The 70877-nt window shown below is 32.0% G+C and overlaps 8 protein-coding genes across 16 annotated transcripts; 5 read left to right on the top strand and 3 right to left on the bottom strand.

Moving 5' to 3' along the window:
• Positions 1 to 8036: 8036 nt before the first annotated feature.
• On the top strand, positions 8037 to 11940 carry Mrgn1 (Mahogunin ring finger 1). The gene is made up of 9 exons (XM_012371708.2): positions 8037 to 8383; positions 8504 to 8622; positions 8773 to 9038; positions 9123 to 9264; positions 9395 to 9598; positions 9662 to 9904; positions 10072 to 10232; positions 10312 to 10576; positions 10799 to 11940. Exons 1-9 carry the CDS (start codon positions 8296 to 8298, stop codon positions 10973 to 10975), a joined length of 1665 nt encoding a protein of 554 aa, XP_012227131.1. The 5' UTR covers positions 8037 to 8295; the 3' UTR covers positions 10976 to 11940.
• A 124-nt stretch (positions 11941 to 12064) lies between these two features.
• RpL10 (ribosomal protein L10) lies at positions 12065 to 13921 on the bottom strand. Its single transcript, XM_012371709.2, has 4 exons — positions 13796 to 13921; positions 13616 to 13644; positions 13081 to 13386; positions 12065 to 12930 (listed from the first exon to the last, which is right to left on the bottom strand). The coding sequence occupies exons 2-4, from the start codon at positions 13636 to 13638 to the stop codon at positions 12600 to 12602; spliced, it is 660 nt and encodes a 219-aa protein (XP_012227132.1). The 5' UTR covers positions 13639 to 13644; positions 13796 to 13921; the 3' UTR covers positions 12065 to 12599.
• A 12879-nt stretch (positions 13922 to 26800) lies between these two features.
• l(3)76BDm (trafficking protein particle complex subunit 8 homolog l(3)76BDm) lies at positions 26801 to 34483 on the top strand. Of its 5 annotated transcripts, none has more exons than XM_067352238.1 (11): positions 26801 to 27227; positions 27447 to 27888; positions 28021 to 28263; positions 28391 to 28918; positions 29173 to 29692; positions 29754 to 29939; positions 30031 to 30774; positions 30847 to 31012; positions 31214 to 32285; positions 32465 to 32773; positions 33500 to 34483. In XM_067352238.1, the coding sequence occupies exons 1-10, from the start codon at positions 27071 to 27073 to the stop codon at positions 32730 to 32732; spliced, it is 4326 nt and encodes a 1441-aa protein (XP_067208339.1). In that variant the 5' UTR covers positions 26801 to 27070; the 3' UTR covers positions 32733 to 32773; positions 33500 to 34483. The 5 variants fall into 5 exon arrangements, with proteins under 5 accessions (XP_067208339.1, XP_067208340.1, XP_012215025.1 ...); XM_067352239.1 differs by having other exon boundaries at positions 26801 to 27003; positions 27128 to 27227; positions 32465 to 34288; XM_012359601.2 differs by having other exon boundaries at positions 26802 to 27227; positions 34116 to 34483.
• Positions 34484 to 45131: 10648 nt separating this feature from the next.
• LOC136998859 (uncharacterized) lies at positions 45132 to 51334 on the top strand. Its single transcript, XM_067352188.1, has 5 exons — positions 45132 to 45389; positions 45567 to 45693; positions 45815 to 46036; positions 46205 to 46381; positions 47089 to 51334. The coding sequence occupies exons 1-4, from the start codon at positions 45378 to 45380 to the stop codon at positions 46288 to 46290; spliced, it is 447 nt and encodes a 148-aa protein (XP_067208289.1). The 5' UTR covers positions 45132 to 45377; the 3' UTR covers positions 46291 to 46381; positions 47089 to 51334.
• Positions 50646 to 55528, bottom strand: LOC105667547 (uncharacterized). Of its 3 annotated transcripts, XM_012359386.2 has the most exons (7): positions 55111 to 55528; positions 54696 to 54983; positions 54472 to 54602; positions 54147 to 54399; positions 53975 to 54090; positions 52424 to 53872; positions 50646 to 52351 (listed from the first exon to the last, which is right to left on the bottom strand). In XM_012359386.2, the coding sequence occupies exons 4-7, from the start codon at positions 54290 to 54292 to the stop codon at positions 51222 to 51224; spliced, it is 2841 nt and encodes a 946-aa protein (XP_012214809.2). In that variant the 5' UTR covers positions 54293 to 54399; positions 54472 to 54602; positions 54696 to 54983; positions 55111 to 55528; the 3' UTR covers positions 50646 to 51221. The 3 variants fall into 3 exon arrangements, with proteins under 3 accessions (XP_012214809.2, XP_012214807.2, XP_012214808.2); XM_012359384.2 differs by having other exon boundaries at positions 50646 to 53872; XM_012359385.2 differs by having other exon boundaries at positions 50646 to 53872; positions 54882 to 54983.
• Positions 55529 to 56214: 686 nt separating this feature from the next.
• On the top strand, positions 56215 to 58354 carry Rab1 (RAS oncogene family member Rab1). The gene is made up of 4 exons (XM_012359382.2): positions 56215 to 56509; positions 57052 to 57448; positions 57536 to 57767; positions 57857 to 58354. Exons 1-3 carry the CDS (start codon positions 56487 to 56489, stop codon positions 57734 to 57736), a joined length of 621 nt encoding a protein of 206 aa, XP_012214805.1. The 5' UTR covers positions 56215 to 56486; the 3' UTR covers positions 57737 to 57767; positions 57857 to 58354.
• Positions 58355 to 59523: 1169 nt separating this feature from the next.
• Positions 59524 to 63097, top strand: Sec10 (Exocyst complex component Sec10). The gene is made up of 6 exons (XM_012359378.2): positions 59524 to 60132; positions 60414 to 60857; positions 60926 to 61503; positions 61569 to 62057; positions 62134 to 62641; positions 62715 to 63097. Exons 1-6 carry the CDS (start codon positions 60100 to 60102, stop codon positions 62811 to 62813), a joined length of 2151 nt encoding a protein of 716 aa, XP_012214801.1. The 5' UTR covers positions 59524 to 60099; the 3' UTR covers positions 62814 to 63097.
• Art1 (arginine methyltransferase 1) lies at positions 62134 to 65834 on the bottom strand. 3 transcript variants are annotated; one of them, XM_012359379.2, is made up of 2 exons: positions 65683 to 65834; positions 62134 to 64809 (listed from the first exon to the last, which is right to left on the bottom strand). In XM_012359379.2, the coding sequence occupies exons 1-2, from the start codon at positions 65794 to 65796 to the stop codon at positions 63727 to 63729; spliced, it is 1197 nt and encodes a 398-aa protein (XP_012214802.2). In that variant the 5' UTR covers positions 65797 to 65834; the 3' UTR covers positions 62134 to 63726. The 3 variants fall into 3 exon arrangements, with proteins under 3 accessions (XP_012214802.2, XP_012214803.1, XP_012214804.1); XM_012359380.2 differs by having other exon boundaries at positions 65576 to 65733; XM_012359381.2 differs by lacking the exon at positions 65683 to 65834 and adding an exon at positions 65178 to 65481.
• Positions 65835 to 70877: the final 5043 nt, after the last annotated feature.

Raw genomic sequence — 70877 nt, 5'->3', positions numbered from 1 at the left:
TCGAAAACGCTAATAGCTGCAGCGCTGCGCATGCGCGAGAAAAAACGTCCCGTCTAACAACACTGCTCGTGAGTCTGATGCCTAACTTAATATCCCCTGCTCCTTGAGCGCTCACTGAACAGTTATAGTCACGAAGGACCTGGAGAGTAGAGACCCTCTAATAAGCTTAGAACATATATACTGGAAGGGGCATAACCTATCTAAATATACATAACAAAAGTGTCCCCTACATCTATCTATCCTTGTCTGTACGAAATCGGTCAATGCCACTGATATGTATACATGGATAGCTGATGAGCGCTGCCATTGAGTAAAAAGAAACAGGAGGGAGCATATACTAGCCAGGACTAGGTAAATCCGCGGACGGATGTACGTCATGGCAGCCATCTTGAGCGACCACTTTTTGAAAGTGAGAGGGAATGCTCGAGCATAGCGGCAAGCGGCATACCGTACGCCGTACGCATTAATATGCAGTGTATAGTCTTTTATGCAACAGTGTATGGAAATAAACGATCAAAATGGTATACTGTAGAGCTTGTGGCATAACAGCAGCAGCTCGAAATCGTGGAATAACGTTTCATCGGTTAGTATTATCAACAATAATGAGATTTTTATTTTGAAAATTATAATCATATGTATAGTATTGTGAAATTGTAGATTCACAATAATTACTAAATAATTTTCACTCACAAACAGGTTTCCGAAAAATCCGGATCAAAGAAATGCATGGATAAATTTTTGTAAGGACGAAGGATTTAATATAAATTTAGATTTTAGATTTTAACATTGCTCTTATGGAAATACTGCACGAGTGCAATTCTAATGAAAAACGCCATTAAAATTTGGTATTATTGTTGCATATTATAGTAATTTTCTTTTAATTGTACATTATTTCCTAATTAAACATAACAAGTCATTCAATATTGGCGCCCTTGAGCGGCCATCTTGAGCGACCACTTTATATAGTCACTTCCGTCTGCACTTTTACGACCAAACGCTCCCTCCTGTTTCTTTTTACTCAATGCTGCTATCGCGTCTGTAATTGAACGTCAGCCATCTTAGATGGAAATTTTCACGCAGCGCATTAACAGTGATGAACAGTGATTCTCGAGCAGTGAGTAGTGCAGCTGAATTGATTGTTTATATAAAAATAATATATATTGTTGTCGTCAAAATGAGGCGTTGTTGTTTTTGTAATGCTACGGAAAATAAAACAATAAACCGTACATTTCACAAGTCTATATAATATATAATACAATTTTTTGAATTAATATTGTATGTTACAGATAGGTTATGTTTGCGTACATAATAAAATAAATGTTGCAATTATTTTATTAATCAATTCTAATGCACTTATGCATTCGTATATTTTTTTAAGCATCAGTTTTTATATGTATCATTTTTATAAATTTTATACTGACTTGAGTAACTTTAAATAAAATTGTATTATACATATATTAAAATATTTACAATAAATTTATTAAAATTTTAATTTTAATTCAACATAAATTTGAATAAAATTTTATAAATAAAACAAATAAGTGAAATAATTATGGCATTTAATTAATAATAAATATAATACAAGATATATATATATAAGACATTATATGTTTAAAGTTCCCACGTGAAATTTCTTTCTAATATGGCGGATTTTCCGAAGACGGAATTTTTGTGCAAGAACAAAGACATCGGCTATCCATGTATACATATCAGTGGTCAATGCGCTTGCGCGAATGAATAACTGCTTAAAGGTACGTTCCACTTCGCGATCGCAACGCTTGTGGAATCATTTTATCTTTGTTTTTCATCGAAAGTTAAAGAAAGATAGATAATGTTCGCAAGCGTTGCGATCACCAAGTGGAACTCAGCCTAAGTTGAAAGTAGAAAGATTTAAAATAGGTGGAAGGCATTTGAAAATTTGATTATAACAATTTATTCTTTAAGTTATATTATAATATAATTGCAATATATTATAAATTATATATAATAATATGTAGTAATATGTAATAATAATCTTGCGAAATAAAATAAAAATAATGATGCACATAACCAAAAACAAATACTGTAATGAACAATAATTATATACAGGATGTACAGGATGAATTAAAATAAGATAACAAACTTTGAGGAGCAAAACCAAACATGAAAAAAAATTTGACATCAACATATGTTCGTCAAACCCACTGTTACTAATATAAAATATATATTATTAATGAAAAATAAAAAAGTAATATTTATTATTATGTAATATTCTCGCTCCTCTAAAGTTTGTTATCTTATTTTAATTATATCTTGTATATATAGTAACTAGTACAATAAAAATTATTATAATAAATAATAAAAAAAATATTTAAAAACTTCATTGATGTTTAAATAGTATTAGTTTTGTATACTTTTTTATGATTATTTCTTTAGACTTGATTATATTGGAAGGCTTGTCATAGATAAGCTTGTCTAGTTTGTCATCACACACATCAACATAATCGACACATGCGTATTGCAATAAAATGTACAGACAAGGATAGATAGATGTTGAGGACCAAGATCTATACAGGGTGTCTGGCAATAATCGCCCCACCGGTCATATACAGGTAGAGGAGGTCAAATCGAGTAGAAAAGTCCTTTACCATTTTTTAATTTTCATAATAAGTACTGAGTAATTAACGAAAAAAGATCGGCGAATCCGCGCGAGTAAAGCGCGCGCGGTGAGAAGGACGTCCCACTGCTACGCGATCACTAGGACACAAGGATCTAGCGTTACGCGCCGCTCGTATGTTGCCATTGTCATTTGTAGAGCGCTCCTCCCAACGCTTCATCGCGCGCCTAGTGATCGCATAGCAGTGGGATGTCCTTCTCGCTGCGCGCGCTTTACTTGCACGGATTCACCAATCTTTTTTCGTTAATTACTTAGTACTTATTACAAAAATCAAAAAATGGTAAAGGACTTTTCTACTCGATTTGACCTCCTCTACCTGTATATAACCGGTGGGGCGATTATTGCCAGACACCCTGTAGAGAGAAGGTTACCTCATGCGCAAAGAAGGACGAGCGGCAAGAGGGGCAAATGCAGAGAGGGACGAGCGGCAAGAGGGGCAATGATGATCTCATCGGCAAACAGAAGCTATCTCAGACAGCTACTGTTTGTCAATGAGATCATCATGCTCTCCCCTTCCTTCATCGCCCCTCGCCATCAAGCTGTTTCTAGCTCCCCCCTTACTTCATCATCCCTCGCCCACAACCGGTTTTCCTGAAGTAACCTTCTCTCTATAGATCTTGGTTGAGGACAACGGCAAGTCAGCTATGCCCCTTCCAGTATATATGTTCTAAGCTAATAAGGTAGTTTTCCACCAATGAGACACAAATAGACACAGTGTCAGACACTGGAGAGTTGTGTAAGGCTGCTTGTTGGAACATCATTTAATTCTCAGTACAGCCAGTAGTTCGCGCTTTATATAAGTAATAGTGATTTTTCTCGTATAACTTAATTCTTACACCTCTTTATACAGCTTTTTTATAACAAAGTTTTTAAAAATTATAAAGAAAAAAAAAAATTAAAAATTGTGTATTAATTGCATAATAAATATAATTTACAAAAATTAATTTTGTGCTTGATAATTTTTATGAAACAATACACACAGTATGAGCAAAATAAAACATTATCTTTATTATTTTTTATTTTGTACAAAATGTAAATTAAATATTTTAATTTTTCAAATAAATAACAATAATATATTTATTTGTCGATTAATGGAAAAATCTAATTTAATTATTAGTTTTACTTCTTCAAATAGTAGTTTGAATGAATCAAGTGGTTTATGACTCAAATAAATGTACACTGAATATTTTCTGCGATTACAGAAGAAATTTCATTTCTTGTTGTCTTTACCTACATACATGCAGTGTTTCAATTTTTACAACTTGAAATTTCTCTAAGTTTGTCAAATATTGGCAGCCATGAATTGAACACAAATCACTTTGACTCACCTCTTTAGCTGTGTATATTTGTGTCGAGCTGTGTCGTTGTAAGAAAACATTATGTCGAACACTGTATGATTTTGTGTCGCTTGTGTCTCTTGGTGGAAAACTACCTAAGAGACTAAATGGGTGTTTACGATAATTCAAGTTCGAGTTAGTTTCACTAGAACCGAAAAATGAGATATACATAACCATCTAGAACCTTTATGATTCATGACAACACGATGCTGTCTTGTATTGCTTGAGTTAAATTCATTGAATTTGTTGAGTTTAATAAATATAATTATATACATATATATATAATTATATCTATTAAAGAGGTATACCAACATACATACCAACATTATTTGTTTCTTTCATAGACTGATTTGCAGTTGACATTTTTTTATTACAATAAAATTTGCTCTATAAACTCAACAAATTCAATTAATTTAACTCAAGCAATACAAGACAGCGTCGAGTTGTCATAAATCATAAAGGTTCTAGATGGTTATGTTTATCTCATTTTTCGGTCCTAGTGAAACTAACTCGAACTTGAATTATCGTAAACACCCAATATCAGGCTAGTCCGCCATTTCCTAGCAAGATCCTGCAAGTGAGAGAGAAATATATAAGCTACCTCACTTTTCAGCACTTTTCAGTCACACTTCACACTGTGTGACAATGGGCGCGTTCAGCAGAACAAATCGCTTGGTAGCAATCGAACATGATTGGCTCTTACTTTTAGAACCAACAAATCAACGTTAAGTGTTGACTAGACGACAATTCAGCAGTTGTTCTGCTGAACGCAGCCAATGGCTTAGTTTACACCGATTTTTTAGTACGCGTACTACGGACTAAGGAATAGAGGGACGGTGCACAAGCTGTACCGGTGGAGCACGTTTGCGGAGGGGGAGGGGGGGGGGGCCGCCATATTCGTTTAGTAATCACCACACATAGAACTCACTATTTGCGTATATGTGAGAAATGAAAGTCAGATCCTGCGCACAATAAACAAAATAAGAAATAGAAATAGAAATAATTATTAAATATTAGAAATAAGAAATTGGAATTATTTATTTTAAAAATAAAAAGAATAGAAAAAATTAATGCATGAATTAAGAATTGGAACTAATTAATATATTTTATTCTCTTGTTAAATGTAAAATAATTTCTCTTTTTAATATTAAATGTTTATTGCTATTTCAAATATTTTGTCTACTGTATGCAGAGCCTCAGAGTAATAAAAGTTAAAGTATTTTATAAAATTTATAATACAACAATAATAAAATCGCCTAATCTTTTTATGCTTGTCACTCGTTATGTCTAGTGGCACCACTACACGAGTGTAACCATGTCACAGACACAGAATCTCTGTGTGAGAATCGCTACATCAATATGGCGGAAAGCAGTCCCCCCCGCACACTTGAGTTACCATCCCCTCTCGCCTAAACTAGAACTTTAGACTCAGGGCGGTATTCATAGTCCGTTCTTATATTCAAGATCGTCTTAAGCACGAACTTATATTCGCTCTCTTCGTCAGACACAATCTATGTGTGACGAAGAGAGCGAATATAAGTCCGTGCTTAAGACAATCTTAAATATAAGAACGGACTATGAATACCGGCCTCAGTCCCTCTATTCCTTAGTTCGTGACGCGTACCAAGTATTAAATCAGCTTTTTTGATTGGTGTAGATTTGACACTAAACGATTTATACCTATCGGAGAAGCAGATTTAGTATTTGGTACGCGTACTAAACAATCGGTGTAAACTAAGCCACTGTGTAATGTGTTAGCATATATGTCAATTTATAAAAAGTGAATTTTATAAAAATGGGTGGATGCTGTGCAGAATTTTGTAATAACTCTTTAAAGAAAGAATATATTATGAAATTATTTCCCACAAATTCTCAACGTCGTGCTTTGTGGATTAAAAATGTTGGCTATAAAAATTGGATGCTTGGAAAGAATTCATGTCTTTGTGAGATTAAGTAACATGTTTTATTTAACGAAATTTTCCAAAAATATTCCAGACTGTCGTAAACTGTTTTTAAAAATTATTAAAAGATTTATTGTATTTAGATTAAGAATAATGAATAAAAAAGATATTAATATTAAGAGATATGATAGCAAATCTATGTACGCACATTCTTTAAATAAATTTCACAAATAATTTTTAAAAATATTAAAAGTGTTTTACTTCCTTATCCTTACTTAAATTTATTTAATTATTTCTTATCCTCATTTAAATTTTACTTAAGATTTCATAGAATTCAGAGAAAACATTTAATTAAAAAATTATTTTAACATATATTATTTAGATTAATAGAAAAAATTAAGTTTTAGTATTTTTATAATATTTATCATTTAATATTATAAAAATACTAAAAATTACATTTAAAGTAAATAAAATTGAAATTTGAATATAAGCGGGAATGCCTAGGAAATGGCGGACCAATCAAAAGTGGCCCCTCTGATATCCAGCTCTTATTAGAGGGTCTCTATTCGGACTCGGGCCGTCATTCCTGTCTACCCTTGAGAAAAAGGCGACATCATTGAAATATGGTTGCGTTCCGTTTCGCACATTATGCGCACGAATTACATAGAAAACGTTCCGTTTCACTCAATGCGCGCATGAACAGCGCTTAGAATTCCCTAGATCCCCACCACCTGCAGCGCATAATACACGCATCAGCTACCTCAAGTTTGAGTTGCAGCAGCTTATGCGTTCCATGCGATTGCGTAATTGCATATGGCGATTGATAGCGATATTGTAAAAAGTGTCAAAATAGGAAGAGTCATAGGGCTTGTTCGTTTTAGCTGCACTGGGGCAGCTCTGGGTCTGCTCTAAACAAGATAATACAGGACAAACTATTTATCTGTTTTGTATTATCCTGTGTAGAGCAGACCCAGAGCAGCCCCAGTGTAGCTAAAACGAACAAGCCCATAATGGAAGAGTCATTGATGATTCACTACTATTACTGTCACTCATTTCATCAATTAAAAACATTGGGTGTTTACGATAATTTAAGTTCGAGTTAGTTTCACTAGGACCGACAATGAGATATACATAACCATCTAGAACCTTTATGATTCATGACAACTCAACGCTGTCTTGTATTGCTTGAGTTAAATTCATTGAATTTGTTGAGTTTAATAAATATAATTATATACATATATATATAATTATATCTATTAAAGAGGTATACCAACATACATACCAACATTATTTGTTTCTTTCATAGACTGATTTGCAGTTAACATTTTTTTATTACAATAAAATTTGCTCTATAAACTCAACAAATTCAATTAATTTAACTCAAGCAATACAAGACAGCGTTGAGTTGTCATAAATCATAAAGATTCTAGATGGTTATGTCTATCTCATTTTTCGGTCCTAGTGAAACTAACTCGAACTTGAATTATCGTAAACACCCATTGTCACATTGATAGCGCAATTTATTGTGGAATTTATTTTGATTTTCCGCTTCTAATAGCGTTTTCGAATAAACGGGGTTTGAACGATCTAGGGTTGATCAATCACTATTTTACTATAAATGCAAGTCTTTCATTGGTGGAGAGGTTGCAATGACGTCATTAACCAATCTTGGGTCGTTCAAATCCTGTATAATCGAAAACGCTATAATGCGTTCAATATCGTTCCGTTTCAAAGCATGTATCATGCGCATAATGAAACGAAACGCAGCCAATGCGCTAAGCATTAGCGATGCGAACGATGCGTGCTATGCGCAAAACGGAACGCAACCTATATACCATACTTGAAGGCGCACAGGCTACCCCCTCCATTTGACAAAACGGTCAGACAAGGCAGTGACTCGGTACCGGATTTCTCTTTCTATCTCATCTACTCTCGATAATAGTAGCTGTGAACACGTGACCGAGACTGTTGGTTAGATAGAGAGATCCGGGTCCGAACAGCTATCTCCATCTGACCGGTCGAGAACAAAGGCGAGCTTGTTCCAGTATGGTATATATTTCAATGGGCGACATAGAGACTTCTACATAAAATTCCCTAATAAATTAGAAAAGGGCGGCAACATAACAAAACTTTGACATATGCGATTGTTCGGTAGCAGTTCTGCTATCTTTTACGTATGTAGTATCTTTTTTCATTTTCTCTCATCAATGACAACAATCTGGTAGAATCGTGTCAATTTTATTCACGCATATGAATGAATGGCAATTTGCAGTTCACAATTTTTAAACGCTTAGAAACAAAGTTACATATATGTTTTTGTTGCTAATTGCTGCTAAACGGATATAAATATATAGATTTGCCATTTATTTGCGTGCCTCTATTATTGCTAAACAATCATAAAATGGGATCATTGACGAGCAGACAGAATGCTGGTGTCGAAGAAGTGGATATCACTTCGAATCATGCGTATAAATATCCTCCACGATCTGGTATACAGTTTACTTTAATTTTATGTAAAATTTATACAAAACTGCTTTAAATTTTACAAAATTGATGGATATGTAATATTCTTGGCAATATTAGTTTAATAATGCGTCAAATTATTTTAGGTTCCTATTTTGGCAGTCATTTTATAATGGGTGGCGAACGATTTGATACACCACAACCTGAAGCGTATCTTTTTGGGGAAAATGCGGACTTAAATTTCTTAGGCAGTCGACCAACTCCTGTATGATATAATTGCACAATTTAAAATTATTTTGTATGTCAGCAAAATTTTCATATGAAGAATTTATTTAAATATGGACATATATATGTATACGGTCATGTATGTTATTTTCTTTATTTCTTGATTGTAAATTATTTATTATTCTTGCAGTTTCCATATCCTCCACCACAAGCAAATGATCCGACAAAAACATTAAAGAGTTTAGTGAATATTCGGAAGGAATCTTTAAGGCTAATTCGTAATATAGATCAAACATCGACGTCTTCACAGTATCACAATGTTAAACATTATGGAGATGGTGACATTGACAAGAAACCCAATCGTTACAATATTGAATTTGTGTTTGACTGTGATGTGAGATGTGCGATAACAATATATTACTTTTGTACAGAAGAAGTTTCAACAAAGGGAGTTGTGTATGTGTTATATTTATTATATATATTACATTATAAAAGATATTTTATAATGAAAACATTTAGTAAACAAAATATGCATTATAGATACATACCAAGAGATCCAGCTATGAATTCTGATACATATTATTATAAGAAAGGAGCAAATCAATTATTTGCACAAGCAACACATATATTTGATCCAACATTGTATATGGAAGAAGATCTGATATATAACACAGACAAAGAAGTATGTATCAATAAAACGTATAATTAAATGTATGTATGTATAATTAAAAAACATATTTACATATATATTTGTATATATATGTTCTGAAGATTCGTATTTTAAAAGAAGTAAAATAAATATTTCTTTATAGATTATTCCAATAGCTATACATTGTGTAGCAGAAGAAGGATCCGACGATCCCAAACAATCTCATACAACTATAGCAGTGGTTGAGAAACATTCCGATGGAACATATGTGCTGAAAGCACTTAAGCAGAAACTTTATGTGGACGGCCTTTGTTATTTATTACAAGAGATCTATGGAATTGAAAACAAAAATACTGAAAATGCAAAAGTAAGAGAATATATGATAATATTTGACAAAGTTTATATTTTGATCTTTTGCTTCTCTTTATAGCAACAAGGCAGTGATGAGGACACTGAAGACAATGGTTCCGAATGTGTTATTTGCATGAGCGAAGTACGCGATACGTTAATTTTACCATGCAGGCACTTGTGTTTGTGTAATTCCTGTGCGGATTCTTTGAGATATCAAGCGAACAACTGTCCGATATGTCGCGCGCCATTCAGAGCGCTTTTACAAATTAAAGCTCTTCAAAAGGCGATTGGTACTATTATATCCAATCCACCATTGCCAGAGGTGAGAATACTTGGATAATTCTTACATGCTTTTTTTGACAATCATTATCTTGAACAAATTTTTTTGTAGAGTCTGAATTAGTTCAATTACAACTTCTTTATTATTTATAATAAACTTATTAAGCACACTTAAAATGTTGGATTTTTATCAAAATTATACTGCTACAGGGAAGTTGCGAGAATGTTCCAGCAGGCTATGAAGCAGTGTCTTTGATAGAAGCTTTAAATGGACCTTACACTCCACGAACTGCTATCATTGTGCCAGAATCTCCGGATACACCTGACACTGATACAGCGAGTGCTATTCAAGCCGCGGAAACTTTAAATCGGTACATATGAACATATTTTTTAAAGCTTTTTTGATATAAACAATTTATTTAAAAAAAAAAAAACATGACACTTTTACAGCTCGGCCGAGCATACTCCAATCTCAAAACATATATCCGCCAAAGAATCTGATTTGGCGAGATCTAGCAGCACTACTTGTCCGACTCCCGAATTCCGAATGTCTGTATTATTGGCCAGAGATGAACATTCGAGTTCTCAAAAAGAACTACACAACAGATCTCCGGCTATGCGAACCAAATCAGTACATTCACGCGATAAATCTGGTTTACGAACACGTGATACCTTGAGATTGGTCAACGAGAAGCAACCAGTTTCTTTATACGAGGTATGCGATTCTTACACAACAAAAAAATTTGAGCTGTTTTTAGCGAATGTACAGCTTTTTTAAATTACGATCTCATTTATGACTTAAAAACGGAGAAAGAAAATTTATAATTAATTGAAGTAAATTCTGAGCAAGACGTATACAATCAATTTTAGCTCGTTAATAAGTTAATTTCATAATTAATTAATCATATTTTACATTTATTGCACTATATATTTAAAGGGCCAAGGGCAAGATGAAGACAGCGAAGCGGAGAAATTATCACCATTATTAGATGCAGCTACAAGTACTGAAGCTTTAGATGTACATTCCCATAGAATATGTGATATTGATATTGATGACGAAATTCAAAATGTGGAAAATGAAAATGATACAGACATGACCTGTCACTCGCATTAGGAGATAGTCGATATAATTTTGCATATGTATTCATACTTGTTAAATATTGTTTAAGGCTTTTAACCTTTTGCTGCATCATGTCGCAAACAAATTTATATTATTTTTTTGCTTTTAATGTTATAATTCAATATGGTTATAGTGAGGAGAAACCTTGCAGTTTTTAACAATTTTGTATCTTTTGTGTAAAGTATAACTACAAATCATTTATTTATTTAAATTACTTATTGTAACCATATCGAATCATGAAGGCATAAATCGAAGATCGCATGTAATTTATTTCCTTTTGTTATACAATATTTATTCAACTTAATGCGTAAAAAGATAAAAATACTTATAAAAACAGTAGGAACTAGTTGCAGATATAAGAAATTTAGAACTTTCCGACGAATCGTATTATTATAAAAAATAATAAACTTGCAATTTTATGTATTTTAACAAAACATTAAGCAAACGTACACTATATATTTATTAAATATACTTTTTTTATATTTTTATTTAAATTTGTATATTGTAGAAATATAAAAAATATTGCATTTAAATTCTTGTGGCTTTACGTATAAGTTGGTTTCTTTTAACCATCGAAAGAACTAATGAAAAGTAAGTAATTACGTGCGATTTCCTATTATAATTTCTTATACTCTTGTTATTTTGCATAATAACATTTTTCTAATATACCCTATGTACCGTTGCGTTAAATCCAAAATATTAATAGATACTTTCTGTTATTCTGTCCATTTTTACTACTGTAAAGAAGTGAGTTGCAACAAATTGTATTTTTTACAAATTTGCTTACAAATATACTTTAATTATTAGTATTTAAAGAAGTATATTTGTTTATTATATCTCTGAAATTGTAAAGACCGGTAGCATTTGTTTAAAAAAATGACGATATCTTTTAAACAGCAAGATGTAATTATGTTAAATGTATTGATATTAGATAATAAAAGTGCTTCTGTTTTATTTAATCCTTATAGACTTGTTTCGTAAAGGATAAAAAAAGAAGGTATAATATAAAATAGGTGGCGCGCGCGCGTTGTGTGTGTATGTGGTTATATATAGATGGTGTAGCCAAAAAAATGGATCGATATCTAAAGAAGATATCCTCATTTATTATATGTGGTGCGTGCGTGTCATTTATGTATACATATATAAACTAAATATTTGAGATAGGATTTCTCTATATCCATATATATTATATAAATTAGTTTAAGTTTACTCAAAATACACAAATACTTTGAAGGAAATATCTTTAGTCTATATTTATTCATTTATTTCACTTGTAATATGCAAAATCTCTACTTTACTTGGATCTAATAAAAAAATTTGAGTCTCTCACTTTTAACATTATAATTTGATGTAATTACAACAAAAGATCAGGAGTTTTGTAATTTACTTTAATACAAGTAATTTTGTTATCAAATTATCAACAAAATAATTTTAGTTGAGGAAGATTTGAAAGAAAGAGAGATGTTTAATCTGACAGTATCTGTTTTAAATCTCTATAAAATAGAAAATGATAATAGTTGCACTTTTAGATTGTTTTAGGTTTCTTTATAAACAAACATCAAACATTTTTTTTATAATTATTTTATTCAATTCCATGTTTAAAATGTTTTGTGCCTATTTAGGCTGCAGCGAGTACCTTTCTGAATTTCTTCCATTCTTCGAGCGGTCCATGCTCAGGTAAATATTTGACATTGCAACCATCTGGCGCAAGACGGCCCGCCGTTTTCAGTTCTTCGTACTCAGCACGATCATATTTCGTGAAACCCCACTTCTTCGACACATAAATCTTTTGACGACCAGGGAACTTGAATTTAGCACGTCGTAAAGCTTCAATGACAGCTGCCTTATGACGATCAGAGGAACGTACACTCATAATAGGCTGTCCAATATGTACCCTAGCCACAGTACCCTGAGGTTTGCCAAAAGCACCTCTCATTCCAGTCTGGAGCCTATAAAATATCATTCCAGGTTATAGAAATTCATCAAATAATGCATATGCTAAATCATAAAGTAGATTAAAATTGATATTTTGGAAAAATTTCAAAAACTATACTTTGAAAAAAAGAAATAAAAATTTTATTCTTATATCAATTACATACCTATCAGCTCCAGCACATGATAACATTTTGTTGATACGAATAACATGGAAAGGATGGAGTCTCATACGAATATGGAATTGATCCTTGCCAGCATTTTTAACCATGTACTTGTTGGCACAGATACGTCCAGCTTCCAAAGCTTCAGAACTAAGTTGTTCATACTCATCTGATACCAAATGCACGCATAATGGAAAGTCCTCGACAGATGCTTTTTTCTTACCGAGATCAAAAATACGGATCTTTGGATCTGGTACACCACGACAAAATCTAGATTTTGGGTACGGCTTATTTTTGCAGTACCGATAACTGTAAAGAAATATTCTTAATTATTATATTACGCAATATAAAGCAATCACAATTTTCTAATGCAAGATGTGAAACAATATAAAAATTTATAAAAATCTATACATATGGAAAGCAATTATAAACAAATATATGTATATCTTATATAAAAATTCCGTAATATTGTAAAAATATTATAAAATTTGCTAAATAAGTTGTAATTGTTGAAGATTAGTTAAGTTTGATCACATACCACCTCGCTGGTCGGCGCCCCATTTTAACCTAAAATTGTACAAAGTTAATATTTAAAATAATAAAAAAACATTAATTAATGATATCAGAACAATTTCTAGAAACGCGATATACAAAAAGATATCTAATGCATGTTACGATGCTAGAAGATAATAATGGATAAAGAAAAGCAATATCTCACCAACTCCAAATGAAGCTAAAGAGGCCCTAGAAATAAAAGAAACGTTGCTTCAATAACGTGACTTTCTGCAGGATGAAAAGTTAGCTGGTGATTGGTTACAATTGGCACATAACCAAGATTAACAACCTTTATTGCAAAAATCCCAAACTAACATTACCAATCAATTAATAGGGAAATATTTTTCCCTATCTCTATAATTATGGAGAATTCACACTGCGTCCGATATCCGACGTACAACGTCCGGTATCCAATAATAGAGCTTGTTTTCTAGACGATAAAATATCTCTAGCTAGAATTTCTAGAAAACAAGCTCTATTATTGGATATCAAACGTCATACGTAGACGCAGTGTAAATCCTCCAATAGAGCATCGAATGCTGGATTCACACTGAGTCCGATTTCTGACGTATGACGTTTGATATCCAATAAGAAAGATTGTTTTATATAAAACAAACTCTCCTATTGAATATCGTACATCGTGCGTTGAAAATCGGACTTAGTGTGAATTCAGCAGAACATATGAGGTTTGTTCGCGTTGCATGCTTCAATATGCTCCTACTCGCTCCAATATGCTCCAATCTATAGTACTACGTTACGTACACTATAGATTGGAGTATATTGGAGCGAATTGGAGTATATTGGAGCGCATGTTGAAGCTTGCGACGCAAACAAATCTGTAATTTTTTCCGAGGAGTAGAAACATGAAAACTGATAAGTTAAGGGTCGACAGGAATGAAACTAGCACCTCTGTCGGAATAGAAGTAAAGCTAGAAATCGTAATAAACAAATTTTGGTCATAATTACGGCAAAAAACGCATAGTAATTATAATATTTATATTCAGAGAAAGTATACGCAACTTAGTAAAGAGCGATTTTTTTGGAAAAATAGTTTTAAAAAAAATTTTTTTTATAAAAACGTGTACTTTAATTTTATTTTTTATTTTTAAGGATCATATTGCAAAATCGGATTCTTTACTAAGTTGCGCAGTTATATAAGGAATATATTTTTAAAAAATCACGACAAAATATTACTTCTCCGAGTCACAGTTTGTTTACTACGAAATCGCTAAATTTGAACGATTTCTATGCTAACATAGGCTGCGTTCCCATTTCGTCTCACTCAGTGCAGTATCCAGTGGCCGCCATTTTGCTGGATACTGCACTGGAGAAGTGTTCCCAAATTACTGGACTGGCTAGTGGCTAGTGACAGTTTCGAACACGTATTAGCTCATAACCTAAATAAAATTGTTAGTTAATATGTAAATAGTGTTGAAGCAATGGGCGCGTTCAGCAGAACAAATCGCTTGGTAGCAATCGAACATAATTGGCTCTTACTTTTAGAACCAACAAATCAACGTTAAGTGTTGACTAGACGACAATTCAGCAGTTGTTCTGCTGAACGCAGCCAATTATTGCCAGTAAAGATTATTATATTGATAAATAAATATTTCAATTAGCAATGTATTAATAAGTGTTAGCGTTATTTTTAAATATTATAACAACGATTATACCGATTATTTGTTTGTATAACTTCACATTTAAAAACAATAAATTATTGTATATAATGTTTATTGTATATAATTAGTGTACATAATTTTATTTTTTTAGTACACATTGATTTTGTTATTAACGTGTTGTAATTATTCTGAACGAGGTACGATTGTCACTAGCCAGTCCAGTAATTTGGGAACGCTTCTCCAGTGCAGTATCCAGCAAAATGGCGGCCATTAGATACTGCACTGAGTGAGACGAAATGGGAACGCAGCCATAGCTACTTGACAAGAAGAAACAAACACTTCGCATAAGCGTAGCAAGACTAGCAAGCGCCCGCTTATCGTACTTTTTATATTTGCATATGGATATATGTATATAAATTGTTGATAAATATTATATATATATATACTGAAATCATTTAAAGATTGATAATAATAATTAAATAATAATATACAGGGTAATGAAATTTGTTATCGAGAAAATACAAGTGCCTTTTACTTGCTAAAACATTGCATGTAATATTTATGAACAATTTATATACATACATACACATATTTGCACACATATATGCATACATACATACGCAAATATGAAATGTATGATAAACGGGCTCTCGCTAACCTTACTACGCTACTATCTTCTGTCGCAAGACGACTAAAAAGTATTTTCAACACATACTTGTATTTTGGAAAGCTATTACAGAAGAGACAAGGATCTGTCTATTCTTGTTCTTAATTTCTTCGCATGAGGTCCCCAAAATCAATTCGGACTCGGGCCATCACTCCTGTCGATCCTTAAGGCAGACGCGGATTTACGTATTTGCCGCTTGGAGCTAAAAAGGTAGCTGCCACTCCTTATGTAAAGGTCTATGTCCACGATGCTGGAAATCGGTTCGAGAAATGTATATCAGGAAGTTGATTTTAAAATATAAAATAAAGAACTGACTCAGGGCTATACTTATTAAATAATAATCGACTTTAATTATACGGATTTCTAAAGTAGATACATAAAAAAATTATTTTTAAGTAACATCAAATTTTATCATATAAATCGTTTTTATCATATAAGTTTTTCATATAAGTTGCAATCTGATGTCAGTTGATATTATCATAACTAAAACGAATATGTACTTAATCTTTTCATACACTAACTTTATCATATATCGTTCTCGGGCTCAGCTTAATATATTTATAATCGAACTCCTATTTCTCTCGCAAGAAAGTTTTCGGTGGGCGCGACGCACCGCGGCGTACGGCTGAAGCGCGGTCTTAATATCGGTCCTTTTTCTTACAATTTCGTTCTTTCTCTCTTTCTTTCTATTAAAAAAAAAAAAGAGAAAAAAAATGCTTCGGAGCATTTGTAACGGCAACTCGACCGCAGTCTATAATGTACATTAGTTCTCAGCGGGATGCATATTAAAAACAAAAAATTAAGGAAATGATAATTATACATAATTAAGCTTTGCTAAAAATATTCTGTATACGGATCTGATTCTGCCGCTCCTATATATTGCCGCACTGGGCTATAGCTCGTTAAGCCCATACCTAAATCCGCACTTGCCTTAAGGCCATTACATAAAACAGCGCTCGGAATTAGTTGCACAATTCGGGCCGATTCAGGAGACGACGCCTCCTGTCATTGAGTAAAAAGAAACAGGAGGGAGCGTTTGGTCTTAAAAGTGCGGACGGAAGTGACTATATAAAGTGGTCGCTCAAGATGGCCGCTCAAGGGCACCAATATTGAATGACTTGTTATGTTTAATTAGGAAATAATGTACAATTAAAAGAAAATAACTATAATATGCAACAATAATACCAAATTTTAATGGCGTTTTTCATTGAGATTGCACTCGTGCAGTATTTCCATAAGAGCAATGTTAAAATCTAAAATCTAAATTTATATTAAATCCTTCGTCCTTACAAAAATTTATCCATGCATTTCTTTGATCCGGATTTTTCGGAAACCTGTTTGTGAATGAAAATTATTTAGTAATTATTGTGAATTTACAATTTCACAATACTATACATATGATTATAATCTCCAAAATAAAAATCTCATTATTGTTGATAATACTAACCGATGAAACGTTATTCCATGATTTCGAGCTGCTGCTGTTATGCCACAAGCTCTACAGTATACCATTTTGATCGTTTATTTCCATACACTGTTGCATAAAAGACTATACACTGCATATTAATGCGTACGGCGTACGGTATGCCGCTTACCGCAATGCTCGAGCATTCCCTCTTACTTTCAAAAAGTGGTCGCTCAAGATGGCTGCCATGACGTACATCCGTCCGCGGATTTACCTAGTCCTGGCTAGTATATGCTCCCTCCTGTTTCTTTTTACTTAATGCCTCCTGTTCCTCTACTACCGCCCGGCCGAGCCGCCGATAGCTCTGGTTCAGGAGCATTTTATATTAGAAATAGGCTGAATTGTTTAGGCATCTCTCAGGAAATCGTAACATTTTCTTCACTACATAAATAATGTTTATTTTCATTAATACATAATATATATATTTAATTATTAATGAAAATAAACATTATTTATGTAGCAAAGAAAATACCCAGACAGCACAACATATCTAAAAGACGTCCAAAGGATATTCCAAAGACGTTTTTGGGATGACAGAACGTCCTCTGGATATCCTTTGGATGTATTTTGGACATGTGTGCTGTCTGGGTATTACTATTTATTACTTACTAATTCAGAGCGCTGTGATACAGCTAGGTAAGAAAATAGTAAAATATAATATACGTTATATGAGAATTGAAAAATTATTTAATTACATGATTTTTTTACATAGAAAGCGTACATAATAAAATTTCATGATTCTACATAGATTTTATTATTATATATCTTATTAATTTTTGTAATATAAATTATGTCTTTTTTTATTTTAGACTTAACAGAACCTCAAAAGCGTGAATCTATGTGAATACATTACAAAAAACAAACATAACATGTAAACTGGAAGATAAAAATAGAAAACTTAAAGCAATAATTAGTCCCTTAACACAAGATTATGAAAAACAATTAAACAATCAAGCAGATATGTTTAAAACTTTAATAGAAAAGGAGAAAAAAAATTGGAAAAAAAAGCTTATTTTGGAAAAAAAAAAATTAAATTATTAAATAGAAAAATAAATCGAAAACGCCATGACTAGACAGCTGACTAAACAAATCTCATTTTTAAGAGAATAACAATTAATGGAAAAATTAATATTAAAATAATATAATTCCAGATCAATAGAATTGTTTTTTATTTTGTATTTTTGTATTTTTATTTTGTAATAATTTTATATTTTTATGTGTAATATAATAAAAATAATGTAAAAATAAAATATAATTGTAAAATGTGCGTATATTTTATTAATCCTTAAAATGTTTTACATACATATATCAATTTTATAAAATTATTTAATAAAAATATTACAAATATTTTTATATATAATTTAGTATTATACATTAGTGTTTTTATATAAAATATTTTGTGTACTATACATAAGCTTAGTTTATTTAAGTTAACTTAGCTTAATAATGTTAATATTATTACTTAATATTATTTTTTTAATAGATTTGTGTTTTCCGGACGAGATACCAGTTAATCGCATTATGTATGTGGTGTATATATATGTATGTATGTGCGAATGTAGTATCAGAGAGAAGACTGAGAGTGGACATGCCCGCATTTTTCGTGTTTCTGTGGGCTAGCGCCTCTATGTGCACAAAACGTGCACATTGAACTACGTAGCCAATGTCCACGAATCCCGTAGGTAATGTCTACGATCTTTTGGGTCTCTTCCGTGCTATGTCCACGACTTTTTGGTTCCGATATGTGCTATATCTACAAAGTGTCGGTAATGCATACTTGTAAAACATGATTATGTATATCAATCAGATTTGAAATATAAATACACACGTATTGTAAATACATGTATTGTAGCATTTATTTTTGCATTTACAGTTTATTTAGCAAAAGATCAGTTATTTTCAATAACCTGTGTAATTTGAAAATGTACATTTAAATTATTTTAATAAATTACTTCTATAATTTTGTGTGTGTGTGTGTGTGCGTGCGCGTGTGTAAATAAAATGTTGCATTTTTATCAATATTTAAAAAGATGATAAACTCTTATAGATATTTCATACAGTAATGACCAATAACTTATTTTGAATATTAAAAGCCAGGATTGGGCGTTTACACGTAAACTATAATAGATGCAAAAATACTCGCATATTATGGCCGGTTTATGCTTCGGTCTTAATCTTAATCTTAAGAGTTGATAACGTAGAATGCCATAAGGGCGTTTATACTTCCCTAGTCTTAATCTTAGTCTTAATCTTAATCTTGGAAAGATTCCATCTTTTAACTTTAGTCCCTAATGTCCTAAGGCCGGGCCAATGAGGTAAGTCTGACGTTCGACGCAGCACGAAACCGCGCGAAATAATGGTTTTCGATCCGTGTATATTTAAAAAATTGTTCCTGATCGTATTCAGCATATCTTTCATTAAAGAAAAGAAATGACCAGTTTTGTGTATTTTTCGATTCAGTGGCCGAACAGCGTATCTCCGTGGTTTTCTTTTATTTTTTTTTTAATTTCTTAATAATACACATGCTGCATAGGCACTTGATAACAAAAGTGCCATTCCAAACATTAAAGTTTTTTGCCGCTGACGATTCATTTTAACATTCACTATAATTTGCAGCACCGGGATCTATTACAATTTGTGGTTAGGTTAGGTTAGGTTTTGTTACATTTGCACATGCGTAGTCCGAATTTCCAGGGAAGCATAAACGAGTCCTTAAGATTAAGTTAAGACTAAGACTAAGATTAAGATTAAGACCGAAGCATAAACCAGCCATTAAACACGAATGCAAGCTAAACAGTAAAAACAATCTTTTCATCTATAATTTGAGAAGACTATAGTTATGAACCGTCGCAAGAAAATGTGCAAATTGTAATCTTAAATTTTAGAGTATAATTTACGAAAAATTACGACATAATGTAAAATGAACAAAGATATACATTTTCAATTAACAATCTAACACATATAAAGGAAAGGCTCAAATGATAGCTATCACATAATATAATAGAAGAGCATTGAGAGCCGTCGCAGGATGTTAGTGCGGAATTTTAATTTTTCTTAAAGAAATTAATTTATTAGTCTACGTGAGACAGTTAACTTTGTACACCGATTTCTGGTTCGAGATACTTAAAGTGTATGAAAATTTTAGTACATTGTTCTCACATATGGAGAATCAGTACATACTTAATCAATAGACCATGTTATTTCATAATCGGGATATGATACTATTATTTTTCCATCGCAATACAAATATTTGTTTTCTTAACAAGCTTGCCGATCTTTTTACCAAATGTGGAAAATCAAATAATGCGTAATATTTTTTTTCATTATGTATAAAATATGTCTTATCTGAGTGCACACCAAGTTGAGCATAAACGCTTTGATTAGATGGATCTTGATCGCACGTTATAAGTCGTACATCAGCACCCGTTTTGCTCAATCTATCTAAGCATTCTTTCATTAAAATCACTATTTCTTCCGCTTTCATACATTTTCCTGGGAGAAAATATGTTAGCGGTTGACGCCATGGATGAAGCGCATTTATACTATCCACACAAAATACAAATACGCATTTTGTCCTTTCACTTTTCCTTCCCAAGATCAACGAGTCCTTCTATTTGATCCAGACTAAATGAGTATTCTTCATATGATTTTATATACATTTCATCCCATTTTAAAGCACAAACTCTTTGTTCTACAGGCAACTTTGAAATTTTTTCCTGCAGTTTGCGGAATATAACATCACAAAATCCTGGCATTATATTAAATTCTTCGTGCCATCTTCTAATAGTTCGTTCTGCAGGAAAATTGCAACCTACCTTTCGTAAACGACGCAATGCAGATGCCGAATAATAAAAAAGCTGTTTCGAAAGAGTTTTTTCTTCCTCTGTATATGCCGCATGTAGAGTATGGTGTTGTAAATTAATCATTGCTTTTGCAACGGGATGCAGATTTTGTTCATTAATTAAATTTTGTATTTTTTTTTTTATTTTTTTAATTTTTTTTTTCTTAGGTACTTGGCGACGTTGTGAACGCAATTTTAAACGCTTTATAGTCTGCCGCAAACGAATATTTTCACGTTTTAAACTTTTAATTATCTTTTCTGGATTATATTCTTCTTCACAATTTTCTGTCATTAACAGATCACACTTATCAATGTTTTCATATCTTACAGGTTCTAAATGCATCCATTCTGTAATACCTTCCTCTTCTAATGATTTGTCAAAATTTAATTTTGCTGGAAGATAAGTTTGTTTGAATCGATCTAATAATTGATTATTTATTTTATCATTATGTTTGATATTAAATGATGTTCCTGCAATTGCGTTATTATATGTATTTTCCACTTCTTCCATTTCTTTTATTTGGTTTTATTCTTTTTTTGCTCTTTGCATCTCTTCTATTTCCATAGCTGCCTCAGATTTTTCTTCTAAATTTATCAAATCATTAAATCGAATTGGCACAGCATCGCGTTTTAATGTTTTCTTGCCTTCTCCCTTAAATGAGTTAGCATTAAATGATCTGCACACAGACCAGCACGACGAAATGAATTGACAGTCTATTTTTCTAATTTAATATTCCCTAAAATAAAGTAATGAAAAACGATTGACAAATAGTAAATATTTTGAAAGTACTTTCAAAACATAATTATTTTATTTTCAAATAATAAATGAGATAATAATTGAGGGCGCGGATCAAAGAACTCGCTCTGCGCTCAAATCGTGTAAAAGTATTGTCTAAACGTCTCAGAGCATGAAAATTTTGAAAGTCGCAAAATTAATTTTTTTTAAATATAGACTTGTAGAGAACGACGAGACGGAACTTTTTTCTTTTTGCAGTTTTTTTGTTTGATGCTTATTTTTAATAATAAAAATAAAAAACTGAAAAATTTTTATCCCCAAATTCAATAAGATTTTAAGATATAAATCGTCGTAATTTGGCCAAATTTTATTGAAATTGTTTGAAATTTGGTATACGCATGCAGTATAGTCTAGCAATGCCTACAAAACAATAAAGAAGCTGAAAATCGCCTATTGTTTAATAATAATTAATTGCAAATTGAGGCCAATCGGTAACCATGTTTTTTTAGTTTCGCCGACAAAAAGTATCAAGGGAACTTGAAATTTGGAACAACTTCCAGTGATATATTTGTTCCTCACCACTGAAGGAAGATTTCTGGAAATTTTCAGATCGATTCATTGAAAATTTGCGGAAATATGCATTTTATAAGAAAACATGCGACGCCAGCAATGATAGCTTCGTGAGCGCTGAGCACCATCAGGCAGCGTACTCGTCGTTCGGTTTTCCAGGACTCGATTTTATAATAATTTTTTACAACTTTAACTTGTTGTTATTTGTTAAATTACTATCGTCCTAAAAACCGCGTCTCTGGAGTGTATGTAAAATATTTCGAAATAATAATAAAAGTATTTAATTAAGAAACAGTATAAATAATAGTTCATCATTTCGATATTTCGTGGGAAGTGAGCGATTGTTCAAATGTATAACCATTAAAAAATCATTATAAAATCGAGTCCTGGAAATCCGAACGGCGAGTACGCTGCCTGCTCAGCGCTCACAAAGCTATCATTGCCGGTGTCGCATGTTTTCTTATAAAATGCATATTTCCGCAAATTTTCAATGAATCAATCTGAAAATTTCCAGAAATCTTCCTTCAGTAGTGAGGAACAAATGTATCACTGGAAGTTGTTCCAAATTTCAAGTTCCCTCGATACTTTTTGTCGGCGAAACTAAAAAAACGTAGTTACCGATTGGCCTCAATTTGCAATTAATTATTATTAAACAATAGGCGATTTTCAGCTTCTTTATTGTTTTGTAGGCATCGCTAGACTATACTGCATGCGTATACCAAATTTCAAACAATTTCAATAAAATTTGGCCAAATTACGACGATTTATATCTTAAAATCTTATTGAATTTGGGGATAAAAATTTTTCAGTTTTTTATTTTTATTATTAAAAATAAGCATCAAACAAAAAAACTGCAAATAGAAAAAAGTTCCGTCTCGTCGATCTCTACAAGCCTATATTTAAAAAAATTAATGTTGCGACTTTCAAAATTTTCAAAATTTGATGAACTATTATTTATACTGTTTCTTAATTAAATACTTTTATTATTATTTCGAAATATTTTACATACACTCCAGAGACGCGGTTTTTAGGACGATAGTAATTTAACAAATAACAATAGTTAAAGTTGTAAAAAATTATTATAAAATCGAGTACAATACTTTTACAGGATTTCAAGCGCTGGGCGAATTCTTTGATCTGGGCCGTCAATTCTATCTATCTTTTACGCTCGGTCGACTCGCTGAACTTATTTTTAACCGAGCGCGCGTCACACAGGTACAGCGTTTCGTGTGTGCGTGAGATGTGCTTGGGCTCGAAATCCCGCTGATCTTATCCGCACGCGCTTATATTGTACTTTATTTAACTATTCTTTAATGTTTTTTTTATAAACTTCTTATATCAAAAAGTTTAATTTTTTGTGAAATCTTTACATATTCAGCAAGCACTAAAATACATATTGATGCGCGAAAGATGCCGAGATCATCTCTCTATTGCGCAATATATAATTACCAGGAAAATATCAGAATAACAAAAGTCTTAATTTATTTTATCCATAAATTCGTAATACGTTCTTTAGCCTATTAAAAATCAAATATCAAATAACTTTGCTCCACAAGATATCAAAACTCGAATTAAGAGTATCATTTTTAAATCATTTTGTAAACAAATTTAAGATTGCTACTTTTACTTATACATTCGACAGCAAAATTAAAGTATCACTCATTCTGCTCTCTAAAAATAGGCAAATTTCGAAAGAGTGTAACTTTGTCAAAAATGATCATAATGAAATATTCCATATTCAAATTTTACATTTGAAATCTTTACTTTTCAGATTGGTACTTTATTAAACAAGTTACTGATTTTTTATGAAGCTATACGGATACAAATAAAGAATGCAAAATGCGTTAAATTTCAAAATTTTTGTATGAACTTTGCAAAGTTCCATGACATGAATTAAAAATCGCACACAAATGCGGTTTATAGCTTTTGAAAGTGTTAATATTGAAGCAAAAATGATTTTTTTTACTTTAACATTGAATAATTTGTTGAAAAAATTGCACAACGTTCAAACGAATAAATTAAAGGTAAAGATTTACGCTTTCAAATAATGTAAATCGCATTTGTATGCGATTTATAAATCACGCATTAGAACTTCTCAAAGTAAAAAATTTTAAAATTTGACGCATCTCTATTTATATTTGATGTAGCTTTGTAAAAAATCAGTAAGTCATTTACTAAAATACCGATCTCAAAAGTAAAGCTTTCAAATTGTAAAATGCTTCTCAGAACATTTTATTATGCCTACTTTTGACGAAGTTATAAATTCTCTTGAAATTTGGAGGGCAGAACGGGTGATGCTTTAATTTTGCTGTTAAATGTGTATACATCAACACATTATCATTGGATATATTTATATCATTTAAAGAAACATTTCTTATTTTTATAAACACGATTTCAAAAATATGCAAAAGTATGCTTTTAAAAAATAATTTATAAACAAAACTTACCACTGTTGCGTATCCATAATTTTTGTTTTGCATCTTGCTTTGATGGAAATCTAAATAAATGTGAACCTGTAGTATATCGTCCGTTACGACAGTTTTTATAAGCACATTTATCATAAATTGTTTGCATTGTCCACTGATTATTTATTTAATAAATTTTATTTAATAAATGTTAAATATGTTTCATAAACTTTTTAAATATAAAACTAAAAAACTATATAAATTAAAGGATAAAGTTCTGATTAGCAAAACCCTCCGATTTTTTAAAACTATTTTTTGTATTTTTGCACGTTGATTACGAATATGATAATGAAAATCGCCGACAAGGTCATTTTCAAGGTCAAAACATTAAAAAACTGAAAAAATATCACTTTTTTAACATTATTTTAATAAATATTGACGTAACAAACAAATGTTTCAAATAAAAGTTGTAGTTCTTGTAAAAATACATTATTTATGTTCTATGCATTTTTTGTGTAAAACTGATAATTTTCGAGAAAATTGACGTTAAAGATTAAAAACTTTGGTAAACAGGTAGGCCTTAGCTTGCATGCGCATGCCGTTCAAGAATGTAGCGGCGTGTGTGCGTATACAATTTATGTATATTTATTAAATCTTTGCCTTGCTAAAAATCTAATGAGTCTATAATATACTAAAAATACTAGATACTGAAAAGATTAGCAAGACCCCAACGCAAGGTGTGTGCGCGCAGAAAGTTTATATATGAATTAAATCTTCGCCTTACTAAAAGTATGAGTCTACAATATACTAAAAATATTAGATACTGAAAAGATTAGCAAGGCCCCTACGCAAGGTGAAGAGCATATTGTGTTTGAAAGTTATTTTAAACTTCTATAATAGTGACTAGCCATGTAATAGGCAGAGCCCCTCCCCCCTGTACCCCCCTAGTATGCAGTTGCATGTTGCAAACTACATATTTTTTCTTGAAAGCAACTATGTGTTTTCTTTATACCAATTGATTCGTCTCATTATTTTATGCATAAAAGTATTAAGGTAAGATTCCCAAAAATTGAATATTTTACAAGATATTTTGTATTTTATGTCAAAATACTGTAATTTACAAGCCTCATAACTCGAAAAGTACTTAATGAAAAATAACTTCATTATAGTGTTTTGAAAAGCTCTTGACACCAGCTATTAGATTTTGGAATCAAAAATAGGGGTTTCCATTTTAAAAAATAACTCTGACCTTCAAATGACCTTGAAAATCAACTGCGAGGTCAAAGTCAAGGTCACCATCAGATAGATCCTTCGAAATCATGCAAATTTCGTCTGAGCCATTTTTTTGTACAAGCACATCCCTACGTTTTAAAAAGGTGGGACGGGTGGTCTGAAACACCCGGTATATATATATATATATATAGAATAAACGTTTAAAAAATGTTTAAGAAACGTTTGAAGAAAGAAATTGTTTAAAAAATTGTCGGTGCGAAATTTTTGTGGCTGGGTTCCCTATGGATTAATATTTCCGAAATTTTTAAAAATTAAAAAATTTATTTTTATTGTTTTATAACAAAAAAATAATTACTATAGTAGAAGAATCCGTAAAAAAGTGAAATTTGAATGTATTTTTTATTATAATAGAAGATAATGAAGAAATTTTCTAAATTAAAAAATATTTTGAGGTTAGAATACCATTCCGTTTTCCATAAAAGTCACTCCATGGAGAACGAGGCCAACGAAACTCGGAAACTTACATGATTCTGATTGGTTGACCCCCACTCCATTACTTTTCCGAGATTCCATTTTCCGAAGTTCCGACTGTCATGGGACAGCACCCTCACAGTTGCTCCGGTCTTATGGCGCAATGCAAGATTTGGTCGCATTTCTTGATTATCACATTTTCAGTGACGTTTATTTGGAAAACAGCTGTTCGGTGGACATATTTATCAGCGCAACTGCAGAGGGATGAGTTGTTATTCGCAGGTCTATCGTCGACTTGTGAGATAACGAGCGGGAGTAATGTGATCGCGGAATGCGGGACGCGAATGATCACGAATCGATGAGAGTGCGTTTCGATGCTATCGTAAAAGCGCGGTTGCGGGTTATGTTTTGATTAGTTCACGTGCAAAAACATGGCTCAGTGTAAACTAACCCCGCGGGAGTTCATTGGTAATGCTTTTTCTCCGCAGATTGCCGTGGTCTGCTCGGTCACGGCCGATGCTGCGTGCCAAAAGAATAATCTGTCGTTCGTCGAGTTGCTTCAACCTTTTTGCAAATTAAATACCGAAGGTAAACTAAATAGCCAACACTTTTCACGTGTCAGTTTATCATTCATTTTTACTTAGGATATCTATGCATTATCCACGTATATCCTATATACTATATTAATAATTAAAAGTCTTATTGATGCAGTTGATTACTCTTATTATGTATCTATTAGAATTAAAAATTTCAAATTAAATTATATGTGCACAAATACATTATGTTAAAAACAATCTGTACTTTTAGGTCATTTTAAGGATCCACAAGGAAACACTGTAACGATCAGAAATCTTCGCCTTGCTATACAAGATATTAATACGCGACCACCAGAACCTTGTCTTGCCAAAAAGATGTTGAACGAAGCAGTCAGTTCTGCTTTGTGTGAACGTACAACCACTGTTTGCATTGGTGCAACTGAATTAGATATTCCCATTTCTGTTCCCTGGTTTGAAGCATGGAGAGAAACTTTTCTAAGTGTCCAGTTTCCATCAGATCATGAATTCACAAAGCATCTACTTGGATGCATGATAGTTGTTTCTACAGCTGAAGATAATCCATTAGAAAAAATACAGACTATGGGAGCACAATTGCATCAAAGTATACCAGGAAAATTGCCTAAATGGTTCAATAATAATGCTCTTAGATATTATATCTTAGTTCATGATGCTATTCAGGACGATAGAAACAAGTAAGTACACTTTTTTTTCATTTTTAATTTTTTATATTATCTTTATACAACAATTAATTATACAAAACTACAGAGTTAATAATGGCAGTTTTTTTGAAAAAAGAAACCTATATGTGTGTATCTATCTTTCAGAGCAGAATTAGTTTTTACTGAGATGAAGACTATTTACGGTGCTAACAATTGTTTTTTATTACAAATGAATTCGAGACCGCCTGGTCTTTCCGATGATAATACACACTTGCCAGATCCTTGGAGCCAATTTTTGATTAAACATTCAGAATTGTCTAGCAGTGAACAAAACAGCTCTCCTCGTACACCTGCGGATACAGGCGGAGTATCCGCTATGCCGAGCGAGCTGACTACTGAGTCTGACAAGTAAATTTTTTAATTACTTATAAATAACGATAGTATGTTGGCAAGAATAGATTATAAGCTTATATATATAGCTTAAATACATTTCGAAAATTTATAGTTCATGAAAAGTGATTTTTTTCTGTTGCAGAACGAGCCAAGCGGGGACACCGGTAATGCCACACAACTGTATTGCATTGTCATCTCCCGATTTACCACAATTAGTATCTGCAATTGACGCAATAAATCTCTCTTCTGAAATATCTGAATTGACGAATACGCATTTAGAAGTTGGACAAGAAGCGGTTCCAGTTACAATACATCCACTCAGTCCAGACAATGAAAAATCGCAAAGTTTTATTTCTGCAACTAACGTTAAAAGTCAATCTGTTCTAACTAGTTCGCCAATAAATACAAATGTTTGGGCGGATTCTCCGAATTATGTGGTTGCTCAACACGGTGCTCGTCTTTCCACCCAAGATTTGGAAAGATTACGCACGTTGATAACGGAATTCTGTTTGCGAAGTTTGTTGCCTTATGTAGAAAAGCAGATTGGCCTATTGAACGATGTGATCTCGAACAAAAAAGGAGTCAGCAGGTCATTATTTAGCGCTACAAGAAGATGGTTTGGTACAAATAAGCCAGGTGTACCTGGTTCGACACCATCCAATGCTGTAATGTAAGAAGAAATTATTGCTCATTATTTTTTACATTTTATTGTAATTTGCTAGACTATGTTAATTCTAAATTTTATATCAAAATTTTTTTGGAAAATCTAAGATTTTTAGATTTTTATTGGTCTTTCAAGTACTACACGTTGCGTTATTAAATTTTTAGATTTATTAGTTTAGCAAATTTGTCTTAAAATTACATTAATTGTGTAAACACGATATATGTACGGCAATTCTGAGATTTTGCACATTTATATTTTAGTTATACAGCAGAATCGCCAGAGTTGCAATTACGACGTTTAGGCGATCTGTGTTTCATGTTTGGCCACTATTCGCTCGCATATCAGGTGTATCACAGTGCTAAGCGCGACTTTGCAGCTGATCAAGCATGGGTATATTATGCGGGTGCTCTGGAGATGGCTGCTTTAAGCGCCTTTATGCAAGGGGAGACAAACAGGAAAACTATCGAGTACATGGACGATGCGATACTGACTTACGCGAACAGCTGTAAGATGCCTCAGTTCGCAACAAGAGCTACTCTGCTTAGCGCCGAGTGTTTAAAGGGTCGGGGTTTATACGGCGAAGCTGCGAAACAACTGATACGAATGACCAGCGAGGATTCAGATTTACGTTCGGCTTTGTTACTGGAGCAAGCTGCTTATTGCTTTATCGGACCGAAGATGATGCGCAAATATGCCTTCCATGCGGTTTTAGCTGGACATAGATTCTCGAAGGCCGGACAAAGAAAACACTCGCTGAGATGTTATCAACAAGCTTATCAGGTAAACATCGTTGCGTTTTGTTAGAAACGCTGAATTGTTCATTAATAATATGTGGCACTAGGTGTACTACAAAAGAGGTTGGTCTTTGGCTGAAGATCACATTCATTTCACAATCGGCAGGCAGGCTGCGTCCCTAAAACAAATTTCCGAGGCGGTAAAGGCCTTTGAAAAATTACTTAACGCTTCCAGCAAACAACATGCTTTACAACAAGCTGCGTTTTTACGAGAATTTTTACATACTTGTAATGTGAGTACATGCGAGTACATGTGAGAAACGAATAAGTCATCATATAAATAATAATTGCATTAGATAATTTTTATTTATGATCGTTGCACAGTTATTGTTTCAGGAAAGTGGTGCGACTTGCAAAGAACTTCCTATTTTACCTTTGCCCTTATTAAATAGCGACAATATTAAAGTATTATACGGTCCGTTGAGTAAACAAACTGAAAGCAATATTCCAGCGAGTCACATTACGTTCAGTACCGAAGAGACGGATGATGCGAAATGGTTCAAAATGGAGGAACTCTTGATAACTGAGGCACAGGGATCTCTACCCATGATATTTAAGCCGACAGTCGCATTGTATTCTAGAACAAGTAATAATACTGTAAAGCCAAATGCAGTTTTAGATGAACCAGTGCATTATTTTATCGAATTGCACAATCCGCTACATGTTCCGCTACCGTTGTCAGATATGACTTTATTGTGGTCGTTCACTTGCAACAATGAAGTTATTACGAATGAAATAAAAACGAGCAACAGTTCAAGTCCGGTCGACTCGGATGTTATAGATGCAATTTTGTTGCAACCAGTTTGCAAGCAAAATATCGTGTTATCTCTTACACCCAGGCGTGTAGGGGAGTTGGAGATTATAGGTATAAGTTATAAATTGTCCAATTCAGTACAGACAATAAGTGATCCACCGATTGCTAATTCAACCACCGTTGTCGCCGGGAAAAGATTGTTCGAAATTACGCCGCCAAAATTGAAAAATATCAAAGAAAAGCCTGGCATGATCACATACGGAAAAGATTATAGATTGCAAATGAATGTAATAGAAAAGGCACCATTTATGCAGGTATATTCTCAAGCAAAAATAATATTATTTTGATGCGACGTGCAAAATTGACATTTGTACTTTCTTTCATAGATATTCTTTTCTAAACTGTCACCAGAGATGCTATGCGGTGAAATACAAAAGATAGAAGTCACATTGGAAAATGTAGGCAACGCATCATTGACGAATATATGCATTGCATCCACGGATGCTAAACTTTTCACATTGAAAAACACATCAGACTTTGACAGAAACGAAGGTAAGCATCTTATCCGAAAGAGAATTCCAGAATTTCAATTGCTCATCTTTTGCTCAGTTATTTTACTGAATAAAAAATAAAAGTTGTATAATATGTGTACATTTTGTTCTTGCAAATGAAAAAGATATAGCTTTACATTCTGTCTAATTACTGCTATCGTTTTCATGTATATTGTTGAATATGATAATGTTGTATTTACAGATTCAATGTTGAAAAAGAGTAGATCAGTCACGAAGGTAATATTACCAGTCTCTAAAAATGGTATATTAAATGTGGGTGAAATTCATAAACTGCCGCTTTGGGTGCAAGCACCTCGTGAGAAGGGCACTCACAGATTAGATTTGCTTTTCTATTATGAAAATGCCGAGTCAAGAATCACATTGAAACACCGGTTGTGCCGACACACCTGGCAATTAACGGTGTTGGATTCAATTCAAATTACCGCGATTGCTGCTAGAAGCGGATTGTTTAAAAACGACTCGCCAACGTTAAATTTAATAATGTCTGTTAAGAATACGAATCAGGTTCACGATCCATCCATAAACGAAATTATGCTATCCAAAGTATCGCTTCAAAGCGTACTATGGTTCGCATTTCATTCTTCTGTTCCATCATCAAGTATAAAAGTGCAGCCTCAAGAAGTGTTCCATCTGATGCTGAAGCTGAAGAAAAAAACTGGTAGCGACTTGGCCATTTCCGATGTATCCTTGATTTCTGACGAAGGCAATGCTATGTTGATCAACGATTATCCATTTATTGATTTTGTACAGAAACGTCACATTCAACCGTTGGATATAAATGAAAACGTAAACGATATACAACAATTTCAACCACAACAAAATATCGAGCATAACTCTATATCGGATATCATGGCATTAAATTCTACATTAATCGTTAAGTGGTATGCCAATGTGACGGAAAGCGGCATAGTCACTCGGAAAGCGGTTGGACAACATCACCTCGAACTTGAGCATTTGAACAAAATATACAAACATCTGAGAGAATCACGTACTGAGCGTAATGAATACGGTACACGTTTAAAAATCTTCGGGCCGGACCGAAATGTACCTAATATGGTAACGGTCCCTGTCAAAGATCCTGCGTGGGAAGCAGAATGCTTGAAAAGTCTAATTTCCTTTTCTCTAAATCATCAGAAACAAGTAACACACGATTTTCAGCAGAACCGATTGTGCATTATTCCTGTAATAATGTATTTACAAAATCACTCAGAGATGCGACTCGATGTTAAAATAAATACAATAGGCACTAGTAGGTAAGTGAGTTAAAATATCATATCATTACATCTTAATATTCTAAATATCGTAATTTCTATTTTTATTACTTTTTTTTACTCTTACATATATGGCTACACACACACACACACACACACACATATATATATATATATATATATGTGTGTGTGTGTGTGTGTGTGCAATTTTTCTTTTACAGTGAAACTCATCTTCCAAACATAAAATCCCAACTGTACTTGCCGCAAGCTTCGGCGTACTATAAGTATGCCGGCCATACGTCAGTTTATTCTAACGTTGAAGCGCATACAAATAGTACCGTAAAGTTACACGCTGTATTACTCAGTCCAGGATCGTACGACTTAGCAGCGCGAATAGAAATCTCCGTGAAAGTTGTAAATAGCAAGGAGTATATTGTTCAGAAAGGCAAAATGGAGAGTATATGTATTATTAACGACGACAGTACATAAATTACTACTTCATGTAGGAAGTCATACTAGCAAACATGGAAGTATGTATTATTTTTAATATAATTCAAAATCATTCCTCGTCAGTGTATGTACATACGTCGTGTGGAAATTGTTATACATTATATTACAACTGATATTTTAATAACGTCAACGTATTTTTTACACCGATACATCACATTTCGCACATCAGTTGTTTTGCAAAAAAAAAAAACCTGTCACTGAGTACACGAAATATATACGAATCAAGGTTTCCCGTTTCAGGATCAATTTTATTCTTCGCCGGTTATACAAATGTAGGTACCTAACTTTTTTGTGACTTGTTATTCTTGAGCTACCTCGCAGTAATTTATGAAACAGTCGGTTGCCGAAATTCAGACGATTCTTTCCTGTTGCAGTAGTCAATTAGGCATGATTGCACCTTTAACTGCCAAACAATTAATACATGTTACCTTTTCGAGACATATCGTCCATATAAAGCATTTTTATAATTATCTATCATTTTCATGTTATTTTTGTTAGTAAAAGGATTCTTTTTATAGAAGTAAATTTCTTAAATTTACATGAGCAAAATAGATGAAAAGTAATTTTTCTTATCAAAAATTAAAAGGACCCCGACAATCTTGATTTAAATTCAATATTTATGTATATATTTGGCGATTGATAATGTGATTGTTATGTGACAGTAAAGAAAATAGAATTATAAGAAAGAAGCTTTTAAACATTTTGTGAACGACACACACAATAAGCTTAATAAGTATTTTTTTTAGGATATCTGAAAAAATTCAAAAGAGCAAATATTAAGGCATACTAGAAATCTTTTAGATATAAGCTTGTATTTTTTTGTACAGTGTATTTCATAAAATGAGAACGTGTGCAAGTCACATATTGAATTCACATATGGATTATAACAAAGTGCAAAAAAAGAAAGAGTTCTGTATATATCTATCAAATTCACAAGTTAAGTAAATAATGAACTAGAATTATGTAGGGTGCACTTTTAACGATTATAATAGTGATTGTATAGTATATATTATGTCTTTCCATAATACATAATAATAACACTTCCTATTTAAAGTTTTTACATAGCTTTTTTGTAATAATTTATAATTAGTGTAACAAATTATTCTTTATATATAGCAAGATTTAAATTTTTAAATGTCATGTTAAAATATTTATTTTATAATTAAAGTTTCAAGAAATGTGTATTATACTTTTGATAGTGCATTACAAATATATGTGCAATCACATGTAGATATAGTTTATACAGATGTAATTATTTATACATTAGTCGCAAGCAAGTAAAATTAGTAATCATGTACTCAATTTTACGCAGGATATTTTTTATATCACATTTTATGCATATATTTGTTTTTTTTATTATAGGTTTGCCAAAAAAGAGGAGAAAGTATTGGAAACTTTATAGATAATAGCGTATTATATATATGCAATATTATCGAAAGTGAATATGCATTATATAACTTAGAAATTTTATTTTAATATATCTGATTATTATAAACATGTAACACGGCTAAATATGTAACATTTTTATTTCAAAATACGCGTCACTTATGACAATACCATCAAATTCCTAATTCCAAAAGGATTATCAACATTGAGCTCTATAACATACTGGAGAGAGTCTTCTCATACATTGAACTATATACAGGATGAGTCTGATAAAAAAATTTACCTTTGTAAACTATGAATAACTTGTAAACTATGCGTTGTATAAAATATTGTTGCATACAAAAGTTGCATATTTCGAGGGAATCATTACATAGTGTGTATTTTTTTTATAAATGGAAGCGTTTCAGAGATTTGAAGGTCATCTTTATTTTCTTAAATAGAATTACTCTGATTTTTTTTATATAAATTGATTCCTCGTAATATTCGGCGTAATAAGGGTAGGATGACCAAAAATTTAAATAGTTTACGGGAGTTTACGTTAATAAGTTTACGAGATATTTTATACTTTAATTTGACATAATTTTATATAAACTATGAAATATCTCGTTAAATATTCATATTTGAATTATTTTATCTTAAAACTTTTATGCACAATACAATGAGAGAAATCAATTGGTGTAAAAAAGAAACACATAGTTGTCTTAAAGAAAAAATATGTAGCTGAAATGATATATTTTTTCTGTGGAAGCGTCTGTCCTTGTCCGGAATTTCTTAATTTCCCCGCATGAGTTCACCAAAATCCAGTCAGGACTCGGACTTTTGTCACTCTTGTCGTAAATTCTACACTGGGCATCGATCGTGTAATTTTCTCTAGGAACGAAAACGTGAAGAGTGAAAATTTCACAGCACAGATGTCTATACTAGTACTAGATCGCTAACTTTAATAGCGTTTTCGATTATACAGGATTTGAACGACCCAAGATTGGTTAATGACGTCATTGCAACCTCTCCACCAATGAAAGACTTGCATTTATAGTAAAATAGTGATTGATCAACCCTAGATCGTTCAAACCCCGTTTATTCGAAAACGCTATAAGCTTTGACGCATTGAGTAAAAAGAAACAGGAGGGAGCGTTTGATCGTAAAAGTGCGGACGAAAGTGACTATATAAAGTGGTCGCTCAAGATGGCCGCTCAAGGGCGCCAATATTGAATGACTTGTTATGTTTAATTAGGAAATAATGTACAATTAAAAGAAAATAACTATAATATGCAACAATAATACCAAATTTTAATGGCGTTTTTCATTGGGATTGCACTCGTGCAGTATTTCCATAAGAGCAATGTTAAAATCTAAAATCTAAATTTATATTAAATTCTTCGTCTTTACAAAAATTTATCCATGCATTTCTTTGATCCGGATTTTTCGGAAACCTGTTTGTGAATGAAAATTATTTAGTAATTATTGTGAATTTACAATTTCACAATACTATACATATGATTATAATCTCCAAAATAAAAATCTCATTATTGTTGATAATACTAACCGATGAAACGTTATTCCATGATTTCGAGCTGCTGCTGTTATGCCACAAGCTCTACAGTATACCATTTTGATCGTTTATTTCCATACACTGTTGCATAAAAGACTATACACTGCATATTAATGCGTACGGCGTACGGTATGCCGCTTGCCGCTATGCTCGAGCATTCCCTCTCACTTTCAAAAAGTGGTCGCTCAAGATGGCTGTCATGACGTACATCCGTCCGCGGATTTACTTAGTCCTGTAGCAGGATTCTGTAACCTTAACGATGTCGTTATGGTATCGTTGCGCAGGTTTTTTGTATCATGTAATAGCTGCGCAACGATACCATAACGACATCGTTAACATTACAGAATCCCGTTACTGGCTAGTATATGCTCCCTCCTGTTTCTTTTTACTCAATGCCTCAGGCAAACCGGTTGTGGGCGAGGGACGATGAAGAAAAGGGGGAGCTAGAAACAGCTTGTAGGCGAGAGGCGACGAAGGAAGGGGAGAGCATGATGATCTCATCGACTAACAGTAGCTGTCTCTCTTGCACGCTTTAGTGTTTTCTCTCTCGCTCCTTTAATATAGAAATGCTTTGAGTTTTTATTGAAAAAATACTTTTATTTTGTAAAATATTGATAGCACTGAAAATTGCGTAATAAAAATTGAAAAGTAAATTAGAAAGGCGCTATAAATTATATATATTGCAAATTATAACGCTAGATATTTAACGTTTATAATGTTAAATATCGCTGCAACAGATGCATTTGTAATACAAATTGCTTTGTACTCGTATTTAGACTGTAATATCAATGAAAATAAAATATAATTTGGGGATATACACAAAAAACATCATTTGTAAAGTAGTAAAATAAAAGAAAAAATAGTACATATTTAAAAATTATTTTTAAAATAATATTTACTGTTTATATGCATTATTTACAAAAGAAATACTATAAAGAAATTTATTTTTTATATTTAATTGTGAAAACCTCAAAAATTGTCAAGAAATTGTAACTGAAATTCATAAATGTAAGTACAATTCTAGGATAATATAAAAAGCATCATACACAAATTTATTATGATACAAACTTAAATAATGAAATTGTAATATATGTTTCAACATTGCAAATGTGAATATTTATATGATAAAATTTACAAAGTGTTAACAATTTTCAAATATTTGCTAATAAAATATTATTAAAATGTTTCTGTTGAAATCTTAAAATAATTCTTTAAAACAAATATAATGGGGTATATATTAGGGATCATTAAATATGCGGCAACATTGTGATTATAAAATTTTATAAGTATCTATAATAAAAATTAAGTATAATAAATATAATAAGTATATAAGTATAATAATAAAATTTTTATAAGTATCTATAATAATAAAAATACATATATGTTGTAATCTGTTAATATAAAGAAATTTATTTGCGTTAAATTAATTAATAATTTTTTTACAATTTTTGAGGTTTTTACAATTAAATATAAAAAATAAATTTCTTTATAGTATTTCTTTTGTAAATAATGCATATAAACAGTAAATATTAATTTTAAATTAATTTTTAAATATGTACTATTTTTTCTTTTATTTTACTACTTTACAAATGATATTTTTTGTGTATATCCCCAAATTATATTTTATTTTCATTGATATTACAGTCTAAATACAAGTACAAAGCAATTTGTATTACAAATGCATCTGTTGCAGCGATATTTAACATTATAAACGTTAAATATCTAGCGCTATAATTTGCAATATATGTAATTTATAGCGCCTTTCTAATTTACTTTTCAATTTTTATTACGCAATTTTCAGTGCTATCAATATTTTACAAAATAAAAGTATTTTTTCGATAAAAACTTAAAGCATTTCTATATTAAAGAAGCGAGAGAGAAAACACTAAAGCGTGCGAGAGAGACAGCTACTGTTAGTCGATGAGATCATCATGCTCTCCCCTTCCTTCGTCGCCTCTCGCCTACAAGCTGTTTCTAGCTCCCCCCTTACTTCATCGTCCCTCGCCCACAACCGGTTTGCCTGAGGTAACCTTCTCTCTATCATTGAGTAAAAAGAAACAGGAGGGAGCATATACTAGCCAGGACTAGGTAAATCCGCGGACGGATGTACGTCATGACAGCCATCTTGAGCGACCACTTTTTGAAAGTGAGAGGGAATGCTCGAGCATAGCGGCAAGCGGCATACCGTACGCCGTACGCATTAATATGCAGTGTATAGTCTTTTATGCAACAGTGTACGGAAATAAACGATCAAAATGGTATCTGTAGAGCTTGTGGCATAACAGCAGCAGCTCAAAATCATGGAATAACGTTTCATCGGTTAGTATTATCAACAATAATGAGATTTTTATTTTGGAGATTATAATCATATGTATAGTATTGTGAAATTGTAGATTCACAATAATTACTAAATAATTTTCATTCACAAACAGGTTTCCGAAAAATCCGGATCAAAGAAATGCATGGATAAATTTTTGTAAGGACGAAAGATTTAATATAAATTTAGATTTTAGATTTTAACATTGCTCTTATGGAAATACTGCACGAGTGCAATTCTAATGAAAAACGCCATTAAAATTTGGTATTATTGTTGCATATTATAGTTATTTTCTTTTAATTGTACATTATTTCCTAATTAAACATAACAAGTCATTCAATATTGGCGCCCTTGAGCGGCCATCTTGAGCGACCACTTTATATAGTCACTTCCGTCCGCACTTTTACGACCAAACGCTCCCTCCTGTTTCTTTTTACTCAATGCTCTCTATAGATCTTGCCGTGAAATCACCTTATATTCTTACACCGTGATACTACCAGAGAGAAGACTGAGAGTGGACATGCCCGCATTTTTCGTGTTTCTGTGGGCTAGCGCCTCTATGTGCACAAAACGTGCACATTGAACTACGTAGCCAATGTCCACAAATCCCGTAGGTAATGTCCACGATCTTTTGGGTCTCTTCCGTGCTATGTCCACGACTTTTTGGTTCCGATATGTGCTATATCTACAAAGTGTCGGTAATGCATACTTGTAAAACATGATTATGTATATCAATCAGATTTGAAATATAAATACACACGTATTGTAAATACATATTGTAGCATTTATTTTTGCATTTACAGTTTATTTAGCAAAAGATCAGTTATTTTCAATAACCTGTGTAATTTGAAAATGTACATTTAAATTATTTTAATAAATTACTTCTTTAATTTCGCGCGCGCGCGCGCGCGTGTGTGTGTGTGTGTGTGTGTGCGTGTGTGTAAATAAAGTATTGCATTTTTGTTAATATTTAAAAAGATGATAAACTCTTATAGATATTTCATACAGTAATGACCCAAAACTTATTTTGAATATTAAAAGCCAGGGTTGGGCGTTTACACGTAAACTATAATAGATGTAAAAATACTCGCATATTAAACACGAATGCAAGCTAGACAGTAAAAACAATCTTTTTATTTATAATTTGAGAGGACTGTAGTCATGAACCGCCGCAAGCAAGTGTGCACCGCACAAAGTTTCATTTAACAATTAAGTTTTAAAATCTAATTCTATATTCTTAACACTACACATACACAAAATTTTGTGTGCTTGTTCTGGAAGACTTTAATTTTTTCTAAAACAAATATTGTATATCAATTGAAAAAAACCGTGTCATAAAACTTGAAACTATATTGGTCGGATCAAATACTTGTTTATTTTTTTAATATGACTACCCTAAAAATTGCCTTTTTTAAAAATTGTGTATTTACCAATTCTTTATAAATCAGATATTGTCAAAAATTATTTTAAAAATATCTTATTTATAAAAGATTGATAAATAAAAATATGCAACAAAAATGAATGAAATAATGAGACAACAAAGGACTTTTTGAAATTTTTTAATTTGGAAATTCATAATTTACAGTTCAATATAACAGAATCGTAAAAAAAATTTGAAACATTGTGGTTTATAATTACAGAAAAGCAGGTCATAACAATTCTTTACACGATTTCACGTCACAAAATTATTCGCTCACGCTACGAACCGACTAAAACAAATGCAGTCTACTAACTTCAATGAGTATTTGTTTCTGATTGTTGCTTAAGATAGTCAGTATAACATAGAAAAGCATTCAGTAAGCATCGATTTCCATTTATAACTTCTCGTTTCATTAATTCATTATCATGGACAGAAAAAGCAAAGAAACAAATCTTGAAGTTAGGAAATTAATTATTTTTTATTGAAAAAATAGTAAATCTTGAAAAGAAATTGGAAGTATTGTTTGTAAAAGTTATTTGACGGCACGATACGTTATTAAACGATACGAAGACGAAGGACGAATAGAAAATAAAACAGGCCGTGGTAGAAAGAAATTATTAAATTCCTCAGAAGAGCGTTTGTAGTTAGGAAAGTTAAAGAAAATCCGAAGATAAGTGCTCCCCGAATAAACTCACTTCTTCAAAATTTCTCTGAAAAAGAAGTTTCCCACGAAACAGTTCGAAGAGTACTACGGAAAAAATTCGCAAACATTCTATTACAAGCAAAACTGAGTTGCAAAATAGATTACAAAAGGAATGGCAAAAAATAGACAGTGATTATTTGAAAAAAATAGTAGGATCGATGCCAAAAAGACTTGCCGAAGTTATAAAACAAAAAGGGTATCCCACTAAGTATAAATTTTATTAAAATAATAATTTCTACAAAATGAGCGAATAATTTTGTGACGTGGAAACGTGTAAAGAATTGTTATAACCTGTTTTTCTGTAATTATAAACCACAATGTTCCAAATTTTTTTACAATTCTGTTATATTGAACTGTAAATTATGTATTTCCAAATTAAAAAATTTCAAAAAGTCCTTTGTTGTCTCATTATTTCATTCATCTTTGTTGCATTCTCGACTGAACGAATAATTTTGTGACTCACAGTATATATATATATCGACTGTCCTGAGAGAAATTATAGTTTTATAAAACAATCTCCTAGCACAGTTCTCGGAATTTGTTGAACATTTCTGCCGATTTCCGCGGTATACGCCTTCTTTCTTCTCCATACCGCGCTCGCTGCAGCCGCTAGGGTCAACGCCGCCGAGCGTTAGGAGCGGCACTATTTAATTATGAGTGGATTCTTTCCCCTATTTGTGGATTTCATCTCCCTATTTATTAAAATTTTAAAAAATTTATTAAAATTTATTAAAAATAAATTTATTATTAAATTTATTAAGTGAAAATATTTCAATAGATTTCCACATCACCCATGAGGTACTAATGCTGACGCGTTTTTTTAAAAGTGGTTTTTCCAGTAAGTCCGCTCTACTGAAGATAAAAATGCGGAAATCGGCTGAAATGTTTAACAAATTCCGAGCACTGTCCTAGCAAAACAAGTAAACAGCGAGCGTCTCGGTAAAAATTGAGATAAATACGCTACGCTCATAGTCAGTGTGCAACGGAAAGTCTGTGTGTTACCGTGCAGTTTTGTTTCACATTTCTCATTTTGCAATATTATCGTTTTATAAAATATCGTTTTTATATTTTCTTTTATTTCTGTTTAATTGTTATTTAATTTATACAGTTTTTTAGTTTTATATTTAAAAAGTTTATGAAACATATTTAACATTTATTAAATAAAGTATAATAAATAATCAGTGGACAATGCAAACAATTTATGATAAATGTGCTTATAAAAACTGTCGTAACGGACGATATACTACAGGTTCACATTTATTTAGATTTCCATCAAAGCAAGATGCAAGACAAAAATTATGGATACGCAACAGTGGTAAGTTTTGTTTATAAGTTATTTTTTAAAAGCATACTTTTGCATATTTTTGAAATCGTGTTTATAAAAATAAGAAATGTTTCTTTAAATGATATAAATATATCCAATGATAATGTGTTGATGTATACACATTTAACAGCAAAATTAAAGCATCACCCGTTCTGCCCTCCAAATTTCAAGAGAATTTATAACTTCGTCAAAAGTAGGCATAATAAAATGTTCTGAGAAGCATTTTACAACTTGAAAGCTTTACTTTTGAGATCGGTATTTTAGTAAATGACTTACTGATTTTTTACAAAGCTACATCAAATATAAATAGAGATGCGTCAAATTTTAAAATTTTTTACTTTGAGAAGTTCCAATGCGTGATTTATAAATCGCATACAAATGCGGTTTAGATTATTTGAAAGCGTAAAAATCTTTACCTTTAATTTATTCGTTTGAACGTTGTGCAATTTTTTCAACAAATTATTCAATGTTAAAGTAAAAAAACCATTTTTGCTTCAATATTAACACTTTCAAAAGTTATAAACCGCATTTGTGTGCGATTTTTAATTCATGCCATGGAACTTTGCAAAGTTCATACAAAAATTTTGAAATTTAACGCATTTTGCATTCTTTATTTATATCCGTATAGTTTCGTCAAAAATCAGTAACTTGTTTACTAAAGTACCAATCTGAAAAGTAAAGATTTCAAATGTAAAATTTGAATATGGAATATTTCATTATGATCATTTTTGACAAAGTTACACTCTTTCGAAATTTGTCTATTTTTAGAGAGCAGAATGAGTGATACTTTAATTTTGCTGTCGAATGTATAAGTAAAAGTAGCAATCTTAAATTTGTTTATAAAATGATTTAAAAATAATACTCTTAATTCGAGTTTTGATATCTTGTAGAGCAAAGTTATTTGATATTTGATTTTTAATAGGCTAAAGAACGTATTACGAATTTATGGATAAAATAAATTAAGACTTTTGTTATTCTGATATTTTCCCTGTAGATATATATTGCGCAGTAGAGAGATGATCTCGGCATCTTTCGCGCATCAATATGTATTTTAGTGTTTGCTGAATATGTAAGGATTTCATAAAAAATTAAACTTTTTGATATAAGAAGTTTATAAAAAAAACATTAAAGAATAGTTAAATAAAGTACAACATAAGCGTGTGCGGATAAGATCAGCGGGATTTCGAGCCCAAGCACATCTCACGCACACACGAAACGCTGTAGGGGAGAGCGGGGTCATAATGCTCAGCGGGTTGGACCAATCATCTTAATTATGAGAATTTTAAAGAATAATATATATTACTTTTTATCTAAACTTTTACTTCATATAAAATTTATCTAAAATATTACATTATTATGCATATACGAATAATTACAAAAAAGATACATTTGACAAAAATTTTCAGTGATAATTCATATAAGAAATAAAGACATTATAATAAGGTTTTTAGCATACTTAAATTCTCATGCATACCGTACTTTATAGTTACTTGTAATCTGGTTGTTTAAAGCTTTTATATAACAAAAAATGAAACATAATTATCCATGTTTTTTTATTTTCTCGTACTTTTTCAACTATGTAAGCAATCGGGATCATGAGAATCACGGAGTGCGGATCGCGGCGCTCGGGCGTGCGAAGAAGGTTATATCACATACTGTCATTATCTACTTATGTGGGTGATCTTACGTTATTACCTATTACATTAATTGTTAAGTTTATTTGAGAAAATAATAAAAAATTAATAATATTATTAATAATAAATAATTAATAATATTATTATTAATAATAATAATATTCTGTTCTAATAATGTTCTAATGTTCTAATAATATATTAATAATAATTTAAAATGTTATTAAAATATTAAAAAAGAGTTTAATAAACAAATTTTTTCACACAATAAAGTTAAAGAAATTGATTATCATGACCCGCATCTGAAATGCATAATCAAGATAGACTCAATCGTCATGACCCCATCGTGATTACCATAACCCGCAGCCTTATCGTCCTGAACCGACACAGGTAGGCTACACCGATCAAAATTATATTATTTTTTTACATCGATAAATAAAAATTTAATATTTTTAATAATTATTTTAATGATTTTATTGAAAGCCATAATCCTATATTATATGATTTTTCAACAAATTTGATAAAAAATCAATTTAAGAAGAAAATATTAATAATTTTTCTTAGGTGAACGCCATCACACCCCACTCTCCCCTATATGAAAATAATTCTTTTTTTCAAGCAAATAAGAATGCAATTCAAATTCAGCTTTATTTTGATGAATTTGAAGTATGTAATCCTTTAGGAAGCAAAGCTGGAATCCATAAAATAGGGGCTTTTTATTTTACAATTAATAATTTTCTTATTTATATTAATTCAGAACTACAAAATATTTATTTATTAGCATTATGTTATACTAAAACGTTAAAGAATTTGGATTAAATCCTGTATTAGAAGTAATTGTGAATGATATTAAAATTCTAGAAAATCAAGGCATATTTATTGAGTCTTTAAATACATACATAAAAGGTACATTAGTATCTATAGCTTGTGATAATTTAGCTGGAGCTATGTTACTTGGTATGAATGAATCTTTCAGTTCTCATTACTATTGTAAAATTTGTATAATGCATAAAAAACATGCTCAAAAAGCATGTGTTGCAGATCCAAATTTGTTACGAACAATAGAAAGCTTTCATTGTTTATCAAATCAACGAAATTATGCTAATAACGACACTATGAATTTTTTTGGAGTAAAACACCCAAGTGCTCTGCTTAGTTTAACTCACTTTAAAGTATGTGAAAATATGAATATTGATGTAATGCATGACTTCTTGGAGGGCATTTGTCAGAGAGATTTAAAATTATTTATAGATTTTTGTAATAAATCGGAACTAATTACTTTGAAAGATTTGAATGATAAAATACAAGCATTTGATTATGGCCTATGTAATAAAGCCAATCTTCCAAGTATTATACATTTCAGTAAAAATTCAAATTTAATAGGACAACGTGCAAGACAAACTCTTTGTTTAATAATTTTTTTACCTTTAATTCTGCAAGATGTAGTTCTAAAACTTGGCAAAAATTTTCCTAAATGGAAAATAATATTATTGCTTATAAAAATGTTAAAAATTGTTTTAGCACTAAAAATTACTTTTAATATGCTGAACGAATTAGAAATTACAATAAAAGAACATCATAAATTATTAATCGAACAATATTGTATTTGTTTAACACCTAAAGATCATTTAATTACTCATTATCCTGCGATAATAAAGAAAATGAGTCCTCCGCGAGCTTACTGGACAATGCGGTTTGAAAGTAAAAATGGTTATTTCAAAGATTTAGTTCATAAAATAAAAAATTTTTTAAATATTGCATTTACTTTATCTGTACGTTACCAAAAATATATGATTTCTCAATGGGAAAATAAAACTAATTTTTTACTGAAACAACCAGTCCTTCAAAATTTCAAGATGCGACATTTAAAATCTATGAATTACGCAAAAATAATTAAAGAACATTTCAATATTACATTTATTTATGTTGGAAAAAGCGTAGAATTTATGGCCGGTTTATGCTTCGGTCTTAATCTTAATCTTAAGAGTTGATAACGTAGAATGCCATAAGGCCGGCGTCACATAGAACCCGTAAGGGTGCATCCCGACGAAGGAAGAAATAGCGGAACGGAACAGTAGCGGAAAAGAAACTAGATGGAAAGTAGCCAATCAGAATGATTCCGTTTCAATTCCGTTCCGCTTTTTAACCACTGGGTTCCCCATGGCACGGAACTGTTACGGAACGGAAAAATTTCTAACCTATCGACATGAAAAATTCGCGAAGTGTCCGTTTGTTTATTCGTTTTGCAACGTACGTGCATTTTGGAAGCTGTTGGAAGGAAATAAAAAGCAATGTCGTCATCGGTACGTTATTATTGTATAAAAATAAAATATATATATTAAAACACTATGTATGTTTTCACATAAATTCAATTATTTAACATGAAACTCATAAAATAGATTAGGTTAAGTTGTTCTTATAATATATAATAGAAATTTAAAAAACAGATACAATTGTATGTAATATATTTTATTGATTAGGAGAAATTCAAATGTGGATATTGTGGCTGGATTATTTGGCGTGATAAAAGTGGACAGATTTCACATGGTTGCTTTGGAAAGTGTAAAGAATTATTAATGGATAAGGATAAAAATCTTTTTAGAAATGGTACGTATATTTGTGTCTACAAAAGAGGCAATATATTCAACAAACTATTATTTATTTTTTAAGAACTGTCATTCATTTAATTAATTAAGAACTGTCATTAATTTAATTAATTGGCATGTAGAGAATGAGACTGGTGGAAATAGCACTATTGAAGAAAGTACCTACGAGAAAGAAAATATTGATGAAAATCTTGAGGAACACATTGATATCGATAAACTAGATAAAGATTTAATAAGTGCAGTAAAAGAAAGACCAGCATTATATGATTTTCGCATACCGGTGAAAGAGCGAGGAAGGAAACAAAAAGACAGCTTATGGCAAGAAGTCAGCGTACGTTTGAAAGGTAGTATTTATATTTATTTATTTATATATTTATTTATATTTATTTACTTATATATATATTTATTTGCAAGGTTTTCTGTATATAAGCAAACACACACGCACACATATGTATATATAAAACAAGTATTACACATTTAAATATATTTTTTAATTACATTATGTGTTGTAGGTTTATATACCGCTACTGAAGCGGAAAAACGATGGACCTATTTAAAATCTTTGTTTCGTCCCAATCAACAAAGAAATGGTGATTAAGAGATATTCCAATGCTGGTAACAGTTCGACTTTTTCATATCAAGATTTCAAAAAGTAGGGGGTAAGAACTCAGGCGACATCAGAATCAGAGGTATTTCTAGTATCAAGTTTTATAAAAATCTGTCAATTTCCTAAATTTTCAATATTTTTGGTCTTTATGTTAGATCTGACATTTTCAGTTTTCGAAATCCGACTTAAGATTTGTATTTAGCTGGCCGTAAAACTCTCTGTTCAAATTTTATAAAACTCCCTTACTTTTAAAAATTTTTCAAATTCTTAGTTGCCATATTAGATCCGCCATTTTAAATTTTCGAAATGCGACTTCAGATTTGTTATTAGCAACCCGAAAAAGTCCCTGATACCAAGTATTATAAAAATTCGTTAATTTCTAAAAATTTTCAAAATGTTTTGGTGGCCATATTAGATCCGCCATTTTGTATTTTCAAAAGATAACTTTAGACTCGTATACAGTAACCCGAAAAACCCCTTGATACCAAGTTTTATAAAAATCAGTTAATTTCTTAAATTTTTTAAATTTTTGGCGGCCATATTAAATCCGCCATTTTAGTTTAGATTCATGTGACAGTGCACAAATAAGTAGAGTACTCGAAAGTGTTAATTGGAAGAGAAAAACGTCGAATGAATAATCGCTACACTTGAATAATTACCGTTTTTATTATTTTTTTTCGGTTTTCTGAAATTTTAAGTATGATCCAATTGAATTTGATAATTTTGCCACGCGCCATTGAAAAGCTTACATTTTTCTGTAAATTTTAAGATTTTTTAAAAAATTTTTAGATCAAATAGAAAATGAGCAGCATGGATGTAAAGTTAAGAAAGAATGCCCCATATATATATATATATTAAAAGCTTATTTATTGTATATATTATAATTATACTTATGATATACATTTTATATTTCAAGATTTTATATACCATAGTTTAAAAAAATCGTAGTAATTTAATAGAATGTAATAGTATGTAGAATATATCGCAGTATATTAAAATTATTGAAAAAGAGTAAACTGTACAGAATTTTATATTTCAATTCATTGTCAGTCAAGTCGGACCAAGAGGGTAGAGTCAAAGTGAATATATGTTGAAAAGATTGATTTATTCACTGTTTTCGTTTCATAAATTATTTTTCCGTAGTCACTACAAGCGAAACTTCAAAGTGTAATATGCGCTGATAGCTAACTTGTATATGACAACGCGCTGCGCACGAAATGTAGCGATTATCTATTAGAGTGTAATGTGAAAGGGATGCTTTAGCAACAATTTTAGTTAACTTTTCTTCCTCAAATACGTGATAACATATCATTTTTATATTTATTTAACGACTATTGCACAATACAAGTGCGGTATAAGCAGTGCCGGATCTACACATAAGCTAGATAAGCTACAGCTTAGGGGCCTCACATTATAAGGGGGCCTCTTTAGTATAGAAAAGATTTAAAAAAATATATTTTTTGTTAATAAGAGGGGGCCTCCTTAAGATCATAGCTTAGGGGCCACAAAATCGTACATCCGACCCTGGGTATAAGCGATGCGTCATGCAGCGCGACGCATATAGTGTGATACTGATGACTCATTTTTGAAAGATGCGATTTTGGAACATAATAAAATCATATATGGTTGAATTCAGCGTAAAAAATGCTACAACTTTTGTCATTACAAAAATTTTGAAATTTGAAAAAATAATAACAAGGGGTAAGGGTAAATTAAAAAAAATTAATTTTTTGAAAATCCAACTACACAGTTATAAAGCCCATTACAAGCCATACAACTTCTATTTGAAACATTTTTTTATATTTCCTACGGTTTTGGCGATAGTTACACACAAAGAAAAAACCCGTTTTTTTCAAAAGAGTGTTTCACCCCTTAAATTTGAGTTAACGCCGCTATAAAAAAATACGTGTCTCCTCAAATTGTATGTTTTACAACATATTTCAAGGAGAATCAAATCGGGAGGGGACACTTGTGAACGTTCTCTTAGTAAGAATAACATATCATTTACTTTCTAGAATCAAATTTTGATCAGTTTTATTTATACGTTTTATGTATATTTTATGTATGTTTATTTTGAATTTGCACCTTAAATAATGTATCAGTTACTTTTTATGTTGGTAATATATTAAAAATTTAGATAATTATTAAAATATAAACATATTGGAGTGTCTTTTTTGGAACTTGGCCAGACCTTATCATTTATAAATTTTTGTGTTATTAATAAATTATTTTCACCAATGTCTTCTCACCATTCGAAAATCCTGTTAATTTTAGTTTCGGAGATTTTTCTAACACGCATTGCGAAATTGAAGCCTGCACAAACGTTGCTATTATTCGATCATGGTGTAAAAAATCTTTGTGTCTCAAACATTTTTTCGATGACTTATTATTGTTCTAGCTTTGAAAACTAATTCACATGTAAATTATTGTATTCATAATAATGCAAGTATTTATGGAAATATAACGTGACAATTTATAAATTGGTGATATTTTAAATCTGCTTTGATTACATTTTGATCCTGCAATATTCTTGAATACATTGTTTTCTTGGAATTTTTCGTACATCAATCGTTATATACTTTAATATTGCTTGCTACGGAGTGCATTTTCATATATTTCCGTACATTTACTTTTGGATAATCATAGTCATATTTAGGGATGATTTACCCCCGTAACATTGAATGGTTAAATGGAGCGAAATGTAAATTTTTTATTTGTCTGTGGCAAATCATTTTTAATGAGTTTTGTTCGCAAAAATTACATCTCATATAAACGAAATAAAATGTGTTTAAGGATGGAAACTTCCAAAAATTTGATTTTTTAAAGAAACGCAAAAATACGTAAACTTAATTTTTTTCAGATTTTTTGGCTCGAACTTAGCCTTGTTAGGCGAATTTTTTTGAAATTTATAGGGGTGATTTACCCCTTAAAATTGGATTAATCAAATTGACCAAATTGTGTTTTTCATCCCTCCTTATGACACACATTTTCCAATTGGATTCGTTCAAAAAGATTGCATTCTTCTATATGAAACGAACCAAATCGGCACTCGACACCTATTTTGAGGAGTTATTTCTAAAATTGTTTTTCCGCAGATAAAAAAATACGTCTCGCTTATATTTTAGTCAACTACAACATATTGCAAAATTGATAAAATCGGCGGGGGACACCTCAAGTAGTTTATCTAATATATAATATATATTAGTTATCAGTGCAGCAATAAAGAACAAACCTAATATGATAAGGCTGGTCAGATAGAACAAAGTACGTGTAAAGGATTATAAGAGCAGAACACTGATTATAAGATAATGTAAAAATGGTTAATGCTAAAAAACCTTACTTAAGGAGCTAGGTTGGAGGCATAACAAAAATGATAAAAAAAATTAGGATAAAATTCCGAATAGGTGAAACGCCCGATTTTTTTTAAACTGCACTATTTTATGTATTTTGGCGCGCTGATTACGAATATAATAATGAAAATCGCCGACAAGGTCATTTTCAAGGTCAAAATTCCAAAAAAACTGAAAAAATATCACTTTTTAACATTATTTCAATAAATATTGACGTAACAAACAAATGTTTTAAATAAAAGTTGTAGTTCTTGTAAAAATACATTATTTATGTTCTATGCATTTTTTGTGTAAAACTGATAATTTTCGAGAAAATTGACGTTAAAGATTAAAAACTTTGGTAAACAGGTAGGCCTCAGCTTGCATGCGCATGCCGTTCAAAAATGTAGCGGCGTGTGTGCGTATACAATTTATGTATATTTATTAAATCTTTGCCTTGCTAAAAATCTAATGAGTCTACAATATACTAAAAATACTAGATACTGAAAAGATTAGCAAAACCCCAACGCAAGGTGTGTGCGCGCAGAAAGTTTATATGAATTAAATCTTTGCCTTACTAAAAGTATGATGAGTCTACTATATACTAAAAATTTTAAATACAGGAAAGATTAGCAAGACCCCAACGCAAGGTGTGTGCGCGTAGAAAGTTTATATGAATTAAATCTTCGCCTTACTAAAGGTATAATGAGTCTACAATATATTAAAAATATTTGATACTGAAAAGATTAGCAAAACCCCTACGCAAGGTAGAGCATATTGTGTTTGAAAGTTATTTTCAACTTCTATAATAGACACTAGCTATGTAATAGGCGGCGGGAGGGGCGGAGCCCCTCCCCCCTGCACCCCCCTCCCCGCCTGCACCCATTTTCCCCTCGGGGGGCTCCGCCCCCCAAACCCCCCGTGTTTCATCCTACTTACCAAAGTTTTTAATCTTTAACGTCAATTTTCTCGAAAATTATCAGTTTTACACAAAAAATGCATAGGACATAAATGATGTATTTTTACAAGAACTACACAACTTTTATTTGAAACTTTTTTTTGTTACATCAATATTTCTTGAAATAATCTCAAAAAAGTGATATTTTTTCACTTTTTCTGACCTTGTTTTGACCTTGAAAATGACCTAGTCGGCGATTTTCATTATCATATTCGTAATCAGCGCGCCAAACTACATAAAATAGTGGAGTTTCAAAACAATCGGGCGTTTCACCTATTCGGAACTGCACCCAAAAATTATGCTGACATAACACAGTACTTTGTAAAATATACATATTGCCATATAAAAAGATTTTATTTAATATTTCTAATCTAAATGTAATAGATTTTGTACATAATCATATTAATGACAATAATATATTTATTTATTAAATTAGAATAAGAGTTATCCAAATAAGCAGTCGATTGCAAACATAAAAATAAAAATTTTCTTTTTTACAATTTAGTTAATTCAGAGAATACCTGTAATATTGATGATAGTGTAAGATGTGTACAATAAACTCATTACTATTTCCTCATGAATCTTCCGATACCAAGTTTTTAATATACATATATATTGCTAATAGATTTTTTTCTTTAACAAATTGAATTTACTGTCTCCTTTCTCTCTATATTTAACCGTTTCACCACCACTTTAGCACCTTCTGTGATGTCCTGAATAAATTTTAACATTTCTATGCGTATATTGTTATTTTTAGTATCGTTGAGATTGTTCAGAGATCTTCGTCTTTGTCTAAGACATCTCTGCTGAATAGCATTGTCTTTGTTATGTACATGCAGCAAATCATAATAAAAGTCGTCTGTGATATCTTGCAATTTTCTCGGTGAGCCATGCTTTGACGATGAATTTCTTCGTGAAGTGTGTTGATGAATATCATTGTTTTTTTCTTGTATGTTCTTCGCACATGTAGCAGTCTCTTGAATATTCTTATTAATCGTTATACAGGATTTGTTCTTCTTGCTTTTCATTCCTTCAGAATCTGCTAACTTGATGAACGACGAATTATTCGCAGTGTGTGAATTTATGCATTTATTATCCGATGAAACTGTATCGGAAATTACATTTCCCGTTAATGTCATAGTATTTTGCTGTTTACATTCTTCATTGTTGGTTGTTGAGGAAAATCGACGTTTTCTGTACGTATGTACAATGTTTTGCAAAGCCAGCGGTATTTGTTCAACGGTGATAACTTTATCAGAAATTATTCTTGGAAGCTTTGCCTTCTGTCGAGACAATTTATCCGAGTCTGCAGACTGCTCAGAAATTGTAGAAATCTCTTTGCTAGTCATTTTACTTGGACTTGATGATGAACAGAACGATGGCAGAGAACTGTGTCTCTTTATAGATGTATCACATTTACCTGACCGTTTAATATTTGTATCATTCATCAGTAAGTCTTTATTTTGCAAACCTGCATTTGTTTTGTCAGATGAAAATATTGAAGATTGAAGAAAAATGTTGGAAATATCCTCTTCTTCTTTTTCCATTTCGCTTATATTATATTTATTTTTCCTATTTTGTTCATTGCCACTTTGCCATTCTATCAATTGGTTGCTTTTTTCAACAGTGTTTCCGCTTACTGAGCAACTGTCGCCATTCTTAATATTAGAGGAGAAATACTGCCATCGGGATTTATATGGAGTTAAATAACTCATAGTGTTAAGATTATCGTAACTAGGAACACTTGATTTATCCAGTCTTTTATCTATAAAATTAACATCTAAATTATGTATAGAATTATTATTAAGAATATTAAACGATGATGAATACACATTACCGTTAATCGCATTACTAATTTTACGATGTTTGTTCTTATCATGTGAGGAATCGATCATAGTCACCAGGTTTTCCAGTCGCAGTAAGCTTGAATTTAGCAAACACTTTTCTCCAGCTTTTGTTTCAACTTTCTCAGAATTTTCTAATACTTCATCCACTTCTAATTTAGTTTTTTGTTCAATGACGGCTATGCTATCCTGATCTTGTCGTATAGTGAACATTAAACCTTCCATTACTAAATCAGTAATGTTAGAGGAACGCAAGACCTTGTCTTCAGGTATTGTCTTTTTCTCAAATTCCCTACCTTTTTGTTTATGAGCTTTGTACCACTTATTGTGTGCATTATTTTGCAATTGATTATTGTGAGCGTTCATTGACATTCTAATGTGTTGATTATCATTTCTTTGAGATTTTATGACAGGCATCTTATCATAATGCTCTTTCTCATTTTCTGCTTGTATGGATTTCACATTATTTTCTCTCATTTTTGTAACTAAATCTTTATTTATATTCTTTACTTCAGTTTCCAAATTCGTTTGCATATGCTGATCACATGTAGCTGAAAACATGTTTAATCTTGTGTTGCGCTTTGCATTCTCAATCTCTTTCTTGATAAAACATTGATGTGGTACATTGTTAGAATCTACAATAGTTTCATTTGTCATCTTTTTGTTATCTAAACCATCTTTATTAGTGACAGTACTATCTTCCTCAATTAAATTTTTATCAAAACTAAATTTATTTGATACTGACAATTTATCGACACTATCATTTATTATTCCTGTGACAGAAAATTTCAATGAAGAAAATATTTTGCACGTTGGAATATCTTGTATTTCCTGATCTTGTTTCTGTATTGCTACCGATTTTGAATTTTTGTCTATATTACTCGTCTTAATTTTATTTGTTTTCTCTGTTGCTCTTAAGGATTCTTCTTGTGTAGAATTGATAGCATGTTGCTCCATGCCTCTCTCATAATTTGTCGTACTATAAGATTTATTTTCATATATCATATTATCACGCAGTTTTGTATTAAGCTCATTAACATGGTATGTTTCGGTAGGTACATTTTTAATTTTTGCATCCAGATTATCATGAAAGTTTATAGAATTTTGTATGTTATTATCTTGGAGATTAGAATTTACTATCAGTTTTGATGCTTTATTCAACGTATCGTCATTAAATTTTGAAATATGATCTTTCTTGTTTTGACACAATGAAATTTTTTTTGAAGAGAACTTCTCAGTAGCACATATTACAGTTTTACTACCTTTCTTTTCGGTATCTGCGTCGTCGACTTTTGGATATTTTAAATCAAACAACAAGGATTCTGACGAAGAGCAAATACTTATAGTTAACACAAATGCATATGAAAATGCTGCAGCATTAGTCCGTTGCTGGAACTTTAGTATTGCAAACATTTTGTCTTGGCGGGTCCAAGATGTACAATCTGCATTTTTGTATTGCATCAGAGTAAAGAAATTTATAGATTTAGAGCTATAATCACTTATTTATCAACAACAGGATATTAGTAATAACAAAAAAAGGATACTATAAGTAACAAGAAGATGCTGTGTACTAAACTGCTGGCCTTGGGTTGGATGGCACTTTATAATCCTTCGAATAATTTTTAATAATTCTCGACCATATAAAAATTTCACAGTATTCCTGAAAACATATATAATTGAAATCTGTGCAAACCAGTAGCAATGCCAATGTCTTACCTTATTGTACGATGATATCTAAAGATAAATTTGTATATATTCTTCTTATGACATAGCCAATAAGAACCAGGAATGGTTAAGAGAGATTCTTTCTCTGAGTCGAGCCAATCGAAATGACTAAACGCCCGTAAATGTATTCCAGGCATTTTCTTTCAGGTAATAAATCTTGAAATAATGGAACTAATCTTTTTGAATCCTGTCTGATTCCAACTGATTCTCTTACGATAAATGTAAGATAATAAAGCACTCGTTGCTAAAATTATTAATTTACAAGTTAGAATTATTTTATTTCTTCTTTTATGTTAATAAATAAATATAAACTTACTCCTTTTATAACTTCATTGATAAATACATCTTCTACTATGTCCCATGGTAAAAATTCTGTAGATGTAAAAATGCCAAGTCCCCCTTTACTTTCAATGTGTACACCCACTGATTCTACGACTAATAACTTATCTGTAAAATAATATAAAAATTAACAAACTATACAAATTCTCCATTCTTAAGAAATAAACATCAAATTATTTTATTGTAAAAACAAAAATTTACCTTGTTTCATAGAAGTAATAAACAACTTACATTGCAGTATTAAAATACAGACCGATATTATAAATAGAATTAAGATTTTAGACAAGATCCATGTAAAGAAGGTTGTGCAGAATAACACTAAATACAAATTGAAATTGAAATGTTTCTTGCTTCGCAATGCTAAATTTATGATATTGTCACTTAAACCTTCTTTCTCTTCTAGTATCAGATGTTCCCCATTTACGCTTCTGAAGAATACTTCAGTGGGATGCGCTTGTGATTGAGAATTTGACGACATCAATGACGATTCTGTATATAAAAATTGTATTAATCTTCTCTAATTAAATTTAACACAAGTAATAAAGAGCAGCTTAAGAAAAATTTTGCTGTATTGTTTCAATAATATATACTGTCACATTTATACAAATATACTTACTGCTTGTTTCTTTTAGTCATATGCAAAGTGGTTAAATGCAATGATAAGCATTTATAACATCGAGTCCGCATTCTCTTTAAAATTTGAATAATCGTTGAACGAGTATTAATGTGTGACTTGTCCTTTTAATGATAACAGAGTTATAAAAATTACACGTGCATATACTAGTCAAGATGTGTACACATTAAGATTAAACAAGCCCACAACTTAGAAACAGAATTAGCATAGACAAGAAATACACATATTTATCATAGACAAGAAATTATTTTGTCTACAGTATTAACTCAAGTTATTCTCTATTTTATCTCAATTGGACGTACGATACATTAGTATATGCATATCTAATGTAAATATTTAAGACGGACAGAGGACAAAAATATATTGCTCCCTGTTTCTACGCTCACGATTTAAAGCTGTTTTTATGAACATCTAGGTTCACGCCTTGTGCGAAATTCATACCTGCCTCGTTATCCGACAGCTATCTATAAATTTCTAAATAATATATTTTCTGGAAAAAATCCCTAAAAAGTACGTTTTCCTACTGAACATTGGACGCATTTAGCTGAACAACCCGTTCAGTAGCAATTGAACGTGATTGGCTCTTACTTTTAGAACCAACAAATCAACAGCGTCATTCAGTGGAAAATCTAATACCTTTGCCCAACTGTTGAGTCCGCTGAATGCTACCAATGCTTAACGTCTCGTACATAGAATATTTTGTACGAACGCAATATGAATCTACCATTAATAATAAAAGTGCAGAATGAGTAATCAACTTTTAAAAATGAATTTGATCGATAAATCGATAAGTATATATTAATCACAGGTATTATTTAACGTAGTACAATATATATATCCATACAATATATATATCCATCCGTTTGACATTAGGTGCGTTCAGAAAACAAAACGGTTGTGTGAGCGCTCATCGCCATTGGAGTATTCTATCAGATCTTTTAGAACCAACAAATCAACGTCGAGTGTTGACAAGCATACACAACAGTTGTGCAATTGTTGTGTTTTCTGAACGCACCCATTATTCGCTGACGAATAGTGAAAAGCGGGAATTCGGCGGGAGACTAGAAGTCGTGTTCTGTGTCCGAGTGGCTCAGTTGCCGTCCGATAGTGGGAGTGAAACAGCACCAGCTGCCATTCTGGCATTACGTCAATGGTGGAGGTCTTATTCGTTGGTTGGGAGGAGTTGCCACTGACCGCCATTGTTACAGCTCCTTCGTCGTATTTCGGAACGTGAAATTCGCGATTTGTTCGCGTTTACCGTAGTGTGTATCGTAGTCGAGAGGCCGTTCTGTACGGGTATATTTATTTTCGAGCGCGAACCATAGACGATTAATCAGCCAACGCGTTCTCGGCGTAGTATGTCCACGATGAATCCCGAATAGTGAGTAAACTTTCTTTTGCGCAGACATAAGTGCATTGGATTCGCCGCTACGCGTCTGCTGAACGACTATATGAATATTTTCGCGACAAAAAACGATCATTTCTTCATCGCTCTGCAAAGCATGTCCGTCCGATCGAGGCAGAAGAAATATTCTTTAAATCTTCACGTCTGACAGATTCAGAGATTCTCTCCCCTTCCAGTCTCCCCTCTTTCTGCCCGTGAAACATGGCATACTCTTGTATCATAGTCCACATTTCATTATTTTGCAGTTACATTTTCCCTGTACGCGCGCGCGTCTTACAATATCGACCTTGATTCTTTTTTTTGACAGTAGACGACTGCAAACAATTAACAGTTCTAAAATGCAACTTTATAGTTTTGGAGATCTAATTTGTGAAATGCTTTCTTTAATTGTGTTGTATTTTGTATCCGCATTTTGATTTCAAAATATTTATAAAATAGAAATAGAGTTAATTGTTTTTCCTCCCTATCACTTGTTTACAAATTTGCAATACAATAATCTGAAACTTTTTTTTTTCCAGCGATTATCTGTTCAAATTGCTTCTAATTGGAGATTCTGGTGTCGGGAAGTCGTGTCTCTTGCTACGTTTTGCTGATGACACATATACAGAAAGTTACATCAGCACCATTGGTGTAGATTTTAAGATCCGAACCATCGATCTAGATGGAAAGACGATAAAACTACAAATCTGGGATACAGCGGGTCAAGAACGGTTCAGGACAATCACGAGTTCTTATTATCGAGGTGCACATGGTATTATTGTTGTTTATGACTGCACAGATCAGGAGACTTTTAACAACGTTAAACAGTGGTTGGAGGAAATTGATCGTTATGCCTGTGATAACGTCAATAAACTATTAGTTGGCAATAAATGTGATTTGCACACTAAAAAAGTAGTTGACTACACGACAGCTAAGGTAAACTACACATACTTCTTTCAATGTTGTACAATTTTATTTTATTTATAACAATTTTATTATATTTTTATACCTTGTCATAAACAGGAATATGCGGATCAACTTGGTATACCATTCTTGGAAACGTCGGCGAAAAATGCGATGAATGTAGAGCAAGCTTTTATGACAATGGCTGCTGAAATAAAACTTAGAGTGGGCCCACCGTCGAGTGGAGCGAGTGATCCAGCCAACAAGGTGAAAATAGAGCATGGGCGTCCAATTGAATCGTCTAAATCTGGATGCTGCTGAGAACTGCAATCTTGTGTCTCATTTAACCAAAGTGAGTAAAACAAAAAGTTAACAAACCCAATAAATTTAAGCACAAATATGAATTATTAAACAACGAAACAATCGCAATCTTTTTTACAGAACATCTAATGGTTGCGGTCCAAGTACTGCAAAATTAATCTTATTATCTGGAAGCATAAGAACATACATGGAAGTTTCAGTTTTCACCAACAAAAAAAAGAAAAGAAAAGAAATATTTAACACTCATGGACCATTAACTCTTTCTAAAGAGTTATACAAAAGTCTCTTGTCCGCCTGCCCTTTTCTGTTTTTTTGTAACTTTCTTTCCAAAGAAGAAAAGATGCAATTAGTCAACGCCATTTTCTAGTATCGAGTTCGACTTTAGGTAAATTCTGCGAATTAGCATCGATAACGTCAAGCGCGAGTGTAGGCGTGCGTGTAACAAGGGGCAACTCGAGTCTTGAGAAGTAAATTGAATAATATTGTGTATGGTGGTTATAAAGATAAGCACTTGAATTTCTTTTTTTTAGCCTAATTGTAATATGTACAATGGAGTATGCGTTTGGCCCTATATAAAATGGAGCCGTTTCTATTCCTCTATACTATAATCCAAAACTATTTTCTCATTTTTCTTTTGTTCCACTCTCAATTTCTCCCGCAGTACGCGCAGACTTTTAGGTCAGTTTTTTTTTTTCTTAGTGAGGATTCTACGAGGCGATGCGCCACCTTTTTTCTCACAGCTCATTAGTGTAATTTAATAACATATTAATAAATATTTCATCACTAATCGTCTCTCGGAACGCATACATAGCATACCTCTATATATGTTAGGCATACATGTGCAATGTATTCGAAAAGTATTCGTTCGCGTTTAAGAACGTGTGCCAAGTCGAAAGAAAGTGGCACCTTCGTTCGTGTCTTCTCGAACTCCATCATTGGATCTCCGTCATCCTTTTTTATGATAATCTAAATGCGATCCGAGAATCAATAGGAAAAGGTCTACAAGAGTTCCAGGCTTTGATAAATCGAGTAGAAAAACGGGAATATTTTATACGTGTTAAGATATTACAGTTACATTTAATCCAAATCGTATCTTTGTATCGTGAAAGAAAACTATTGTGACGGGCATACGAAGAAACGACACTCGAAATTATAAATATAGTAACTGTAATTATATATAAAATATCAAAAGAATAAACAACCATCTAAACAAAAATCATTTCTTAAACTTTGTAGCGTTCCGAGATATTGTTGTAAAAATGTTTAATAGGTCATAGCTGTTGCATATGTTGCGTGTACACGTGCGCATGTAATACGTGAGCTTGCCACGTGTTCACAGTTCTGACACACCTGAAAAATCAATCGGAGAAATTACGTTGACGTTATGTTCGATGCGCAGCGGCGCGTGTCCATCTGGTAACCGAATAACCATATATAATATAGTTCCAGGACTAACCGACGATTTACATCAAGATTTATTATTCCACAGATTTTATGTTATATCGAGAGAGAGAGAGAGATATCTTTAAAATAAAATTTCATACATAATTCGTTAAGAATTTCGTTGAGAATTTAAAAAACATATTTCACAAAATTTTTAGAACAATATAAAATGTTATTTCATAAATTAAGTGTATACATGTGTGACACATAAAATACATATCAGATATATAATTTACATTCTCTAGACATAAATTGTAGGCTATTATAATTTAAATGTAAACATCCAATTCACTAGATAGAAGGCTATTTGTCTATCTTTTAGGATCTTTTTTTATAAACTTTACCTGCTCGCCGAGGAGATAAACTGCAGACAACAATGAAAGCAGGTGAAAAGTGAGTTGGTGTTTTGTCGTTATCACACTTTTCACATGTGTAATGTTAATTTTATTCGCTTAATATAGCATTTAATATACTTTATACACATTATATTAGAATAAGTGAGACTAACAAAGAAAAAAAAAATTAGCTTCCAATAAACACTTAGTGTACATCTAACAATAAGCATGAGCTGTAAAATCAATGACGTGGTTAATGACTCACGCAAACGCGCGAGAAATTCACTTGAAGAGATTTGTTTCTCCATCTTCCAATACTTGCCGACACTGTTCAACACTGTATCCGCATCGCACACAGTGATATGCGGTAATGTCAACTGTGGCCGTGTCTCTTACGATTCGCAAATCGCAAGTTTAAATGAATTTAAATGTAGTTGCGTTATATTAAATGCAAATATTAATTTACAATAGAATAAATAACGATGATCATTCCGTTCACTCAATTTTTGTGTCTTATGGACTGATTGTGACATAACCTAACCTAATTTTACCATCACACGATCGGCAAGTAGAAATCGCTTCAAAATGATGCAACAATATATGAAGGAGCTGGAACAGGTTTAAATTTTTTGCAAACTGTTCGCTTATTTATTTCATTATGCAATCAATATTTTAATTATGCACAAATGTATATTAAAATACATTTTAATATAATAATCATCTATCGCGTATTGCTATACTTGGTCGATTTGTCAATAATTTCAGTAGATTTAAATTTATGCCGCAAGATTTAGAATTATATGCTTTTTTGTAATATTATCTTTATATTATTTATAATGCTTATATAATTTTGTATTAAGAAATAAATATTTGAAAACAAATTATAACCTGCTTTACAGGATCCATTTGATCCTGAAGAATTTGTTGAACGACTGGCTTGGAGAACTGTCAACGATAATACGAAAGATGGAGGAAAGACATTTTTCGATCCAGTTATCGTCCATGAGACCTTTTTGCAGGCAATCAAGGATTTACAGATACTGCAAGAACGTCAGCAAAAGAAATGCGACAAATTGGAATCTGCACTGAAGGAAGAGGAAGCTCGACATACATTCGAGATATTTGAATTACAAGAGAGAAACAGACACTCTATCGAGTTATTTCATCAATTAGATGAGAGAATAAATCTTGTAGCTACCAAAGTCTTGCATTTGGGAGATCAATTGGAAAGTGTCAATACGCCAAGAGCGAGAGCAGTAGAGGCACAAAAGTTAATGAAGCACTTTTCAGAATTTTTAAGCCCTGGTCCATTAACAGATCCAATTTTCACAGATAAATCCTCGGTAAAGATAACAAACTGATTAAACAAGAGCAAAATAATAAATGTTTAATTCATTGTTGTTTGTTGCAGCTGAACGATGCTGCAGATGTGATACAAAAGCTTCATCTCATAGCCCAAGAACTTCCTTCTGAAAAATTCGAACACGCCAAGAAGAAGATCAGCGTTAAATATGATGAAATAGAGCGGAATCTGATAGAGGAATTTGTGAGCGCGCATAACAGAGAAGATGCGTCGCGCATGAGGGAATTGGCGAGCACCTTGGCTCATTTCAAAGGCTACTCTCAGTGCATCGACGCGTTCATAGAACAGAGTCAAATGGGTTCGTTCGGCGGAAAAGACGTCTTTCAAGATGTTATACCTATGTGTACAAAATACCACAAGCTCATGCAACAGGTGTTTTTCAATCCTGAGCAAGTGATGGCCAAATTTGTCTTGAACATTTATCATTTGCGTCTGCAAAAGTATGCGGTAGCTAAATTAGCGGATAAAACCGACGCTGATAAGTATCTGAAAAACTTGTACGATCTGTATACGAGGACGGTCAAGCTGTCTACTAATTTGAAAGTCTTCGATATGGGCACCGATGATACTTATCTCGCGAAACTCACTAGAAATATTTTTCAAAAATATCTGGATACATACATTACGTAAGTTTGTAACTTGAATAGTCCGGAAATCACGGTTAATAATTATTTACTATTTATCATTTTAGTATTGAAACAAAGGCGTTCCGGGAAAAATCAGCGGCCCTGCTCATCGAATATTACGAGTCTAAGAATCATCAGAAGAAGCAGCTGCAAACTGGCGGCTTCCAAGAATTGCGTAGAGACTTGCAAGCTGTATTAGGTGCGAGAACGAATATAAACATTGCTCAAATAGAAGACTATGGAGGCGAGACGTTTCTATCGGAAGAGCTGGCGATCGCGATATTACAAAGGAGCAAGCTCGCGTTTCAAAGATGTCAGTTACTCTCACAATCCGTCGACGTACCTGGAAACGCACTCCAAATTTTCGAGATACTGTTGCAATATCTGATAAGCGAACACGTAGACTACGCACTGGAATTAGGTTTACAAAGTGTACCGATACCAGAGAGCAGGATTCAACCGGAAATCCATTTCTTCAACGTGGTGCATCAATGCAATGCGATTGTTCGACTTTTGGAAGAGCAATTCAACGACAGTGTTCTGCCTCTTGTTTTGTATGTTCTTTATTTGTCTAAATGCACTTTTATACACAATGACACGATTTTAAAACAATATTTCTTTTTTATCCAGATCGACACCAAAACACGCCGACTGTTTGTTGAAGAAAAAAGCGATATTGGAGCAAATTGATGTCAAGTTGGATACTGGCTTGGACAGAAGTATAAACGCTATTGTAGGCTGGGTGAAAGTGTATCTGCAAAGCGAACAAAGGAAAACGGATTTTAAGCCGGAAACCGATGTGGATACTGTGAACACTCCTGCTTGTTTGGTAGTAGTTCAGTACGTGAACGGAATGATACGAATGATACGAAATACTTTGGACGGCAGACATTTGGATACCGCTCTGAAGGAACTGGGTATCAGATTCCATAAAGTCATTTATGATCACTTGCAGCAATTTCAATTTAATTCCGCTGGTGCGATGTGCGCGATATGCGATATGAACGAATATCGCAAGTGCATCAAGGAACTCGAAATTGAATTTGTTACAAATCTCTTCGACACCTTGCATGCCCTGTGTAATTTGCTACTGGTCAAGCCAGAAAATCTGAAACAAGTCTGCACAGGAGAGCAACTGGTACGTTGCATTGAATTGTTTTCACAAACGATATATGTTTTTAGAAAGTTATATATTATTTCTTAAATTGCAGATGACACTGGATCGCGCCGTTTTACTTAATTTTATTCAATTAAGAACCGATTACAAGACGCAGAAGTTAGCCAATTGTTTAAAGGGTCTAGCGACATGATGACACATTCTACTTACATAAAACAAAAATACTTAGGCTCAGCCTTTCTTCACATTATAAATGATGCAAGTTAATGTTAAATACACAAAATTAGCCGCTGAAATTGTATTTATATCCGTTTAAATATATTAAGATTTTCGCCATTAGGCTCGTTCACATTGTCATGCACATAAAGAGAATTTGTGGAAACCAACACTCTTAAAAACATCCATTCTATTCGTTACTTCTTGACAAATTGTAATAATTGTGTATATATGATAAAAAGACATACAATAATTAGTAGAGATCCGCACTAAATTTTTAAAATAAAACATCCAATCCAATATTTTTTGTTTTGCGAATTTTAATAGCATCATTTAAGCAAAATCCAGTAATACAAATAATTTTGACAAAGAATTTTGGCGCACATTCATTTTATTATATTTCAAAGATCATAGTTACAAATAGTTCCTTTCGATATTAAGATAAAACATCGGTAACATGCATCCCATGTTTAATGCTTACAAGTTTATTTTTTATTATTTCTATTTTATTTTATTTTTTTTTTTAACTAATTGCTCCAAAAATTGTGCGCAAAAATTCATTTGCTCGTTTTTGTTATTTATTACGTTATCTCGTCATTTGTTCGAATTTAGTGTTATAAATATGACTGATTATCCAGATTTGCACGTTCATAGAAGATAATATCTATAAAAGTTACATTAAATGTCTAATCAGGAAGCATTATCTCATACTTTCTAAAATCAAAGATCTGCAATGTTGTTAAACAAAGCTCACATACCATTATCAATATATGTATCGTGCCATTTAAACGCGATTCCATAATAAGTAAGGAGTCGACTCCTGGTTTGATTAAATGGTTCTTCATGAGCTATGAAAAAGGGGGGAGAGAGGGTACACAATCCACCGAATATCAGCGCATACGGTAGTTATTAGTTTCGTGTACTTGGCACAACTCTCCTTTAAAGTCCAACTCGATACTGAAATCCAGATCTCTGTAATTCCTAGCATTCGGCCTCATCGAGAATACACCATATATTTCTTCTCCCTTCTTCACCGTCATGTATTCATCGAAATAAAAGACAGTTTGCTTCCAATGCGTGTATGGCACTTCCGGTGCAGTACTGAAGCCAATACGCTTGTGGCACTTGGTGAATTCGATGTTGAAGAATGTAACTAGCGCTTGAACATAGTCGTTTCTACGAACTTGCAGAGTAAACGGTGATGAGAACTCGAGTTCGGCTTTCGTCACTGTATAAAGATCAACCTCCTTGATTAGGCATGCATTTGTGACAACTTGCTTTGGATCTACGACATCCACTAGTGGCTCGCTAATCGCCACTTTCCTTATGCTACTCATGTCAAATCCATAGACATCGTCCCACCAATTGATTTTCTCATCTTTGTATTGTCTATCTTCGATTCCGCAAATAAATAGAGTTGCTTTATCAGGGAAGAGCATACCATCCTCACGAAGCCACTTGTCTCTTGCAAACAGTACTGTGTCTAACATTGATTCGTAAAACAAACAGTAACCCATCCACTCTGATATTATTATATCGACTTTTTCGATTCCATCGGGCAATGAAACCTCTTCGACTTTTCCTTTAAGTATTGTTATAATATTGGACAGATTGTTTGCCTCTACTATTTTTTCCGCATATTCAACAATATTCGAGCACTCGATACCAATGACTTTTGCTGCACCAGCTTTAGCTGCAAACATCGAGAGAATACCAGTACCGCAGCCAATATCAAGGACTATCTTGCCTTTGAAAAGATGCTTGTTATGATACATTGAGTTACGATACGTCACAGTGCGTACTTCGTCCTTCAGCATCTCTTCATGTATTCCATAGTGGGCATAGGAATCAAAATAGTAATCTCTTGAAGTCATATCATCAACAGACACAGACTCCCTGCAGGATGATGTGCTGACATCTCTGTTGACAGTAGTAGGTTCTGTCGCTATATCCATGGATTCCATTTTTGATGCCTGTAACATTTGTGTATCATATTAGAAAAGAAATAAAACATTAAATAAGCTATTTAAATTACATTTTTCTTTAGTCTGATTAATAAATTTCAACTGTGAAAATTGCAACATTGTAATTAAAATTCAAAATATTCGCAATCTATGAATTAATGAAACCTTGTTTTATAAGACTATATATCCTCTATATTGCTCAATTATTTATATATATAAATATAACATTTAATTTTATTACGAAAAAATAATAATTTTATAAGAAGTTTTGGATATAAATTATCGTATAAACGCATAAAACGCTACACAGAGTCTAGCGATGTAACCATATTTTTACAAGATTGATATAACGGAAAAAATAATAGAGAAAAATTTACAATGGTATTCATGAGTGCCAATAGAAAACGGTCTTAGTCTGACGAGTCCACACGTATGCCGGCAAACGAGAAACACTACACACGTGCCCGCCAAAATGAATGGCGTCTCTTTGTACGATCGAATAACTAGTCGATAGTATATTGTTTGCATGCGCTGTATCACTTCCGCCGTCTATATATTCGAGCCGCGACTGCGAATCTTTACACCTCAATAATCACCGATTTGCTTTTTCGTACATTCGATATGCATGTCCCGAAATCAATTCTTGTAAAATGTATCACGTTTTCACGACAACGCTCTTACCATGCCTGATTTTAATTCGCGTATTATATATACTTCACGACGAGACTACATATATCGGTCACACAAAGTTCGACGTTTCTTAGCTGTTTTATACCTTAATAGCACACGCCTGCAGACTTCGAATCATATCGACACTATTAGCAGTAGCTCTTTCGAAATCGGCCGTCCTATCGTCTTAACGATCTAATTGGTAAAACTCACCGAATTTTCCATGGTACACATGCGACTCTGCGTGATATCTACCGGCACTTCATTACTCGTCGCCATTTTGCCTGCGTCACAGCAGACGACTGGACAGAATATCAGGTCTGTCATTTCACCACTTTCTTGGGGCGATTATTGTCATTCAGTACGCTGCACGTACAAATCTCGTTTTTTTTATAAAATTACCCATATTATACAAATTTTATTTTTACTTTCATAATTACAAAATAAAATGTTATTGATGTAATCTGTAAGGCTAGAGTCTCATATGATTTTTTGCGTAAAACCAAAAGCATCAGACTATGCAATTTTTCATGCAATTTATTGCAGTGACTTAATTGCCGCAACATACTAGTGTAGTAATTATTTTTGTGACATATTACACTACATGCAACTAAATTAACATTTTGAACAAGTTTTAGATGAAACTAAACTATTGTCAATTACAAAACATTCAGCTCTATAACATATTTGAAAGAGCATTTTCACAAGAGCCAATGCGTAGTTTTTGATACAAGAATAGGTATAGTAGTTGGGGGACGTCTATCTCCTTTTACATTTACTGTTAATAAAAACGTTTAGGCCGGAACACAGACTTTTACATAAAGCATAATGCAAAGAGAATCAACCAATCAAAGTCCATCATTTCCATCCCCACTTCTCATTCTGCGGATCTCTGATTGGTTGATTTCCCTTAAGCCCGTATCAGACTACGCATTAATAATCAAAGATTGAAAATTTGATCAATCGAAACAAAAGAAACTAAAAATTCTTTGTCTTAGGGCCACTTTTTCCAACGTCGGTTAAGTCTAACTGTTAACTTTTCAGAATAATCAACTTAAAACTCGAAACTTGTACATGTCGTCAAACCTAAAATTTCAGTGTATTGATAAAAAATGTATAGAAATTGATTGTAAAAAAAGATTTTGCAATAATAACTATATTATTATATTATATATAATGGCTGCGTTCCGTAAAATGCATATGCGCGCAAGTATCTATAGTAAACGTAACGTATACTAAGGATACATGCGCACATATGCGCTTTACGGAACGCAGCCAATATTTAGCTTATGAAAGAAATTTTCTCTTTTAATTGCAATATTTCATTCTTTATGTTGGCAATTTGTAACGTTGGTTAAAGTTAACCGACGTTGGAAAAAGTGGCCGAGTTAGGGTGCCGTCACATACAGCCCGTAAGGGTGCTGTCCCATGACAAACAGAACTTCGGAAAAGTACTAGAGAGATATCAACCAATCAGAATCATGTAAGATTCCGACTTTTTCGTTGGTTGGGTTTCCCCTGGAGTGACTTTTACGGAAAACGGAACGGTATTCTAACCTCAAATTATCTTTTAATTTAGAAAATGTCTTGATTATTTTATATTATAATGAAAAATATATGTAAATTTTATTTCTTTATGTATTTTTTTATAATAATAATTTTTTTTTTTTAAACAATAACAATAAATTTTTTAATTTTACAGAATTCCGGAAATATATTAATGCATGAGGAACCCAACAATAAAAATTCCGTACCGACTTGTGACGTCCAACGTAACACACACAAACACACACACACAAACACACACACACACAACACACACACACACACACACACAAGCACGCAAATTTTAAACAATTTTTTTTTCAAACCTTTTTTAAACATTTTAAAATGTTTATATATATATTATTATTATTTTAGTGAAATACAAAAGATTATTGAGATCGTAGTTTTATAAGACATTTATTGTTAATGAATAATTATTCGGTAAGTAATAAAATTATTAATAATAATTGACCTATTAATAATTAATTTTTAATTTTTATATTAATTTTATTTTGTAGATCATTATGAAATCGAAAAAAATTAAAATACTCTTAACGAGAGAAATTATTAAATGGCAACGCAGTTCACAATCATCAATAATAATTAAAAAAGAAATGCGACAAAAATTATTGAAATTATATTTGTTATATAAAAGATTGAAAAAAAAGAAAGTATTAAAAGAAAATTTTGGGTTCGTCCCATATTTACTATAAGACAAAAAATGTTGCAAGGTGCAAGCAACAATCTCATTAAAGAAATGGAAGAGTCTGATCCAGATAAATTTGTTGAATATCTGAGAATGGATACACCAGTATTAAATAAATTATTAGATATAGTTAAATAAAAAATCGAAAAACAACATGCAATAAGAGAATCGATTTCTGCATCAACTCGTCTACAAATATGCCTACGATATTTGGCATCAGAAGATACAATGCCTTCGATTTCATTTGCATTTAGAGTGGGATTAAATACTGTTTCTAAAATTATTAGTGAAACATGTACAGCTATTTGGGACGTTTTAAGTGATCAAGTTTTTCCAAAAATTGATAAAATACTTTGGAAAAGAAAGGCACAAGAATTTGAAACACTGTGGAATTTTCCTCACTGCATTGGAGCTATTGATGGAAAACATATTGAACTTCAGGTATTATTAAAAAAGTAAAATAAATAACAAGCAATAGAGTAAATAAAAACATTATTAGATTTGTTTTATTGCATGTTGTTTTTCGATTTTTGATTTAACTATATTTAATAATTCATTAAATACTGGTGTATTCATTCTCAGATATTCAACAAATTTATCTGGATCAGACTCTTTCATTTCTTTAATGAGATTGTTGCTTGCACCTTGCAACATTCTTTGTCTTACAGTAAATATGGGACAAACCCAAAATTTTCTTTTAATACTTTCTTTTTTTTCAATCTTCTATATAACAAATATAATTTCAATAATTTTTGTCGCATTTCTTTTTTAATTATTATTGATGATTGTGAACTGCGTTGCCATTTAATAATTTCTCTCGTTAAGAGTATTTTAATTTTTTTCGATTTCATAATGATCTACAAAATAAAATTAATATAAAAATTAAAAATTAATTATTAATAGGTCAATTATTATTAATAATTTTATTACTTACCGAATAATTATTCATTAACAATAAATGTCTTATAAAACTACGATCTCAATAATCTTTTGTATTTCACTAAAATAATAATAATATATATATAAACATTTTAAAATGTTTAAAAAAGGTTTGAAAAAAAAATTGTTTATAACTTGCGTGCTTGTGTGTGTGTGTGTGTGTGAGTGAGTGTGTGTGTGTGTGTGTGTGTGTGTGTGTGTGTGTGTGTGTGTGTGTGTGTGTGTGTCGTGTTACATTGGACGTCACAAGTCGGTACGGAATTTTTATTGCTGGGTTTCCCATGCACTAATATATTTCGGGAATTCTGTAAAATTAAAAAACTTATTGTTATTGTTTAAAAAAAATTAAATAATTATAAAAAAATACATAAAGAAATAAAATTTACATATATTTTTCATTATAATATAAAATAATCAAGACATTTTCTAAATTAAAAATTAATTTGAGGTTAGAATACCGTTCCGTTTTCCGTAAAAGTCACTTCATGGGAAACCCAGCCATTGAGTAAAAAGAAACAGGAGGGAGCGTTTGGTCTTAAAAGTGCGGACGGAAGTGACTATATAAAGTGGTCGCTCAAGATGGCCGCTCAAGGGCGCCAATATTGAATGACTTGTTATGTTTAATTAGGAAATAATGTACAATTAAAAGAAAATAACTATAATATGCAACAATAATATCAAATTTTAATGGCGTTTTTCATTGGGATTGCACTCGTGCAGTATTTCCATAAGAGCAATGTTAAAATCTAAAATCTAAATTTATATTAAATCCTTCGTCCTTACAAAAATTTATCCATGCATTTCTTTGATCCGGATTTTTCGGAAACCTGTTTGTGAGTGAAAATTATTTAGTAATTATTGTGAATCTACAATTTTACAATACTATACATATGATTATAATCTCTAAAATAAAAATCTCATTATTGTTGATAATACTAACCGATGAAACGTTATTCCATGATTTCAAGCTGCTGCTGTTATGCCACAAGCTCTACAGTATACCATTTTGATCGTTTATTTCCATACACTGTTGCATAAAAGACTATACACTGCATATTAATGCGTACGGCGTACGGTATGCCGCTTGCCGCTATGCTCAAGCATTCCCTTTTACTTTCAAAAAGTGGTCGCTCAAGATGGCTGCCATGACGTACATCCGTCCGCGGATTTACCTAGTCCTGGCTAGTATATGCTCCCTCCTGTTTCTTTTTACTCAATGAACCCAGCCAACGAAAAAGTCGAAATCTTACATGATTCTGATTGTTGATACCTCTCTAATACTTTTCCGAGATTCCGATTTCCGAAGTTCTGTTTGTCATGGAACAGCACTCTTATCCCATAGACATAGGAATATAGAGACCGAGCATATCGTTGCGGTGAGGAAGCTACTGCGGGACGGTGCGACGAGGTAAAGTGTGCCTAAATTTGATTAGCTATTAGTTGGCGCAAACGCGATGTAAGTATCGTGCGACTTCCAGTGTGCATGGACATAGGAATATAGAGACGGAGTGTAGCGTCGCGAGAGAAAAACCACTGAAGGAAGGGGACGAGGTAAACTGTGCACATTTTTGATTGGCTACTATTTGACGCAAGTGCAGTTGGTCATTATTCGACGCAAAAATATTATGCAATTTGGATATAATGAGCATTTAAAGTTATATCAAGAAAAAACATTAATTAAAATTGTTATTTTAAATATATTTTGTGAATATAAAAAATGGTGCAGTGTTTTGTACAGTCTTGTAAAAATAGATCCGACTATCAAAATTGGAAACAAAGTAATAGCGGAAATAATGGGCGCGTTCAGCAGAACAAACCGCTTAGTAGCAATCGAACGTGATTGGTTCTTACTTTCAGAACCAACTAATTAACAGTCGAGATTCAGCGGAAAATCTACAACTGTTGAGTCTGCTGAACGCGGCCAATGTAAAAATAACATTTCACAGGTATTGAAATTATTTATTCATATTAAAGTTAATATTATATGTTTAAAGTAATATTATTATTTTAAGAGTATTGGCCGGAGCACACAGACTTTTGCATAAAGCATAACGCATAAGCATAAGGAAATTGATTGGTCCATTTCCTTATGCATTTGCTTATGCTTATATATAGACCAATCAATTTCCTTATGCTTATGCGTTATGCTTTATGTAAAAGCTTGTGCTCTCGGCTTATAAGTTGTTAAAAATATTGTTTTTTTTTCTTAGTTTTCCCA

This window comes from Linepithema humile, chromosome 3 (genome assembly GCF_040581485.1).
Source record: "Linepithema humile isolate Giens D197 chromosome 3, Lhum_UNIL_v1.0, whole genome shotgun sequence".
NCBI classification, from domain to species: Eukaryota; Metazoa; Arthropoda; class Insecta; order Hymenoptera; family Formicidae; genus Linepithema; species Linepithema humile.
This window is presented reverse-complemented; position numbering and strand designations above follow the sequence as displayed.

What these genes read in the sequence shown, in the direction of transcription:
- Mrgn1 (XM_012371708.2), top strand. Translation starts at nt 8,296, where the DNA reads ATGGGATCATTGACGAGCAGACAGAATGCTGGTGTCGAAGAAGTGGAT. An exon ending in TAAATATCCTCCACGATCTG is followed by an intron (nt 8,384 to 8,503) that starts GTATACAGTTTA and finishes AAATTATTTTAG; the next exon opens with GTTCCTATTTTGGCAGTCAT. An exon ending in TATATAACACAGACAAAGAA is followed by an intron (nt 9,265 to 9,394) that starts GTATGTATCAAT and finishes ATTTCTTTATAG; the next exon opens with ATTATTCCAATAGCTATACA.
- RpL10 (XM_012371709.2), bottom strand. Translation starts at nt 13,638, where the DNA reads ATGGGGCGCCGACCAGCGAGGTG. An exon ending in GGGCGCCGACCAGCGAGGTG is followed by an intron (nt 13,387 to 13,615) that starts GTATGTGATCAA and finishes ATTTCTTTACAG; the next exon opens with TTATCGGTACTGCAAAAATA. An exon ending in TCATGTGCTGGAGCTGATAG is followed by an intron (nt 12,931 to 13,080) that starts GTATGTAATTGA and finishes GATATTTTATAG; the next exon opens with GCTCCAGACTGGAATGAGAG.
- LOC136998859 (XM_067352188.1), top strand. An exon ending in TAAAAATCTTTTTAGAAATG is followed by an intron (nt 45,694 to 45,814) that starts GTACGTATATTT and finishes ATTGGCATGTAG; the next exon opens with AGAATGAGACTGGTGGAAAT. An exon ending in AGTCAGCGTACGTTTGAAAG is followed by an intron (nt 46,037 to 46,204) that starts GTAGTATTTATA and finishes TATGTGTTGTAG; the next exon opens with GTTTATATACCGCTACTGAA.
- LOC105667547 (XM_012359384.2), bottom strand. Translation starts at nt 54,292, where the DNA reads ATGCCTGGAATACATTTACGGGCGTTTAGTCATTTCGATTGGCTCGAC. An exon ending in AGATATCATCGTACAATAAG is followed by an intron (nt 54,091 to 54,146) that starts GTAAGACATTGG and finishes ATATGTTTTCAG; the next exon opens with GAATACTGTGAAATTTTTAT. An exon ending in GCATCTTCTTGTTACTTATA is followed by an intron (nt 53,873 to 53,974) that starts GTATCCTTTTTT and finishes ACAAAAATGCAG; the next exon opens with ATTGTACATCTTGGACCCGC.
- Rab1 (XM_012359382.2), top strand. Translation starts at nt 56,487, where the DNA reads ATGTCCACGATGAATCCCGAATA. An exon ending in TCCACGATGAATCCCGAATA is followed by an intron (nt 56,510 to 57,051) that starts GTGAGTAAACTT and finishes TTTTTTTTCCAG; the next exon opens with CGATTATCTGTTCAAATTGC. An exon ending in TTGACTACACGACAGCTAAG is followed by an intron (nt 57,449 to 57,535) that starts GTAAACTACACA and finishes TGTCATAAACAG; the next exon opens with GAATATGCGGATCAACTTGG.
- Sec10 (XM_012359378.2), top strand. Translation starts at nt 60,100, where the DNA reads ATGATGCAACAATATATGAAGGAGCTGGAACAG. An exon ending in TTTTCACAGATAAATCCTCG is followed by an intron (nt 60,858 to 60,925) that starts GTAAAGATAACA and finishes TGTTTGTTGCAG; the next exon opens with CTGAACGATGCTGCAGATGT. An exon ending in TCTGCACAGGAGAGCAACTG is followed by an intron (nt 62,642 to 62,714) that starts GTACGTTGCATT and finishes CTTAAATTGCAG; the next exon opens with ATGACACTGGATCGCGCCGT.
- Art1 (XM_012359379.2), bottom strand. Translation starts at nt 65,796, where the DNA reads ATGACAGACCTGATATTCTGTCCAGTCGTCTGCTGTGACGCAGGCAAA. An exon ending in TGTGTACCATGGAAAATTCG is followed by an intron (nt 64,810 to 65,682) that starts GTGAGTTTTACC and finishes CAAATGTTACAG; the next exon opens with GCATCAAAAATGGAATCCAT.